This window comes from Hyposmocoma kahamanoa, unplaced genomic scaffold (genome assembly GCF_003589595.1).
Source record: "Hyposmocoma kahamanoa isolate Upper Pololo Valley unplaced genomic scaffold, ASM358959v1 78, whole genome shotgun sequence".
NCBI classification, from domain to species: domain Eukaryota; kingdom Metazoa; phylum Arthropoda; class Insecta; order Lepidoptera; family Cosmopterigidae; genus Hyposmocoma; species Hyposmocoma kahamanoa.
In genome coordinates, this window is record NW_020653945.1 from 14,975,455 (window position 1) to 15,047,543 (window position 72,089).

The following is a 72,089-nucleotide window of genomic DNA, read 5'->3' on the forward strand; positions in this document are numbered from 1 at the left end:
AAATTGCCTCAGAAATTAGGTAGTGAACACTAGTCCGATGACCGAGGTAAGATATTTTTTTATATTGCCGTTACAAGCCATTGCGGGCGGTAAATCAGATATTCTGTAAAATTTGTTTATAAATATTTTTATAGATACATTCAAAAGTTTTAACCTTGACAATTAAAACCTTAAGTAAGTACCTGTAATTAAATAAACAGTAATCTAAATAAATACGTTTTATTGTTACGTCTTATTGACGTCAATACGTATGAATAATGCGTAAATAGAGCACAATAACGTGATTGTACGTCGGTATTGCCTGTCAGTCGAATGACCCACAACAATCATAAAATTTTGAGGAAGGTATTTTGTACAAAATTTATTTCCTCATTGATGACCAATTAAATGAGAAACTAGATCTAGTTATAATTGTTTCTTAGCTAATTTTCTTTGTTATCTTTACGATCGCTAGTTGTTATTATGATCGGACATTTATGTTACACTTTGTTTTATTTTGATGTACGGAACTAGCATGCAGCAACATATAAAACAGGTAGGAATAATGTAATAATCATACGTCGGAAAAAGGTGTTCACGTATATAGGTACATGTAAAGACATAGCTACAAGGAGCGACATAGACTTGTTAAAACCATCAAATATTACTTAATATTTATTTCGAATTTCGGATTTCCAGAAGTGGTTTTACTGTATCGTAGGACTCACTATTGACCTAGGAAGTTAAAGTTGGATTTTAAAGTAATTCTAATGGTGCCATGATAACCGCCCGCCTTGTTGCCGTTCCGTCATTTTTTTGCATGGCCGCATTAGAATTACTCTAAAATCCAATTTCGACTTCCTAGGTCAGTAGTTTCGTCTTACGACGCAGTAAAACCATTTCCGGAAATTGAAAAGTAATTAATTAATATTTGGTGGTTTTAACTACTCTACGTCGCTTCTTGTAGCTATATCTACACATGCATCTATGTGGAACACCTTTTACCGACCATTGGTAATAATAAAAATTAATTTCATTTTAGTTCTCGCCCTCAAGCGTGACAATGACAGTGCCTTTGCCGACGGAATCTCCTTGGTTGTAGTTGGCCAATGCGGCCACCACGCCGTCACGAGGCGAGCGTACTACATACTCCATCTTCATTGCTATCACTACGAACAGGGGCTGGCCTTTTACTACCTGTTGTGACAAAATATGATAATTGTTAATTTTAATAACAATAGATTTTTTTTAACACGTAGTAGTCATCTGCCTGATGTTACATGGAATATGGAATCTGATAATCTGGAACCTAGGTGCAGTGGTAAAACAGCCGCTTCCGCCTTGCAAGCCTACAAGATGGCAGGCCACACACACAATATATTAATATTAATAATACAAAAATAAATAAATATATATATATATAATATATATAATATATATACATATATATATACATATATAATATATATATAATATATATACATATATAATATATATATGTATATGTATACTTTGCACGCATTTAAATCTATAAAACCTATAGAAAACATGTGCATTTGTGGATTGTGCAAAAGGACAAAAGGTGCCACCAAACCTTTTAGTTCGCGAGGGAATACAGCAAGTTGTAAAATGGTGACTATGGAGGTCAGCACGTGTGTTTTGAAACAGGAACGGGGAGGGCGGGTTAAATTTGAACAATTCTTCAGAGTACTCGCAAGATATACATCCGATAAAAGTCGATAAGACCGAGCTTAATGATAAGAAATATCCTTTAAAAAATAACTTATCGACTGTGAACTGGCAATCGGTACTTTCTCAATTTTGACAACTTTTACGTATAAATCGGAAACCGGTCTATGCAATAATCCCAAAAGCTATTTAATTGACTTATGACCTATAAATAACTGACTCACCACAAGCCTCTTGAATTTATAAGAAATAATTTATATTCCAGTTTGGTTACCATACGGAAGAGGTGGGACAGATTCGACAAGTTTGACATTTACAACAACAATATTGATTATACATAGAATTTAAATATTTAAAATAATTAGCATAAACAAACGAAGGTTTTACATAAGAATATTTGCTTGCAAAGGTTTGTTTTTATTTACTAGGGTTGAATGAATTAAGAGCTAGTATGAACCGTTAGACGTCTTAAATAATCAAAGCATAGTCATCGAATGTGGTATCCAAAAGACTTTTTAAACACCCTTTAAATTGTATATGATTACGGTAGTGGGCAGATCAGTTCGAAGGACGTGAGTCGGCCACGAGTTAACATATCAGACTTGACCAAGAGTTGATAACCAAACAATAGACATTAAATGTGGTCTCCAAAACTTTTTATAAGTCTTTGAAATACCCTAAAAATTGTATATAATTACGATAATGGGTAGATCAGTTGGGAAGACGCAAGATGGCCACGAGTTAACATACTTTACCAAGAGTTGATAACTAAACAATAGACATCCATTGCGGTCTCTTAAAGGACTTTTTAAGTCTTTTCAAATACCCTTCAAATTATATATGTGGAGGTAGCAAGCAAATCAGTTTGGAAGACGGGAGATGGTCACGGACTATCAGTTCTGACCAAGAGTAGGGAAATGGTCTGTGGGTAGAAAATTAGTCAGTTACATATCATCAACTGGACCTGGACCTGCTACGCTCCTGACAAACCTCTTTCGCTTCCTCCACCCCCATCAGGGTCGTAATTCCCATTTATTCTTGGTGCTTTTGAACTGCACATCCCCTTTCTGATTGAGATATGTACGCCAAGGTTTATCTTCCCTCACGATTCCATCCACAAAATTAGTCAGCTTTGCTGGAGTTAAAAGTGGCAAGAGATCGTTTTGAATGGCATGCAAAAAATTTAACTATACTCGGTAGTGGTTTATAGATAATAGTTGTTTTATTTACTTTATCTCCATTATTTACAAGGACCCTCTCCAGCACGCCAGGAGTAGGTGAGCTGGCATTATTAGCGTTAGCTGCCGCGTCCGCGCCACTCGCTGCCTGATATTTGGGACGAGGAAGTTCAACTACTGTTTGACCATTCTGAAATAAATACATATTAAACTTGTAATTATAAAACAAATAACTGCCAAAAATCAGTAAAGTTGTCTAATATTTATTTATTTATTTATCAAGCTTCGGAATTTATTAGTTTTATGAAAGACGATGATTGCATGCTAACCCTTTTCCTTCTAATGTATTTTCATATTACGTTTTTCACGCTTATCTGTTCGCTGCAGAAATTAACAGTTTACCGTAGTTTACTGTTTAGACATAAAGATAATATTTTATCGGATAAAGGAGATCCTTAATAACAATTATATAATTTATTTATTTTTAACCGACTTTAAAAAAGGAGGAGGTTCTCAATTCGACTGCAATTTTTGTGTGTATGTTACGACTCCGGCATTTGTGAACTGATATTGATGATTTTTTTGTTGGCAAGAGGGTATCTCGGTTGTGGTCCTATTTAAATTTGAAGAAAATATTCCACCTCTAAGAGTAGCAAACTAGGGGATGAATCCGGTTTTGCATACTTTCCAGTAACCGATTCCAATAAAATTTGGCGAATACATGTAAATCCACGAACTTTTGAGGCTTTAACTCGCAAAGATCTGAGGGGTACTGACACTGTGGCAGTAACCTTGAGACATAAGTTGACATGTCCCATGTGCGTGTTATTTCACCAGCACCATTACCCTGCAAACTGGCACGCAGTAATGCTACATTACTGCTTGGCGGCAGAAATAGGTAAGGTGGCAGTACTTCCCTGGACGACTTTTTTCACAAGGAGCTCTTATTGCTACTAAACATATTATAATCGAGCTCAAATAGAGGTATATGGGAAGTACTTGTTCGTCCCGTCACTTGACATTATTAAAAATAATAATAATAATAATAAGTACCTCGTCATAAACATGGACTTGCTGATCATAATAGAGAAGCCCGACGTTGCTGATTTGATCCCCAATGAGGCTGACAAGTCGTAATCCTTGTTGAGACTCCTGCAGTGATGCTTCAACATCGAGCCATGCTCCATTGTCCACTTGAACGCGGTAGGCGTTTGGAGTTCTGCCGTATTCTATGGTCACGTTGATATCTAAAAGGTGACGTTTAATGCAGTGTTATTGTAAGTGATATAATAAAAATGGAAGTAAATTAATTTGCTACTCGGCGAACTCAGTGTAAGTTATATCGTGCAAATAGCTGCGCTTGTGTCACATATAAAATACTTTGTTGCAAAATACCTAAGATTGGGTACAGAGGTGTATCTAGCTCCTAACCTAGAATCCCCTGTGCTATGGGTAGCTAGGTCTTAACATCCGTCAAGTGCGTTGCCTCAAAATAACAATAACTAAGTCTATTACACTATTTTAATTATACAATAAACTTATAAAATGTGATTGGATAAACACAAAAAGAAGTTGGTTTACATTTAATTTTCCTACATTAATAAATTTGTTAAAAACAATCGCACATTTCATCTAGAGATTTTCTCGTTAAGTTTTACGACAGTAATATGAAGTATTTTCGAATAAATAAAACCCTGTATAAATACGTATAAACACATTTATGCAGGTTTTTTAAAATTTTTTACTTATTTGGTCTTTACGATTTTTTTGTTGTATGTACGGATCTAAATTGCATATAGCAATTTTTTCAAAAACAAATATACGCAATTTAGATCCGAAAACACTGTTTTATTTCATTTGGTTTTACTTTTCAATAACTAAAACAAGGAACTGTCTAGATGATCCACGATTATTTTTAGTAATAATAAAGGTCAACTTCAGAATAGCTGACGTTGAGTTTGGCATTAAAATTTTTGAAGTTAGACCTAGTCAAAAGGATTTTCAGTTTTAGGAAAACAAAGGATCTCGAGAAAAGAATTTCTGAATATCGTGAGAAGTGAAGCAAAAAACCGAATTTGGTAAGTACCTAATGCAAAAATTGTGAGAAAAACCACGCCGAAGCAATTTACTGTCTTGCGTTTCGACATTCCACAGTTATATCAGGTGTTGTTAATTAAACTTTGAAAATATATTCAAAAATTTGTATCTATAGAACTAACTATTAATGTTCTAACTTTGAAACTTTGCAGGGATAGACCCCTCTATCCCCTCACTCTCCCTGTGAGGGGATAGAGTATGGTATATTTAGATGGGTAAGGCTTCAGGATAGCTGCCTGAAGCCTTAGCCATCATAAGGATGATAGCAGTTTTTAACCGACTCCAAGAAAGAAGGAGGTTTTCAATTCGACTGTTATTTTTTTGTATGTATGTTACGCTAAAACTCCTGGCATTTGCGAACCGATTTTGACCATTCTTTTTTTTGTTGGAAAGATTAAATTATTTTTTATGTGAAATTACTCCACTAGTTTGTTATAATGATTAATAAAAAGTTCGAACACTCAGAAAAATAGCATAGCTTAGTTGGTATAGTGTCTGGCACGGTATGCTAGAAGACGTCGGTTCGAATCCGGCCGGATCGAAGGAATTTTTTCTGAGTGTTCGATCTTTGTATTAATAATTATAACAAACTAGTGGAGTAATTTTACATAAAAAATAATTGAAAATCAATTCAATAAAAATTTAAAAAGTCAATGAACTCATTAATACCTGTTTCTTCAAATCGAAGTGGCACTGTCTTGTGCAACTGGTAGTTGGGCCGCCAGGATTGTGACTTAACGTTGATCCCTTTCCAGCTATCGTTGGGTAAACTCTGTTTTTGGGCCGTCAGGAGCTGTAAGAGTAATATAATATCTGTACTAAGTTATTACACGGCAGTTTTAATGTAAACATCATCGTAGGAAAGCGACGACGAGCTAAGCGAAATCATTCAAGGTTACATGGATAACATAAAGCAATATGTAAGAGCGCACTGCACTGACAAAAATATATTAATGCAAATTCAAATATTTGATTACGAATATTCATCCGTATTGGTTATCAAATCAACAAAAAGAAATAGAAAATTTTAAACATTAATAATTACAAGTATTTGTTAGAGTTGGGGTTACAGCTAACAGCACATCAACTTGTCACTTTTGTTCGAACATCGCCTCCAGAGCAACGGAATAAGATCGGACAATGTTTAGCTATATGCCGCCGTCTGTACATTAAATTAGTAGGGTACATTAAATTTAAATCAAAGAAATAACTGTACGTTGTAGCATATAGTATACCAGGTATAAAAACTTACAGGACAACAGAATTATATTCATTCATCAATAAGTACGTAGACGTAGCGTGCATAGCGGCTGCATGTTTTGCAGTGTGGGTGCTGGTTGGGGAAATTCGGGGTTCGATTCCCGGCAGGATCAATTTGGGAAATAAAATTTTCTAGATTGTTGTACGGGTATTATGTGCTACGGAGTGTATTCCACTGATCTGGTATTTACAGTGCATTCCATCATTTCGTAGTGTCTATGTTTCGTATCAGGTAGTTGATTTGGATGTTTGACATATTATTATTATATTGGATATCTATTTTAGACCTCTCCCATGGCCTAAAAGGTAATTTAGGTTTTTAAATGGGGGAGACGATATTCCTACATTACTACGTGTTCTAAATGTGGACATTCGTTAATGGTATCCCTACCCTTACTATAATAACTTTTTTTTATATAAAATTTAAGTGCGCATTTGACCTCCATCTTACCTGATGGAAAGCGACAATAATGCCTATTCACTCTCGCCTTGAAAAGGCCCAAGTTATAACGTTCAGGGAACAAGTCTGCAGGCAGGAAATTCCACTACATAGCCGTTCGCCATATAAATGTGGAAGCGTAACGCTTTGTGCGCATCTTTGGAATATACAACATAGGGGTGGAACTCAAGCCTACACCTAGTCCCTCGGTGATAGAAAGGGGAAAGCGGAATTAAATCGTGTAATTCCATCGCACACTCTCCGTGATATATCCTGTAAAATACCGATAAGCAGGCAACTTTACGGCGGTGTTCAAGGCTAAGCAGCTTCGCTTCCACTAATTCCGAGCCTTCCTATAAGCCTCTTGCCACGGTTGTCAATTGAATCCAAGGTGGCCAGTTGGTATGTAAAACTATGTAGGTAATTTTTCTAAAATGTAGAAAATAACATTAAAAATTACCCACATGTCCCAAAGCGGCTTGGACAGCGCGACACTCGCTTAACTCGGTGTCAGATTTCGGGAAGAGCTCATGTTCGTGTTGCGGGATGAAGGCAGTGTGCACATCGCCCTCCACGAACGCACTTGAGCCGCTAAGACGAAGTAGGAAGTTTACGTTCGTTTCTAGGCCTGCTACCTAGAGACATTAGATACCTATTTTATTAATTTGACTACTATTTAAGATATAATTACATGATTAAAATGTAGTATGTTCTAAATAATTAAAAACGTTTATATAATATTACTGTTTTCCCAGGATAACGGCGACAAAAATAAGTAGATGAATCTGTCAACGCAAAAGTTGTGTATCCCCATAAAATGTATATAGATGATAAATAATTTGGCAGGACAAATTTGTTCAATAAGGCGTCTTTTACTCGCACAATTTACACACTAAATTGAGTAGCTGACGTAGACATTTTTACTTGTTTTAAAAGCGAGATCATGAAGGCAATTATACATAATTCTGTTTTATTGTATGTTATTTATTATTGTCCTTTATTATAAATTGACTTTAATTAATTGTTATTAATTTTCAATAATAATAATAATAATAACTATTTTTAGTTATAATATTATGTTATGTGAATGATTACGTTGTGGAATGCTATAACTATTGTATTGGGACGGTCCTGGAAAAATAGATGTATGTATGAAATAAATAAGTTTATAATAAGCAAAATTCATTTAATATATAATAATGATATATGACCAATATATGATTGAATTTTTTTATACATAAAAATGGCACTCAAATATATTTTATATATAATTTTGTACTTTAGTATTATTCAATTCAAATTCAAATTCATTTATTCAATATCAGACAACAAAGTCCATAATTAAACTCCTACATAGAATTACATCACATCAAATGTGGTTTATACCACTTTTGCGCTTATAACCACCTCATTTACTTATTTTTACCCTGTTATAATGGGAAAAAATAATTTAAAAAAAATTAGATTAATAAAACAATACAAAAACAACTTTATTTAAAACGTGCATGCAAAATAAATTAGAAACAATTATAGAAAATTACATAAATACTTCATAAATACAAAAAAACAACAACAATAATAGAAAACAAAGAAAAATAAACAATAAATGCCCTTGTAATAAATGCAATTGAAATTTAACGACAAATATTTCTTCCGAAAACTGTGGTCATCCGCGTTAATTTGTAACAATGATTCCACGTTTTATGTTATACCGAAACTATGTAAATACTTGCATTTTACTTTTACATAAGCAATTTAAGTCATTTTGTGCAAAAATTCCAGATAATATCGCACTCGCACTTAAAGGGCGATGTTGTCAATTGAAATACCTCTGCTAGTCAAACGATACTTGAATTAACATTATTAGAATTAATTAGTCTTTTTTTATGATACCAAGTGACGGGACGAACAAATCGTGGGCCTGGTGACAAGCAACACGCCTGTCGATAACAGTTGCAGTGCCACTCAGAGCTTTAAAACGCAAAGATCGGAAGGGTACTGCCACTGCGCCCGTGTCCCCGTGTCCCATGTCTTTGCGATTTAAAAACACAAATTAAAGTTCTGAGTGGCACTGCAACTGTTATGGACAGGCGTGTAGCTTACCATCAAGCGCACGATTTGTTTGTCCTATCACTGGATATCATAACAAAAGTACATTGACTACCTCAGTGGCCCAACGGTTTCTACTGTAGGCGCTGGGTGAGGTCTCGGGTTCGGTTCCAGGGTAGGACCAATTTGGAAAATGACCTTTTCTAAATTGGTTCTAGTCTGGGATTTCTGGGAGTGAAGTCCGTTGTTCTGTTATGTACTCGTAGTACAGGGAATTCACTGGTTTGAGGCCAGCTCATTGGTGTGGTTGTCTGGCACATATTTACTAATATATTATTATTGTAATATTATGTTATCTTAAATTTCATTAACAAACACAGAAACGTGTATCAAAGCAACTCATCGTTCGAGAAATTTCTGACGTCAACATTGTGAACAAACCTGGTATTCCGAAAGTTTAGCTCTAGTCTTAGCCAAAGCCTCAGTGCGGTCGCGACCCCATACAACAAGCTTCGCGATCATAGGATCATAGTGAACTGAAACCTCCTGGCCTTCTCGCACCCCTGTTTCCACCTTAACAAAAGAAATAAGTTAAGCTTATTGATGTTAGTGTTCTCAATGCAGATCCCGTCTAAGTAGGTATAAAGATGTTCAGAAGCGATATGTGACAATATACAACATTGAGCTGTGTTAATGAGATTTGGCAACACTGCGCCACGAATTACAAGAACAACTTTTCAAAGAGACAAATTTAAATATTCTACGAACGAAATTTGGTCGCTAATTGTTTTGTATATTATTTGTTACCTTCTGTTCGTATTATTTTTATGACTTTCTTGTGTTAAAATTACTTTTGGCGTAGGATTATGTGTGGCTTCATAACTAGATTTTCTTTTAATTTTATTATGTCAGTATCAGTTAATTTTAATACAATTTGTTCATTTGTATATTTAAATCAAGTCTTTCAAATTTTTGATTCTGATTTTTAATTTCATTTTAGTTATGATTATGAATAAAAAGATCGAACAAACAGAAAAATTTCACCGACCCGGTGGGACTACGTCTATGCTGCACCGTAGCATTGCTTGTTACCCACTGAGCTATGGATCCAGTTACCGAGCCGTCGAAATTCTCGTATGTGTTGTTGTTACAGACCTTTGTACTGGCCTTCGGCATTCGTCGCAGCTAGTGACATCTAGTGAGAGATTTTTGAATAAGCTTCTTCCCACTTCCTTCCACTGAGTCGCCGAAATTTTTCTATGTTCGATCTTTCTATTCACAATCATAACAAAACTACCGGAATTATTTCACAAAAAATCTCAATAAATATATTTATTTTAGTTTTTATTAGATTTTATTCATTTCATTTAATTTAATTTTTAATTGATATTTATACGTATATTCAATTTAAAGTTTATTGTAGGCTATGGGACTCTGTTATCCGAAATAAATTATTCTTATTATTATTTTTTATTATATTAATGATTTACGTACGTACGTTTATTATTCACGATTTTTAATTGGGCGGTTATTACTATTATTTTTTTATTTTATATTGTTAAGAGGTTAACATACAGTTTTGATTCACTTACTCGAACGTTACTCTCTGGAATTGGCTGTGTTAATCTGTGCAATGTGCCAGCGCGTGGTAAAAAGCCGGCTCTCGGTTCTTCAGCGTAGATGCGGCATTCTACAGCATGTCCTCGACGTATGATTTCATCTTGTATCAGCGGTAACGGCTCTCCGGCTGCTATACGCAACTGCCATTCAACTAAATCTGTACCTGAAATTGGGATCGTCCCGAAATATGCGTCGGAAGGATGTCTACATGTAATGCGAACCTTATAAAAGGTGTGGCGATATGACTCGACTTTATAAGCCAATCGAGTGCAGCACAAGCACTAGAGGTTATACTCGTCTCGGGTAAAATGTTGCGTTTTGTGCACTTGTTGTGCAATCTACTATTATTTCATTTACAATTCTCATGAGTTACATACTCATTGATACCATGGCATATATATATAAAGCCCGATGTCTGAAGAACTGAATGTAGGACATAAAAATTTCATAACCTCTGTGTCGAGTGACTCGCACATCGGTTTTCATGGTGTCGCAATTTTTGAGGTCTTGGGTTCGATCCCCCGCCGGGTCAATGTAGAAACTAACATTTCTATATTGTCTTGGTGTTTAGGTATCGTCGTTGTTTCCGAAATTCATATCACAAGTGCTTAGTGGGATATTTCTTTTTTATAACATCAAGTGACGCTTGTCCATAACAGTTGCAGTGCCACTCAGAGCTTTAAATTACAACGATCTGAGGGACACTACCACTGCGCTCGTCACCCTGAGACATAAGTTGGCAAGTCCCATGTGCCTGTAATTTCACCAGCACCCTTACCCTTCAAAACCGGAACACAGAAATGCTGACATTACTGCTTGGCGGCAGAAATAGGTAAGGTGGCAGAATTACCCTGGACGAACTCATTCACAAGGAGCTACTATATACTACTATATACACTGCTACTGTATTGATAAGTGATGTTGTCTAATTTATCATAAATTGCACAACTTTTAGGGAAAAATGTTACAGTAACTTTAATCAATAGTAACGTCATTATTACATAAGTTTTAAGTCCAATTTTACTTTTTTTAAACTTCTTCGCGAGTATGATGATTGAAAGACATTGTATGCCACACGGGAGGAACAGCTATTACAAATTTTTGGACCATTGAATGTCCCTTTCTTTGTAATTCCACCTACCACCACCAACCAACCTATCGACCTTAGAGCCCAATGTACGTTAATGTACTGTGATTGCCATATTTTAGATAAGTAGTTGATCTGTATTCACATGAATTGTATTTAGTAAAACTATAGTAAAAGAAGAGAAGTATGGTAACTCCGTACAAAGCAACAGCGCGATTTAGAAGTAAGGGCACGTACATATACAAGCCGCGCTGCAACGTTTGTATGGAGTTACCATACTTGTCCTAAAATATTATGGTAATACTTACCAGTGATCATTTCAGTGATGGGATGCTCGACCTGCAGCCGTGTGTTCATCTCCATGAAGTGGAATTCATGCGTACGCCGATGCAAGATGAATTCGACAGTGCCAGCCCCCACGTAGCCAACGGCCCTGGCGGCGCGTACCGCCGCTTGGCCCAGCGCTTTGCGGGTCTCCTCTGATAGACCAGGCTGTAATAAGTTTTCTTTGTCAGCTATGTCTATAGCTCCATAGCATCGTTATCCCAGTAATTCTCCATTCTAACTATATTTAGTTTTTTTAACTATATTGATTTTTATAATTCTTTTGGAAATGAATTCTAATGGAAAGACCCTCTTTTCAACAAAAAAGGCTATTCCCATTTAAATTTGAAGAAAATATTCCACCTCTTAGAGTGGCCAACTGCGGGATGAATGACTTTTGACGTCGGATTTTTTAGTACTCTGTATTGAGATTATTTAGAATTAAAAAAACTGTAAACAAAGAAGCTTTGATCGTAAACCTTTTTCTTAAGATAAAAAATATAGTAAAGGACAACATCGTAAGAATTTATGACAAAAGACACGTAATTATAGCAATGATAGGTAACTATCTTATAAAAACTTTCCGTTTAATGTTGGAAACCTCTGTTTCTTTAAGTTTTTGATAGTGCAAGTGTTTGAAATAAATATAGTTTGTTAAAAAAATTATTTACTCTTAAGTAGATGCTGCAAGTAAAAAAAACGTAATAATTACAAGAAGATAGTAAACACGTTTGAGTATTTTTTAAGGTTTTTATCAAATTATTTTGCTTACATAATGAAGGTGTGAAATGGCGTCAGATAAAAGAACAAAAAAAATTAATCATAGCAGTTAAACAAAGTGTATAGGGTGGATGTCTCAGAGAAAACGCGACTGAAAGATCTATGATAGTATATTCCTAAACTAATTGAATCACAATATTATTAATTCTCGCCCTCTGTCTTGAGGTAGACAGAGGGCGAGAATTAATAATATGACTTCAAGTAATAAAACAAATATCGAGTTTCGTATTTTTTTCAATGTTAAAGTAATCTTGCTTTAAAATGGACAAGGTTGGTAACGGAAATATGGAAATTATCAGTGCATAGACAGGATGTATAATATAAAATTAGCTAGCTATAGCATGTGCCCGTGGGATACGCTCATATTTTACGCTACGGGCGTATGACGTTAAAGCTTTCCATTCGTCCCTTAGTGTGCCAAGCAAGACCAAAGAAGGATTTTGATTTGTCGAAAACTTTCGCAATGATCTCCATAATAATAATGCTAAGGAATCGAGTGTATAATTACATTTTTTTATGTTGTTGTTTTTTTCATAATAAAATTTAAAAATAAATCAAATGTCTATCTAAACTCAATCCAAAAAAAATTTATAGTACAGGTGCAAACCATTAACAAAACGTTACATAGTAGGCCCAGTAATCTTTTTCGCGTCTGTTGGTGTACACCTGCATTTACGTGTTTTGTGTAATCAAATAGCACTTACGGCAGGAGCTTCCTCAATTATTTTCTGATGACGTCTTTGCACTGAGCAGTCTCGTTCGAAGAGATGTACTACATTTTCATGCATATCAGCAAACACCTGCAATTAACCGCATTGTACTGTAGCAATCGACATACGTCCCATCGGTGATTTGTCTCACTGACCTAATGAACGTAAAGGATATCAAATTTACCTGCACTTCCACATGTCTAGGGTCAGTGATATATTGTTCTAATAGCATGTTGTCATCTCCAAAGGATTTTAGAGATTCACGTTTCGCTGATTCCAATTGTGGCAAGAAATCTTCTTCTGTCATTGCTATTCTCATACCCTGAAATTATTAAATAATAAATCCCAAGTAGTTAGACAAAAAAGAGTGTTTTTCTCACATTGAGTTAGATGAAAATGGGTAAATTATTTTGGTTTGATATGGCAGCACCTAGCAAATGTTTCAAAAACAAATAGCCTATCTAGCCGACTTACAAAAAACATACTTTACAATACATTGTACATTGCTACAATATGTTGTGCATATATTGCTTATTTTAGTAGCAGTAGAGCTCCTTGTGAAAGAGTTCGTCCAGAGAACTACTGCCAACTTACCATTTTCTGGGGTAAAGGTGCTAGTAAAATTACAAACACATGGGACTTGTCAACTTATGTGTCAGGATGACGGGCGCAGTGGCAGTACCCCACTCACACACACAAAAAAATTTATATGGGTTAACATGCACCTATCAATTGTTTCACTTACTTTTCCACCACCACCACGAACAGCTTTGATCATAAGAGGGAAGCCAATTCTACTTGCTTCTGCCTGTAGCCTCTCAATGCTCTGTTCTTCCCCATGATAACCTTTCACAATAGGTACTCCTGCTGCTGACATTATTGCTTTTGATGTGCTGGAAGTATAACAAAAAATCAGGTGTATGCAAAAGAGCAGCTCTTTGCTCATATTTTTTGAAGTTAGTCAAACTTTTTTGAAGCAATAATGTATGGAGCAGAATTGATTATGAATAGTACAATTTATCCAAATAAATAGAAGTACATAATGCTACCTTTTAATACCCATATCTCTAATAGCTGTAGGTGGTGGTCCTATGAATATAACACCCTCATTGGCACACTTTTCACAGAACTCCACATTCTCTGACAAGAAACCATATCCAGGATGTATGGCTTTGCTGTTAGACCTCTTCGCTACTTCCAGGATCTTTGCTGCATTTAGGTAGCTTTGTGTGGATGGTGCAGGCCCAATGTGATAAGCTTCGTCGGCCTGGAATAGCCATGAGCCATAATATTTGATAGACATATAGATCGCTTATTTGCTGAATCACAGACAGTACATTACAAACAAGCTTATGACACAGTACGAAACGTAGCACGAAAGGGCGCGACTTGAGCGAGAGCGACATAAAGCGCGAGATACGGCTATCTTTGTACAGAGATCTCGTGCTTTATATCGCTCTCGCGCAAGCCACGACCCGTCGTGCTAGCCCTACAGGTAATGATAAAGAAAAAGGGTCTTGCAGTTATATGGTCTGAAGTGTTATATTGTGTCAGGGTGTAGAGTTGAGCATACTATGTCAGCAAAATGGCCTGACCCAGCATTATTTGAGTTCTTAGATTTCAGAATTACTGTGTAGCAATGGAAAATGGAAATAGAACTACTTTTTCAGATATTTCATTTGTATGTTTAATCGGCTGAGTCACCTGACAGTGGGACTTTATTGGATTTTTTTGGTTGCAAAAATAATTTAATTTCCAATATGGACAGTATGGAGTGTTTGTTGCTTAAAATATGTAATAAAAAATGGACATATATGTATATGCCTTTTTTTATATGTGGTGAGTATTGAATTGACATGAAAACTCCAAAATAAACCTGTTTATTATAATTTGATAAGAATAAAGCACATGTGAAACATTCAAAGCCTATTTGTAGAAAAATATTTAATTTTTATGAATTTAAACTTGAACTTGAACTTTTAATGAATTATTTGGGGTACAATTTATTAGGAAACAGGCTTTCCAGTGCCCTGTACTGTTTTTATGATCTTTGTTAATTTCACATACTAGATTTGTTGGAGACCTGTTTGATAGTGTCTTAAAAAATTAATATCTTAATTTCATACCATTTCAACATGCATGGCATTTTTATCAGCATCAGAGTATACAGCCACAGTTCTGACTCCAAGTTTTTTTGCCGTGCGCATTACCCTGCAGGCTATCTCGCCACGATTTGCAATTAAGACTTTGTCAATAAGTCTGCGAGGCACTTCTTTGATTTGTTGTGCATGGCTATATCTTACTGATTTACGAAGGTGGTTTGTGTAGCTGAAATAAACAACTCTGGCAATATTATTTTATAAACTATACACTACTATAATAACAACTGTATCAATATAAAATAAGAAATTAAGTTGTGCGGTGGTGCACGAAAGGAGCCTCTGGGCAATGTACCATTTATTACCTGTACCCTGGGCTACAATCAACATTTATGCCAATTAGAAAATACTTTCAACACAGTGGCAAGCATTGCTGTATGCATGTCATCAATATCAATACATACATATATATACTTCACGCCTTTTTTCGTCGGGGTAGGCAGAGACAACGGTCTTCCACTTGCTACGGTCCTGATACACATCTTTCGTCTCATCAACACGCATCAATGCTTTCATACACGCTCGTCGGCTAAGGGTACTCTTGACCTGGCCCTTCTTTATGGCCTCAATTTGGTCATGATAACTTCTCCTTGGTCGGCCCATACCAACTTGCCCGCTCACACTCGCCTTATAAATCTGTTTCATCACTCTTCTTCCATTCATTCGCTTTACATGTCCGAACCATCTAAGTATCCCTTCCTCTAGCTTTGTCACTATATCTTCATCCACGCCGCAACGCTCTCTTACCACACTGTTCCGTAATTTATCCATCCAAGTCACTCCAGCCATACTCCTCAAAGCTCTCATTTCTACTGCATTAATTCTACTTTCATGCTTCTTCTGCCAAACCCAACATTCAGTACCATACATAAGTGTAGGAACCAGCACCCCCCATGCACAGCCAATCATGCCTTTTTAGACACTTTCTGGCTCCCCATGAAGGTATGCAAGGCGCCATTCACCTGATTTCCTGCGTTCACTCTTCTTTCAATGTCTCTTTCACATTTTCCATCACACGTAAACATAGAACCCAAATACACAAACTCTTTCACTTGTTCCACTTTCTCTCCTTCAATCAATATCGTGCAATTCGTCATATCTTCCCCTCTTTCAAAAACCATTACTTTTGTCTTTCCCACATTAATTTTCATTCCTTTCCTTTTAAGAGCACCATGCATAATATTTACCATCTCCTGCAACACCTCCACTGACGATGCTAATACCACCTGGTCATCGGCGTATAGGAGGCACTTAATGAGTAAACCATTCATTCTCAGCCCACACATACTCTTCAATACTGGACAACAAGTTGAACTGGAACAAACATCTGGACAACAAAATTAAAAAAGCTACTATCACCTTCTGGCAGTGCCATAGAATGGTGGGTAAACAATGGGGACTTTCACCCAAGATAACACTATGGCTCTACACCGCGGTGATAAGACCCATGATCAGTTACGGCGCGATAGTATGGTGGCCACGAACCAAGCTGACGACCGCAATCGACAAGCTGGACAAATTCCAAAGACTCGCTTGCATGGCGACGACCGGCTGCATGAGAACAACTCCAACTGCGGCATTCGAAGCGATGCTGGACCTTCGACCCCTCCCACTGTTCATCAGACAGGAAGCGGCGTCAACAGCAGTGCGTCTAAACAGAGCCGGCCTTTGGAAGCACATGAGGACCCCACACACAGAAATCCTTTACAAGACTGTCAATGAGGAACCGCTACTGGAGGCGGTTGTGGATAGGACCCCAAAACAATACATCTTTGACAAAAAAATACAAGATACAATTATTTGAAGATCCCAACGAAGGACTGAACCCCAGAGAGGTCCGAGTCTTCACTGATGGATCTAAAACAAACTCAGGAACAGGTACTGGGGTATTCTCAGAAGACCTCAATATTAGGATATCAGCACCGCTTGGTGACCACAACACAGTATTCCAGGCTGAATGCATGGGCATGAAGTTGGCGGCAGAAGCAATCATAGCGAGAAGAGTAAAGAACTACTCCATTTGAATACTCTCCGACAGTATGTCAGTACTTCAAGCACTGAATAGCTATGACATAAACTCAGGTCATTTACGAATGCCATCAAGCACTCATGGAGGTATGTATACAAAACCACGTAACTCTTCAGTGGATTAAAGGACATAGCGGCTCACGTGGCAATGATGCAGCAGATGAACTAGCCAGGAAAGGGTCGAAGACGGACGCTGTAGGACGAGAACCGATAGTGTCCCTCCCCTGCCAATGGTCCAGAACAACTATACACAAAGGTACAAACTCTTCACATAATAATACATGGACCACCCTTAAGGTTTGTAGACAGGCGAGGGAAGCACTCCCAACGCTCAATGCCAGTCTATCTCGAATACTAATTAAACTTAAAAGGCAAGAGCTTCGCACTCTAACTGCCGCCCTAACGGGTCATGGTCCATACAATAAACACCTTTTCAATTTAGGTATCAGAGACAGCCCTCTATGCAGAGCGTGCATGGAGGGGGAGGAAACGACTGCGCACATCCTACTCCAGTGCCCCGGCGTGGTCAACTACAGGGCAAAGTACCTTGGAGTGCCAAGGTCGCTCCCCGAAGTCTTCAGCAAATCAAGGAGGCTGCTGAGATTCCTGGAGAAGCTTGGGTGGCACGAGTAGGACCCTGCACCCACCACACGCAAAATAGGCGCTTTGTCGTCGAGTTGCGGATACCAGCCCGTTGCACCAAGTACCAAGTACTCTCTTTCAAGACTTTCAAACAATTGTCCATAATTAGGTTGAACAGCCATGGCGACGCTAATACACATCCCTGTCTAACACCTTTCCCAATATCGAACCAGTCAGTGTAAGCACCATTTATTCTGACACAAGCACTGGAATCCACATAGAGAGATTTCAGTGCCTAAACTAGACTGCCGTCTACCCCATACATAGGCAATGTCAACCACAATTTTTTCCTTGACACTCTGTCGTAAGCCTTCTCCAAGTCTATAAAAGCGCAATACACTTTTTGTCTTTTAGCCAAGAACTTTTGGGTTATGTTTCGCAAGGATCACTCAATCAATATCAATATCATCAATATTACTCCTTTGCTGTCTCTACAAATTACTACTTGTTCTTATTATTATTTTTGCATAATGTATAAATAAAATAATGACAAATGTAAACTTTATTACGCCATTGGAAGGTTTGCTGGTACTTATAGCACAGGTTTGCCTTTTTTAAGTACTAGTGGACATATGTATGATTCTTTGATACTTACTATACATTTAGCATGTTGTATTATTATTATGGCAAATAATAATCTCTGTTAATGCTTTCAAAAACAAGCTCGACAACTGGCTATGAAACAGTGAATTAGTGCTAAAAAAAGTAAACTAAAACAAATGGTATAAATTTCAACACTGTGTAATGTAGACATACCAGTGAAAGCTGCTCGTCCATAATCAAATAAATAAATAAATTTATTTATTTTTTATTTATTATTTACATGATAAGACGAAGAGTTTAAGTTTGACTTTAAGTCAATTATTGCATAAATTAAATATTGATTGCTGTTCTTCTTTTTACTTATTGGTGGTGAATTTACAGGATTTTACCAATATAATTTATAAATATAATTGTTAAAATAACATGGCGATCATCACCAATGTCCAGTTACCTTTCTTTTTAGTAAGAATCTTGCCTAAATTCTCTAATTATTTATTTTTTTAATATTATTTCTAATAAATTTTACTCTTTAAATGATTTAGTACACAATTTGTAAAGTAACAAACTTATTACACATGATTTATTATTACATAAATGAAATGATCAGAGACTATAGCCAAATAATTGGTTGGTTCAAGTACATGAGTTAAATAAAAATGTTTAAAGTAAATATATGCAAAATATCTTACCAAATTTTATTTATCTGCTTCAAATAAGACATGGTGGGTATGTGGTTGTTCTAATCAGAAAGGAATTACTTAAATCAGAATTGTTTTTCATTTATTATCTAGCTGTAGGTATAGAGATTACGTCTGCCACCCAAAAGCCGGCCCAACGCTTGATTCCACAGTGATGGCTTGATAACGTAGCATTCGTCACGAATTATCAATTCTACATTCATTATCATTTCGTTAATTAAAATGTAGCTTATCGCTTAACGTTTTGGCACCGTTTTATCGTAATTGTAAATTGGCAAGACTGATTTCGAATAAAGAAGCACTAACATTGTTTGTTAAATATTTGTTCTGAATAGTTTAAAAGATTAATAATTAAATATGTTCGATGAAAAATGCCAATTCAAATTATACAAAACATAAAACTTTTTGAACCAAAGCAAAATATAAGTATAAAATTTAAGTTAAAAAGAGTGACAAGGATAACGCTACACAGTTATTAGCATCTTTTGAACTGTATTGACAGAAATTATTAAGCATTTTGTAAAACAAAATTAACCAATTCGTTAACTGTCAGTGTCTGGTGGGCGTTTTGTTCTTGCTCGTTGATTTGCATCAAAGAAGAAACAAGCCGCCAAGCTATCCAAATTGATTGCAAAAAAATTGGATAGAAAAAATATTCCATTTTTAAATAATCATATTTTTCAAATAATTACATATTTTTTTCGGATATTATTCCAATATTTTTCTTTAAATTGTCCACATTTGACGTTTTTTCGCTTTTGTGAAATCATTTTTAATCTCGTTTTTCTTTTAAGTGGCTTTTAGCTATACAAGTTTATTTTATAATTCACAATAAAAATAAAATGTATGTACTCTGTGTGAATTTCTGTGGCCGACTGACGTCAATGCCAAAAGGCTTAGCCAAAGCCTCAATAAATAAATAAAAAATTAACAATGTCAACAAAGTCGTCCGTTGAGTTTGAAGATTTCGGCATAGTATTTCTTATTGTATTTGCTCACATTGTACTCCCACAATACTCGTTGAAATCGTTGAACAATAGACTGCAAAAGCCCTTTAAATTACGAAGCTTAAAACTTGATACTGGCGACATCTTAAAAAGGGCACAGCCACGAAGCAAAAAGAAGAAGTATTGACACTAAAAAATGATTATAATTATTTTTGTTACTGCATAAAGTGCCTCTTAAATACACTTAACATGGGCATTAAAGGGTTATGGGGAATATTGACTCCATTCAGTGAGAAGAAATCATTACACGAGGTAGATACAGTCTAGAGCACATTTACACTATGAACCATTCTTATCTCAAGCGGCTTAGAGTTGAAAGTGTAAAGCTTGATTTAATTTGAAGTTTATATCATGAGCTTTTCGGTGAAGGAAAACATCGTGATGAAACCTGTGAAACGTTGAAGAAGGTCCACAGCCCTCAGAAAACGTGTGAAGTCCCCAATCCGCATTGGGCCAGCGTGGCGGACTATGGCCTAAACCCTCGTCTGAAAGGAAACCCGTGCCCAGCAGTGGGACGTATAAATTGGTTGATCGTGATGAAGATTGATAGATCTTGGCCTTGTGTGTCAATTCTAACTAATATTGCCACAGCCAATCATATTACTATTGGCATTCATGATATGGTTTCATTAAATAGGAGTATTATTGTTACAGATAAGAGGGGAAACTATTGCAGTTGATCTTTCAGGATGGATTTGTGATAGCCAAAATGTTACGGAATATTATATTCAACCAAAACTTTACTTGAGGCAAGTGAAGTCTGGAGGGTGTTCAAATGAGATGCTTGTAGAAGAGCTGCAGTGGTGCAAAAAGTCTTTAGCGCTTTGTAATGTTTAGTTTACTAACTGTGACCGCAATTGTGGCTTACGTGTCATGACAGTTGTGCTGTAATTGTGCTTCTAAATATTGTATGAACAGCCCCATATCTTTCTACATTAGTTTTGATTATAGTGATCCTCCCTACCGACCCTGAGGATACACGAGAAGGGCACTATAACTGGTGCATGCACAGGAGCCTTATAAGGTCAAGTTCTGACCCCAGACAGCCAGTGTATTGGGTTGTCACAGACCTCTGTCACTTGAATTTATCCAGTTCTTTGAGAGGCTAGTGCCTCGTGTGAGCTGTTTCAGGTGCACATACAGTACCCTCCCCATTTTCCAGATAGGTGCTGGAGCTGTAGGCATGCCCATTTCATGACTAGGAGCAGATGTGTTGCATGATTATTGGTGTGTAGAGTCAAGTCCCCAGCAGAAGCCCCTCCAATTGCAGCTGGATTTTCAAACTAGTTGATCCAGTTCTAATATTCTGCGCCTTTTAAGACGTCTCATAGAGTCTGGGATAGTCAGTTACCTTGCCAGCAGGTTAGAGTGGTGGTGCAGTCGCTTTTTTATTTAATAGCGTAAGATCGAATTTCTTCCTGCACTGTGTTGATTTTTAGGTAGTGATGGAATTTCAAAATTTCAAATGAACCAGGGCGTATCAGAAATCTACTTGAGGATGGAATTTCAGTTTTTTGTGTTAGTGCGATATTTGAATTGCATGTGGCACCCCAAAGCTCAATGCCGTAAGTCCATACTGGTTTAAGGACAGTCTTATATATGAGAAGCTTATTGTCAAGAGACAGCACACTATTCCTTTTAAGCAGCCAATATAGTTCGCGATATCGGAGCTGGGTTCGTCTCTTTTCGCTCGGATATGATTCCTCCAGGTCAGCCTACGACTCAGATGCATTCCTAGGTACTTAACGGAGTTGTTATGGGGGAGATGTATGTCGCCTAATTTGACTGGTGGGCAATCTTTTCATTTTAAAGTGAAAGCTATCTGGACGGACTTTGACGCACTAGCTTTGATCCTCCATTTTTTTTAAGCTATTTTGCAGATGTTTAGAGGCTTCTTCTGGGCTTGGCTAGTAATGCTGTATCATCAGCAAAAATAGCTACTGTAACTCCAGAGGTATGAGGTAGATCTGATGTAAATATTGTGTACAATACTGGTCCCAATACGGAACCTTGGGGCACTCCAGGTTCCGTATTGGGACAGGCAGGTTAAAGCATGGTGATGTGCTTTCTCCTTCTCGAACTTGGAAGAATCTCCCTGAAAGGTACGATGCCAGGATTGTATAATAATTATGTGGTAGGTTTTTATTTTATAAAGTAGGCCTTTATGCCATACTTTGTCAAAAGCCTGTTGTATGTCCAGAAATGCAGCCGAGCAATGTTCTTTATTTTCAAGGGATCTTCTGAAGATGTTACATACTCTATGGATTTGCTCTACTGTAGCATGATTCTTTCTAAATCCAAATTGGTTATCCAGTATTGCTGATTGTGACAAAAGTCAGGAGAATTTTCTCGAATATCTTCGACATTACAGGCAGAAGGTTTATTGGTCTATATGAGGTTACATCATGTACTGAGTTCCCTGGCTTGGGCACCATGATTATCTGGGACATTTTCTACAGTTCAGGAAAGTGGCCTGTTCCCATTAGTCCATTATAGAGACATGTCAAGTAGACAATTGCTTTTCGAGGGAGGTTGGTGAGTACTTTTTGTCTATGAGGTCAAAACCTAGTCAAAAGGGTCGGTAAATATTGTATGAACATTCCCATATCATTCTACATAAGTTTTGTTTATAGTGCCCCTCCCTATCAACGTCTTGGTTATGCGGGAAGGGCACTATGACCTGTGCGCGCACAGGCGCCTTACAAGTTCAGGTTTTGACCCCAGATCAGCCAGTGTACAGGATTGCAACAGACCTGTCTCACATGACTTTATCCAGTTCTTCGAGAGGCTAGTGCCTCGGGTGATTCGACCCGGGTTACTATTACTCTTCTTCGGCGTTTCTGTGCAAGCGCGGGTGCGGCGGCGGGTGCGGCGGCAGGTGCGGCGGCGGGTGCGGCGGCGGGTGCGGCGGCGGGTGCGAGCGCGCGGTTCTTGGCGTTTTCCCTTTCACAGTGCTGTAGTGACTAAAACCGTTACATCCACACGTCGAAGTTGCAAACAGACGCTGGACGCTAGACCAAGCACACACAGGCGCCGACGCTTGGCCACTGTGAACGCAACGAGCGTCTACGTATATTTGATTTACACGCACCCGCCGCTACTCTGAATCAGGCCTATAAGCATCTAATTTGAAGGCGCCCTTTAACTGTAAAATAATTTTACACTCATGTTTCATTTCAACAAAGTACTTTGTGTGATTGGTATAAAGTCTACTTTTAGCTTTGTAAACATTTCTATTTTTTTTATTTTCCAGAAATTTATTCTTCAGAACAATCTACCTTCTCCTAGAAGACATAACCCCAATATTTGTCCTAGAGGGTGATGCTCCTGAACTGAAAAGGGATGTGATGGCGGCTCGGAATGCTATGCAGTTCAAGGGTGCAGCTCCTAAATCTGATAAGGCTTGTGGTAGGAAACCAGACGTAGCTAGAAAGAGATTCAAAGGAGTTTTGAAAGAGGTGAGTAAAAGTTACCTTTACTCACAAATTTTGTAAACTCTTTTGTTATGGTCGATTTATTATATGTGCATAAAGACAAAACTAATTATAAATTTAAGGGCAGTGGGCTGGGCAAAATTAGGGGAAGCCTAAATCCACCAGTAGATGTGTTTCGGCTGAAATGATGATGAGAGATAAAAATATGTGGACTCAGAAGGCAAAGGTTTAACTGGATTAACTTCCACTTATCCCATGACATTTTCACCTTTAATTTATCTTTGTTTAGAATAGTTGTATGTGTTTGTGTAGTGTATAATTGAGCAGTTTTTGCTAATATCCGGGATCTAACTTTTATGTTATAATTATATAAAAATAATGGATTCTGGTTATTTGCAAAAAGAAAAATCATTCTCATTCATTATTTTGACACTTTTTTATGCTTCTTCTATTACTTTGCTTTTATTTTTTTTAGGATTTTATTTGTCCTATGAGGACTTATTACTCTTATTGTATTATGATATGGCCTCTGGTCTACAAGTAAACGTGCTTTGTCATTATCATTCTGTATTCTAACTTAGCCTAAAATGTGTGCAAATTATAATTTATGTTCGAATGAAAAGAGTTTTTTTGTTTAAGTGTGAATCTCTTCTGAAATGCATGGGAGTGAGATGCATCAAAGGGAGAGGAGAAGCAGAGGCTACATGTGCTCAGCTGAATGCTCAAGGTGTTAGTATTCTTCACATTACTGTGTTGTTATTTATTAAGTATTCGTATTTAATTATGTCTCATTCAAAATAAGAGTGACTATGTGCATTAAGACTAAAATGTTTGATAACCAGTATTCCCAGAATACTTTTAGTTTGTGTCTTAGGTGTTGTATAGTTCTTGAATCTTTTTGAATTTAACAGTGTCATATTTTTAGTGTGGTGTTTCTGGTCCGTTCTTGACCATTACTGGCTATGGCAGAATATCAGTGAAGTCTGTGTGCTAGTAGCCATTTGTAGCTGGGATATAGGCTTAATGCACATTTTTGTTAATTAATAATTAATTTGTATTATCTTAAACAAAAAAAAAACGTTCCAGGCTATCGTCCTATTTTCCGAAAAATAGTTTCATTTCCTATGTGTAGCGATCGCGAAAACCTAACAACTCGTAACTTACTTTTTTATTCTGTTACACGTCAATTAAAATCATTGTGATATTAATTTTGTTTGGATTTCAAGGTGGTCAAGCCAACAAGTCTTAGGCTCAATTTATACTGCTACAGAACAGAATGGAACCAAATTCATATGGCGAAATTGTACACACGCCAGCACATCAAGCTACACATTGACGTATCTTGTTCCGTTGCACTGGAGGAGATTTTCGAAAAAAAATGAATAGTCTGATGTGCCGTTGTCCGTACATATATTGATGAAATTTATGTCATATGTGTAACATACAAATTATTACTGTCAAATGAGTAACACTCGACCAAATCAATAGACAATGATAATATGAAGCTTCATTCGTTTTTTTTTTATAACATCAAGTGACGGGACGAACAAGTCGTGCGCCTGATGGTAAGCTACACGACTGTACATGATAATTACAGTGCCACTCAGAGCTTTAAAATGCGAAGATCTTAGGGGCACTACAACTGCGCTCATCACCCTGAGACGTAAGTTGACAAGTCCCATGTGCCTGTGATTTCACCAGCACCCTTACCCTTCAAAACCGGAACACAGTAATGCTGGTATTACCTACTGCTTGGCAGCAGAAATAGATAAGTATCTTTTAATTTGGTCGATTACTTTATTGCTGATTTCACAGTAATTGCTTCGGACGGATGTCGGATAGAGAACGGGAGTAGATCCCTAGATACGATACGTTAGTTTCGGGAATTCCCGAGACTGCTCGAGAATTCTCCGAAAGACGCGCGATCTGTGTTTTGGCTCGTATCTAATTTGTATGTTACACAATTGACATATAAAGTTCTTAATGCCATGGTTACAAAAATTCGCTTCCATTTCGTCCGCGGTAATGTCAGTCAACAGCTCATCGAGCTTCGAATTCGCCTCGAGAGCAGCGTAGCCCGTCAATGTGTAGCTTACCTTCTATATACATTGCACCTTAGCAGCTGTAAACAGCAGTGACATTTTCTATGTTAAATGTAACCCAACCCAATGTATCCTTTATTTAAGAATACAAGAGGTTTGTTATGGACAGAGATGGGCAAGCTCCCGGCCGGCGCTTTGTTAACGCCGGGCTTAAATCGGGGTAAACATTAATGCCTGAAATCGAGAGCAAAACTGTTTACCACTTAATATTTGTTGTAAATCGAGTTTTGTCCAAATTTAATGATATTAATACAAAATGTTTATTGCTTTCTGATCTAGACGATTCGATTTGCCTTTCTGTTAACTCAACTCGCTTGAATGAAGTTAATTTGATACAGAAAATCGTTAAACCGTGCACACTTGAATCGATTCACTATAAAAATATATCCGAGTTCTTAGGTTTTCGCGATTGTTACACATAGGAAATGAAACTATTTTTCCGGATTTAAATCGCGTATATTTGTTTTTTCAAACAAACCGACGTTTCGGGCCCTTTTACAGGTGGTTTACATTTAATTTTCCTACATTTACCTAGAGATTTTCTCGTTAAGTTTTACAACAGTAATATGAAGTATTTTTGAATAAATAAATTCCTGTATAAATATACGTATAAACCTTCGTATTTATGCAGGTTTTGAAAAATTTTTTACTCATTTGGTCTTTACGATGTTTTTGTTTTTGAAAAAACAAATATATATAATAGTTTCATTTCCTATTTAAGACTTTAATCGTAATGTGCACCCTTAGTAGTCAGAATCCACAGAATTGCAAGGTAGGTATTGTGTGCCTCTTTTTCGTCTAAAAAAGATTTTATATGTCGATATAATAAGTATGTAATTACACCAAATTCCGTATTTTTTTTATTAGAAATGGGTAAAGACACTGTTAAAATTCGGGCGGGTTGATAGGGTTTTAGTCCACGCCCATCTCTAGTTATGGAGGTTCTTGCGTAGTCAAATAGTAGCTCTATTTTTGATGCAACTCAATAACATTTATGTGCAAGTATGAAGTTAAAATGCTCATTCACAGTTGGTTCATGCAGTAGTGTCTCAAGATTCAGATTGCTTCGCGTATGGTGCTAAACGTGTGTACCGCAACTTCAGTGTATCTAGCTCCAAGGGTGGTGGCGCTGTGGCCGGTTCAGTAGATTGCTACGATGCTGAGAAATTGTATAAAAGTAATGGTGAGTTACTTATCAGCTTCGTGTATTCCATTTTCAGCCTCTTATAGTGATTTACAAAGTTTTGCTTTTCACGCAATGCAATATACATACATTAGGAATAACATCACTCATTGTTCATTCACTTTCCCAGTTCCAATTTTTTTAACTCGCTCGATATACGATCGACCGTTAGTCACGATATACGTTTTAATTTTATATAAATTCATAAAAAAACTAAATTAAATAACTGAACAAGTTAAAATTTAAATACTATCTATTAATCGTACGCAATAAAATCGACAGCCCAAAACATTCTGGAGAAATTTAGTAATCGGATGCCCAGTCGCGTCACCGGTCGTGCGCACCGTTCGTGTTACGCACGTGACCTCGCTTACGCCTATCGGCGATATGCTCTCTGACCGCTATGCTCACAGACCGCTATGACATTAGCGGGCTTTACTCGGGTGTTACTTTAATCGTGTGCGATTGAGCGCGCGTGTAAAGATGTTGGAAGGAAAAGGGAAGTACTGCTTCATTGCGCTCATCAGTCACGACTGCAATCGCGCACTCCAACACGCGCCAGTTTCACGCGGTCTATCCTGCGCGATTAGCCTGTACACGGACACTCTTTCCGTTGTAATAAAAAGGTACACGAACTATCGCGCGCGAAAGAACATTAGTTCAAACAGGTAATCGCGCACGATTGCGCTTGCAGGTTTTCTCGCGCGTAATCCTTTACGCTTCTGATCACGCGCGATAGAGTGACTGTAAAGGGGGCTAATGACATATTTGCCGATTCCTTATGACCACTTTGTAAAAAAGCGGACATGTTTTTAAATGAGTACCCTTTACGTGTAGGAAATTTGTTATTAAGTAGGTTAAAGTTTTGACATTTGTAAAGTAAAATTGTAATAGTAATTTTAATTTATTTTGATTCTATTTTAATCTCGTATCTTTGACAGATAAGCTCTATGAGCCCATTTGCAATATTTAATAAAAAAAAGTCTATTTAACAGATCATATAAAGCCACCACTCCTACGCAGTCATATAAAGAAGAGAGAACACAATAGATTATCAATTTAAAAAGAAGTCTCCCTTAATGTTCAAAATACACCAGTACTGAAATTTACAAAACCTCACATAGTACTAACAAAACAGAAATCCGCACGTCAATAATAAGCTAAATAGAAAAAGGTTGATTACAATTTATTTCAGGATTCGGACGAAAAAAAATGGTAGCTTTAGCGATCCTTTGTGGTTGTGACTACGGAATTGGTGCTTGTGGGTCCTCAATAAATACAGTTTTGTCGTTCCTACATGGCGTTCATGAGGATGCTGTCATTCCAAGGTACCTATGCACTAAATTGTCGCATTCACAAATATCTTAAGGGCCAGTACAAACTGGAGCGTATGGGAGGGCGGAGCACAATAAAGTTATCAGTATATATTTTACACTATTGCAATTGAAATGAGGAATATATTGCAATGTTTTGAGACCGACAAATCTGAACATCGCGGCGCATTTCTCTCTGCGTCTTAGATCATTAAAATGTATATCTTAATTAAATTATAATAGCATAAAATATGCATTGACAAATTTAATGTCCTCTGCCTTGCAGTCCGCTGGTGATCACTAACTCTTTATTTAACCCCTAATTTGTTTATTACCTTCATGGTGCGGTGACACTAAGGCGACAGGTCGCCTTCGCTTGCCCGTCAAAGTAAACAACAGTGTAAAACACTGAGTCGTTTCACGATCATAATTCGCCGCCGTACGTCGACCGAGTCGCCTAGGTGTGAACACAGTCTGGCGACTCAGTAACATTCGGCAAGCTAAGGCTGATCAAACAAGTTTCAAAGTGTAAGCGGCCGCATTACCTACGTACCCGATTATTGTTAAAAGTTTCGAACAATGTGTTGTGTCTCTGTACGTAAACCGGTATTTATCATGATTTGGTGATTTTGGTCAAGGTGGCAATCGACTTGGTTTAAACAGCGCGTTGATTGCTCCACCTTTTTCTCAACTGAATTCGCTTGCCGAAGAGGCTGTAGTCGAGCCAGTGTAAACAGCGAGTTGACTGCGCTTCCTACGGCCAGGCGAAGTAGTCTGCCGACCGTTGTTACCTTTCATCGACTCTTTCACATTTCAAAATATCGTCGGGGATAGTGCAAATCCGCGACTGTAGTATTGGTTATATAGATTGGTTATATAGATTGACTAATTTGGTTGCCACGACATTTACGCGATTTGATTTGGTTTGTAAATTACCAAAATGAAAACTCATAATCAAATGCTAAAATACTCGTAATTGCACTATCCCCGACGATATTTTGAAATGTGAAAGTGTCGATGAAATTTAACAACGGTGAGAAACGTAATTTGTATATCAAATAAAATATTTTCGTCTTTAATAGCATATTAATTTGTCGCCCTTGCCAACAGTGGCGGGCGTGGGTGACGTCATAACCTTACAGTTCTTTTTTTGCTGAAGTTGGTTTAATATCATGAATATTGTTAGGTCCCAAAAGGTGACTACGCTTTTTAATACCTGTGCAATATGTAATTATAATTTAAAAATTAATTCGTCAAGACGCCATAGCATATAATACACTTTAATTTGTGTTGTAGACTGCTGACATGGGTGACAGACCCTGAGGAATTTGAGAGACAAACATGTTGGGTGTCAATACCGGGTCGGTGCGAACGCTGCGGCCACGCGGGTCGCACGCACACGAAAAACGGTTGCCCTGTTTGCGCTACAAACCATAGTTGCGTTGACAATGGACATAAGTAAGTTCAATAGTATATGCAATTCTTAGTATTTTATAAGTACAATCTAAAAGGATTTCACATTTAAAATAATGGTCAAATCGAAATTTCCATGAAATTAGGCATTTACAAACCACGAGTCGTTTCTAACTCGTATCGTATTATTTTTTTGTGATGTAAGGGGCTTAGATTATTCAATTCACGAATTTTATTCATTATTGTAAGTACTTACTGACGCGTGTTTAACCCTTGTTTTTAGTACAGCCTTTAGATTTAAGTAGCGTTCAACAAATTACAACCGTTTTGCTAAAAAGATACGAGGATTCTCCTTACTCTCCGTAATTATAATAGGTAATTCCGGTGTTAGGTGAGATATTCAGATATAATTAAACGATCTTTCGTGTAAAAAAGAAAACAATTGTTACAAGTTCTTCAAATTATTATTTTTATTCGTTTTTTTTATAATATTTAGTGACGGGACGAACGAATTTAAATATTAACAAAATTAATATAACGTTGATTTATATAATGATCAAACCGTTATACTCAGTTCATCATTTGTCTACTGTACTATCAATTTAAACCCCATGGTTGTTACGTATGCCGCGAGATGTTCCTTCCGTAACTTCAATATTATACAGTGCTTCTATTTCCTCAATGTCTCTCGGCAAACTTCGTCTTTCGGTTGTCGTAGACTATATACGTCGACTTCGAAGTATATAGAGTGGCTATTACATTTATTATACAACGACTTTCCTAGTTGCTTAATTCACAGGCACGACATATATTATATACTTCCCGACATACATACTACATATATTCCCGACATATATTTCCTTGCTTACAGCATGTACATGTAAGTAGGGAAATAGTTTTACAGCTCTATATAGTTCACATGGAAATCAAAAGAAAACAACAATAAAGTACGTTATTCTAAATTAAAATTATTATAGATATTAAATGTAATAATTATGGGCATGGAAATTAATATTCGTGTGCTTTCGAAAATCCGATGATTGCCGAAGGACATTGAGAAAATACAAGCATATCAATAACATTCAATTATACTTATTTGATTAGATAATTATTAAACGCTAAAAATATTATGTAATTAATAGTATTAACGGAACTTTAAAGTAATACTCAAATTTCATAGATGTTTTATGGTTGTGGTTGTCAATTACCCCGCTAGATGTCACTGCTGCTTAAAAATAGTTTTTGATTGTCGTTAAGATTTTGGCGGGGAAGAGGAAGCGTTGTGTAGAAAAGGGAGATTTATTGCTCCTCTTCTAGTTCATCAAAATACAATTCTATGTTTTCAAGCAGCTTTTCCTCTAATTTGTAACACAAGAAGCTACTTGTAGAATGGGAACACGTTGTTTTCCCTTTACTATACACAAAGTTTGTTATGTGATTTACATTCAGAAAAAAAAATATCGCTGACTTGCAGAACCTTAAACTATAATCAGGGCTCCTGGGGAATTAGTGATGTGTTGACGTGAATCGGTATATGTTACGAATTTCCGTGAATGAAAGTAGTATATACACTGATATTTTCAGGGCAAAAGTAACAGAAATAAAACGCGAGCTATCGCTACGAACGCGGGCTTTGTCCAGTTTTAGTAGTGGTATGCGATTCCCTGAACCGAAAGTAATGAGGGAGTTTCTCGAAAATCCGCCAGAAAAAATCGACTTGGAAGCTTTGAAGACTCCAACCCCGAGTTTAATTCAATTCGTGGTACGCTGTCAAAAAAAAAGTATTATGCATGGCATCATTTTTATTTAAGAAGTAAATTATTTGTTTTATTTATATGGCATTAAATAAAATAAATAATGTACTAAATATGTTTAATATTTGTAAACGTAAACTTTATTTAGTTTCTTTCTGTTGCATATTTTGTGATTTTCATTTTTGGTTAAGAGAATTAAGAATGTTAATGTTAGGAATGAAACTATTTTTCCGGATTTAAATCGCGTATATTTGTTTTTTCAAACAAACCGACGTTTCGGGCCCTTTACAGGTCCGGAAAAATAGTTTCATTCCTATGTATAACAATCGCGAAAACCTAAGAACTCGAAATGTTAATGTTGTCTACGGAAAGCGAATGAAGTACTTGGATTAAGTTGTATTTTTGAATCTAGATTTCCAAACGGCAGCTCATCAAGCTACACATTGACGGATCTTGTTCCGTTGCACTGTAGGCGATATGTAATGTACTGAACTGTACAAAAAAATGTTACAAATTGTTGTTAAATACTCTGTCCAACCATTTATTTAACTTTTGAGAGCCCGAATTCTAATCAATTAGAGATGTCCTAATACGTTTCCGATTCGATTTTTTATGACAATCGATTTTATTTATGAATAAGTTTTTATTTATGAAGAAGTTTTAATCGTGAATGTGAGCGGGTTCAAAAAAGAAGATATTATCTGATTGGGATTGTGATTTTGTGTTTGACAATTTGTGTCAAGAATTAATAATTAATGTTAATGAGGATTCAAGTGATGATTCCCGTGCATATGGAGAAGAATTCGACGATTCATTATAATAAACAATAAGAATTTATTATAATTATTTATAATTTATTTAATTTCATTATAATTTATTAGACAGGTGCCAAAATTTATCAATAAATATCGGAGCTAAAGAGCACGTTGCTTCACTAAAATGACAAATTAAAGGAGTCCAGGAAGTATTGTATTTTTTGTCTACGTTTGTATGTCAATAATTACGGAACTTCGGAGGCATGCATATGTCAAAAGTTACATAAATGATTGGACGGAGTATACATTACTTTTTTCTTTAAAATTTGCCATGAGCTTTTCGGTGAAGGAAAACGATTGAATGATGTAAGTCAAGTTCGCAATCCGCATTGGGCCCGCGTGGGAACTGCAGCCCAATCCCTCTCATTGTGAGAGGAGACCTGTATCCAGCGGTGGGACTGTATAGGCTAACTATTTTTATTTACATTACTTTATTATCTACTCTATCAATCCCATATTAACTATTTAATGTGTTTTATCTACACACATCATAAACCCTCTATGATGTGTTCGAAAACCGCAAATTACGACCAGCATAAAGATAAACTGTTTTGTTAGAACAAATTTCTTATCTGTGAAAATGTTATTAATGCTTCCTAATAACATCAAATTCGGTTTTATTATTGCATTCAAATTTCGACCATCTCTGAAAAACAAAACAATTTGATTCGACCTCAATCTAATATCAGTCGAGATGAAATGATGACTCGAAATGAAATGTCAATAGCAAACAATTTTGACAAATGTCACACGTTACTTGATATCGAATCGAACGATATCATAGTTGGGGCCGACTCTAGTTTATGCATGAATTTAAAAAAAACTACGGTTGCGTGACATAAGTTTGAAACGTGAGAAATAAGTTTTTTTTGCAATATTTTACTAATAATTACTGCTAATAATTCTGATCAATGCCGCAATGCCGGTCGTTACATGCGGTTCCTGAACACATCATAGAGAGCTTATAATATGTGCATAGATAAAGCAGTGTATGTACCTGTACATAATTAGGCATTAAACACTCGTGTGATGTTTTAATGAAACCACACTCGTATTTAAATACGAGTGTGGTTTCCTATGCCTGTGCCTTTCATTATGTAATAGTCACATAAATTACAATTTTTTTTTCAGAAATTAATGTCGTTCAAATTAGATTGGTCGCCCAGATATTGCGTAGAGAAATTTTTGCCACTTCTGACTAAATGGCATCTTCAAAAACATGTGCCGTGCAGGACCCTCAAACCGACTAGAATAATAAAAAAGCGAACCCCTAGAGGTGCGGAATATTACATACTTATACTATATTTGTATTGTATTCGAAAGGGTGAAATAACATTTGAGCTTTTTTGTAGGGATAAGTACTTTAAGCTTTTTCCACCGAGATTTATATCCCAAATCCTGTAATTCGCCCAATTTTTTTCGGGTTCCCCTACAAACTTTTAGTTTTTATGTACGTGTTGTAAAACAATGACGTGTGATAATATAGCCATCAAGTTAATATTTTCACAAACAGGTGTCCCAAGCTTTGAAGTAGTGTGGAGCGATATTGATGGTCAATACGAAGCGCTGATCCCCGACAACCAGTTTGAAGGTAGGTTCTCCTTATGCGTTCTATTTTTGGGCCCCCAAGTCTGCTAATTTTAAATAATTTCAGTTGTGTGTGGATAGTGTCATCAGGATTTTGTACGTTTGATTTTCTGATAAAATTTAAGGGTAAGAGCTTGTCAATCGCTAGCTATTCAACTGCCATTACAAGTTTTTGGTATTCTGCTTTGCAATGATACAGATTGTCATTATATGCATTCATTACAGTAGTCTTTCACAGTTCGTTAACTAATACCTTTAAAGTATAAGAACAAAAATAATCTATTAAATCTTCTTCGAAATCAGAGGGAGAAGATCCATCAGCACCATGGACGTCGATAGAACGCCAAGATCTCATGCGTCATTACTACCCTAAACTAGTAGAGGCCTATGAGGAATCCATTAAGAAACCTGTTAAAGAAAAGAAAACTAGAGGGAGAAAGAAAAAAGATAAGAAAGACGATGTTGATGTTAATAAACCGAAGAAAAAGTACAATGTGAGAGTCAAGAATAAAATGGATAACAATCGGTCTCAAAATTCCACATTGGCGAATGTCAGTGTTTCCGTTAACAAATTGAAAAGAAAACTAAAGGCTAGGAAGGGACAGAAAACAATTGACAGTTTTATAGCAAATAAGAGACGCAAATCTAATAGAAAATTGGAATCATTGTCCAAAATGAGTTTTAAAACTTTTTCTGTAAATTTCGATTCATTAATTTCCGATGAGGTTGTAAAGAAATGTAGTGAAGAAAGAAAAGCGAATATTCCTGATGTTGACAGCAACAAAGAAAACCATGAAAATAAACACAGACTAAGTATGTTAAGTACAATCGATAAGAATGATGATACAATTGATGCATCTAACATAGTTGAATCTATTTTACACAGAAATATTGAAACTAAGTTTGCGCAGTTCAATAATCGAATATATAAGCTGGTGTACAATAAAAACTCAACTCCTAAGAAAATTATGAGTAGGAAAAGTCTAACGAGTGTGCGAATTAATTGCTCTACACCAACTGAAAGTCCCATCAGAAAACCCAGTTTAAAAAATGTTACTGATGTTTTTAATCGGTCGTATGATAAAATTAATGAAAGTTATAAAAATATTCCGAATTGTTTTGTAAGCAATACAAGTTATTTTTTTGATAAATTGACTGATGAACGTGACGCATTTGAATTGTCTATGGATTACGCGAACAAACAAAAAAGTGCTGTTATAAGCATAAATAGTAATTGTACAATAGATTATAGTTTACCAGACATTCAGTTGTAAGACATACTGTAAGGAAATTACCATAGACATAGAAAATGCACGTGAATTTGTTGACAAATTAAAATGGAGTATTCCGATATGTTTATTTCTGTTATAAAAATTAAAGTCCGGATTTGGTGTTATAAATGTTCTAAATACAATGACGAGCTATAACATCTATGCCTCCATTTCTGAGCTCCTGAGCTATGTGCGCGGCGATAACTGCTTGTAGTCAGTGTCGGTTGCGGTATGTATGCTTCACCCATGCCGTCCGTCTAGTAGCGGTCTTAAACTAAATGCGTAGGCCACTGAGTGTGCTGTTATGAACATTTTACTACGTGCCAAATAAAATAGTGCCATTTTAAAGTGGTTTTATTTAATTCGTACCTACTTGCAAACTTAGCATTATTAGTTACTATTATAATTTGAAACCTGAGCAAGTTATTGGTTCGAAAATAGATTCCTGAGCGTTGAACAACTTTTTACCTCACTATAGCGAGGAAAATGGTAGATGAACAGACCGACGACGTTCAAATGTACACCTCATTAATGTTTATTCTTGCTTGTTAGGGAAAGGTGTACGAGATGATCCTTGGAGGTAAGATGATCCTTTTAGCCTTAGAATAATAACGCATAGAAACCTAGTCCGCACACGCTAAGTGAGGCAAATTGAAGCGCGCCCAAAGGGCCTACACGTGCGGGCGGGCGTCAGTCCTCAAGGTCAACTTGCAGCGCGAACAGATCAAGAATTTTAGCTAAAAATGACGAAATGTGCTGTAAATGAGTGTAAAAATACGTCAGACAAACATAAAATAGATACTAACATCACATCGCATAAGGAAGTAACGCGCTTCAACTTGTATTTTTATATGAACATTCACTAAAACCAAAAATTAACCTACTACTAAAACTAGCCTACATGAATTTGATTTTTGCCTCACTTGTGACAGTTCGTTTGATATGAAACTATCATTCTATGCGTTATTATTCTAAGCTTTTAGCGAAACTAGTAACGTCATCTAGGTATTGTCTTCAGTAAAATTTAGGCCTCAATCTGCCGTCTCGTCAGTCTATTCGTAATAGCGATGTGAGTGACGAGTTCATTTTTGTGGAAAAAACAAAAATTGTGTGAGTTTCATCTAAGGTAAAGTTGATTAAAGCTTAGGCAACTTCCATTCTTAGCAATCAATTGCTAAGATTTTTATGTTGGTGGCTTTGTATAATGCTCTATTTACTTTGTTAATGGCGTGTTAACAGTAGACAGCATACAGGTTATTTTGCCGAACAAAAAATAAAAATAAGTAAATTGGGGCAAGATGATTATGGTTTTGGTGTACGAAATGAGCCGTGGCGATCATCTTGTATTGTATATATTGTTAACGGACTATATTTAATTTGTATGTTTTCTGTGTTCTGAGTACTGAAACCTCTTAATTAAATAGCTTGCAATGCGAATAAAATAGTAGAAGACTGGATTTCATTTACATGATCGATCTCGATTAATAACAAATATAAATGCTTTTTCTTGTTTTAGACCAGGCCGCGTAATTGTAAAAGAAAAAACATTCGTGATGGGTGATCAGAAGACTATGATCTAGAGGCGTAAAAGTAGGACGCCACAAAGATCGGCAAGTAAATAGTTAGTAGTAGGTACGCGTTATGTCATTAAAAAGATGGGCTAAAGGAAAAAATAAAGGGTCTATCAGTTCAATGAAATATTTAGGTAAAAAAAAAAAGCTGTTTTCATCAGATATGTTAAACAGGAAATCGAGCTCGTAAAGTACATTAAAGATATGGAGACGAGGATGGATACCAACTTGCCATAAAACGATATTACCCACCCTTAGGTACCTGTAAGATATAAATTAATTAGGATTATTTGTTCTCGAAGTTCCGTAACTGTTGTTTCATATACCTAGATTACATAAGTGAGGACTTTGTTAAGCCTAAAAAGTTGTTGTTTTCATTTGTTTCTACCAAAACCTAGAAATTTTCCTAAATAGAGGCAAGGTGATCCCCTGGATCATCTTGCCCATACCCTTAGGATCATCTTGGAAACCCCGGTGTCCGAGACGATTCTTTAGTAGGGTTTTAAAAATATCCGAATATAATAATGAAAGATCAAAAATTAAAACGTTTTTAGTAAGACTACATGTAAATAGATAAATTTTCAATTATTCAACGCTTTTACATCTGCTTTAAGCTGAATATCTTTTAAACTACCACCATTCTCCCTTAAGGGGATCATCTGGTACACCTTTCCCCTATACATTTATTTAGTGTGATTAAGTGATTATTGAAATTATTTTATTGAGTTCTTAGGTTTTCGCGATTGTTATACATAGGAAATGAAACTATTTCTCCGGATTTAAACCGCGTATATTTGTTGTGAAATTGTTTTAATTCTTCGACGATAATAATTTAATAAACACAATTAGTTATCATTGTCAATTTAATGTCAACAATAACAAGAGCAAAATATACCAACGGATTTATATTACATAAATAAATAATATACGATAAATCGCGTAGTTGAACGTGTCATTATCTTTGGTTTTTCATCAAAATAAAAAGTTAGGTGCACCCAGGTCTTAGAGGATGGAAAAAAATAAAGAAAACCCAGGTGGACTACAGTCCATTGTAAAGTTCGAATTTCAAAAACCTTTTCCACGCTAGCGTGCAAAAACCGCTTTTGCGCGCAGATTTCTATTGAGAAAGAAAGCCTTTTCGACCTAGTGAGGTGAAAAATATATTGGTTTATACAGCACTTTCTAAATCTATTTACGGATTTTAGGAATATTCGGTATGTTTCTAGCTCGTTGGTAAATGATGAACCATACAAGTACCTACTAACAGTTTATTAACTAAGTTAATCGTAAGTTGAACGTGTAGTGATGTATGTATGAGAAAACTAAATACAGTTGTGACATACAAAACTCAATAGTAGGTAACTATGCAGCGTGAACACAAAATAGAAAGCATTCGCTGTCGGAACTAGGCATTGACGGGTGCCGTGTGATCGTCCGGCACTTGATATAAACGTCAAAGTCATTGACAACGTGAGACATTGACTAATAAATTGGTGGCAAGTTTAGCGTTTTTTTACTGTGTTCAGATTTGGAAGGGTAAGGGTGACGAAATTACAGGCACATGGGATGTCAAGTTATGTCTCAGGGGGACGGGGGCTGTACTGCCCTCCTTGTCATAATTAACGCATTTGCATTTCGGTAATAAATTTCGGAATGAGATGAGATTCGGAGATATTAGCACCTAAAGTTTCTTTTTGTGAGTAAAAAATGTCAATTACCCTAATTTTATAATTATTAATACAAAGATCAAACACTTAACAGAGATTTAAATCGCAAAGACCTGGGGGGCACTTCTACTCTGCCCTCCATCATAACTAACGTAATCGATAATTTTAGCGAAATTGAGCTATTAAAGTTTTTTTTATATCTTATTCAGTTTCAGTTATATATGTTAAGTAAAATTAGGGTATATCATAGATTTCTCATAGATGGCGGCTAAAAAGTCGTTGAAAACCAAATACAAAGATTCGACAAAAATAAGCACGTAGAAAAATTCGTGAGGTCCGCTGGTTCGTTCCGTGGCTTAGATGGCATAGCGTCTGGCACAGTTTGCTAGAAGACGTCGATTCGAATCCGGCCAGATCGAAGGAATTTTTTCTAAGAATTCGATCTTTGTTGTTAATATTTCATTATTTTAAGGGGTTGATGTTGCTCGCTTCCGCAGGTTTACCCTCGAGACCCTACAAGTGACCCCTGAGTGGTGCTAAAGAGCAATAACTACTGGTGGTAGGCTTCGGCCGTGGCTAGTCACCACCCTCCCGACGCAGTCGAGTCGCCAAATAGTTTTTACCGTGTTCCGACTCGTTTCGGGAGTTGCCATTAGGAGGTTGGTCTGAACAGTTGCATTTTGTCTGACGACGAGTTGTAGCTGCTTGTACTGCCACACTGAGCACTCGGTTCTGGAGGCTAGCGGGATCCGAAGCATGGAGCACCGCTGGCCGACTGTGGGAAGTTGGGGGCCCAAGTAGCGAGAAAGCCACCCGTGTCAAGCGTCTCAAGAACCTTGAGGCACCAAGTTTTTCTGTTTTGTGGCTTCTGGTAGACACAGGAGTTACACAAATAGTGTACTGCTGTGTTTACCGATCGCACAGTGGAGATCAGGAGACGATCAAGCTGTTTCAAAATCTGAGTGAGACGTCTGATGAGATTCAGCATAGGTACCCAGCGGCGCAACTAATAATTCTGAGGGACTTTAATGCACACCATCAAGAATGGTTGTTCTCATACTAGCACGCTGGGAGAGACACGCGTAAACTTGCGTTAACGCTAAGCCTATCTCAGCTTGTCAGTGGTGCCACTAGGATACCAGATGTTGAATCTCATACGGCTAATTGCTTGGACCTTCTGCTGACAACTGATCCGGACCGATACTCTGTGGTTCTAGATGGGTACTTCCGACCATTGTCTGGTGAAAACTGTATACGTATACTCCCCACCCGATCAGGGCCCTAGTGGTATGAGACGGGTGTGGCGATACAAGCTAGCAGATTTTGATGAAATGCGCCATTTCTTTGCGTCATATCCCTGGCAGGCAAGCATGCCTGTCAGGGATATACTTCAAGAGACTCGTTGAGCTGTGAGGATGCTGTAGTCGAGATCTTGCGTTTGGGTATGGACATACCATACTCTGGTGTACCCAATGGACCCCAAGCTCGTCCATGGTTTAACGTTGATTGTAGGTTGGGCAGATGCTCAACTACGCAAAGCTCGAAGTACTCAAAGAAAGCTTTTAATTTGGCCGCCAAGAAGGGCAAAAGCGTCTTACGTAGGGCCAAGTTCGACCATGTGCGCCGCATAGGGGCCAAGCTTGCCTATTATATAGCAGGCAGCAAATCCTTTTGGTCCCTGGTCAAACCTTTGCCACCTCTGCTGAGGCCGGATGGCTCGTTGGCTCATACTGCGGAAGAGAAGGAGAATCTCTTTGCCTCACTTTTTGAGTTCGCGTCTGGGTGCCGCAGGAAACCTACCACCTACTTTACCTCAGGCTGGCTGCACTATGGCGCCAGTTCGCATACGCCAAAAAGAGGTACTTAGAACTTTGCGAAATATAGACGTGAATAAAGCTAGCGGGCCCGATGGAATTCCAGCAATAGTCCTGCGTAACTGTACGCCTGAGTTGTCTTCTGTTCTCACACGCCTGTACCGCCTCTCACTTGAGACTGGTGTAGTTCTCAGGTCGTGGAAACTTGCAAACGTGCAACCTGTGCCAAAAAAGGGAAGTAGAGCTGACCCTGTCAACAATAGACCTATCTCAGTCACTTCCATACTCTGCAAGACTATGGAACGTGTACTACAACAACCGTCTCCTATTGTACCTTGAAGACAACGACCTCCTCAGTGATCGCCAGTACGGATTCCAACGAGGGCGATCTACTGGGGATCTTCTTGTGTGTGCCAATTACATATGGAGCAAGGCTTGCTACATATGTGATAAGCAAGCAATACGTGAAAAGCAAGGCGAAGCACTTGCAGTGTCTTTGGACGTTTCTAAAGCCTTTGACAAGGTCTGGCATGCAAGCCTTTTAAGTAAGCTTCCCTCTTATGGGCTTCCCACTGACCTTTGCAATTGGATCTCGGATTTCTTGAGTGAACGTTCGATTCGAGTAGTCTTAGAAGGCTACTCTTCCGAACATATGGCGATAGATAGATAGGAGTTCCTCAGGGTTCCGTATTGTCTGCAACTCTCTTTCAGCTGCATATCAATGATATGTTAATTCCAAGTACCTTTGCGTATGCTGATGACAGCACAGTTGTAGATAGGTACTTGACCAATGCAAGGGTCAGTGGAGAGGAAATCCAGTCTTATCGAGAGTCCATGGTTAGCCGTTTAGATTTGACACTCCAGCAGTCTCCAATTGGGGCTATGCCAATCTTGTCAAATTTAAATTTAGTCCCTTTGAGCTGACTCCGACTATTCGTGATATATTCATACCGATAGCCGATTGTCTCCAGCTACTTGGAATGGACCTGTCGTCCAATTGAAACTTCGGCAGATACATTGAATTCATGGCCAAAAATGCAGCAAGGAATCTTGGGATCTTTTCCAGGGTGAGGCGTTACTTTACACCGGGACAGTTGCTTCAGCTGTACTAAGCACAAGTCCGATCGTGCATGGAGTACTGCTGCCACCTTTGGGATGAGTCTGCTACATATCAACTGGCCACTTTGGATTCAATTGACAACCGTGACAAGAGGCTTATCGGAATTAGTGGAGGCGAAGCTGCAGAGCCTAGAACACCGCCCTAAAGTTGCCTGCTTATCGGTATTTTACAGGATATATCACGAAAAGTGTGCGATGGAGTTACAAGATTTAATTCCGCCTTCCCCTTTCTATCACCGGGGGACTATGAGTAAGCTTGGGTTCCACCCCTATGTTGTGGATTCCAAAGATTCGCACGAAGCGTTACGCTTCCACATTTATATGGCGAAAGGCTATGGAGTGGAATTCCCTGCCTGCAGACTTGTTCCCTGAACGTTATAACTTGGGCCTTTTCAAGGCGAGAGTGAATAGGCATTATTTAGGTGTGCATTCTCCATCGTCGACTTCATTGTCGCTTTCCATCAGGTAAGATGGAGGTCAAATGCGCACTTATAATTTATGAAAAAAAAAATTACAAAGTAGTGGAGTAATTACACAGAAAAATAATTCAATATCATAGTAGTAAAACAGCGTGATATTCAATAAATGTCTTTTTTTATAATATCAAGTGACGGGACGTGCAATTCGTGTGCTTGGTGGTAACTTACATGCCTGTCCATAACAGTTGCAGTGCCAGAGCTTTAAATCGCAAAGGCCTTATGAGTCCTGCCACTGCTCTTGTCACCCATGAGACATAAGTTGACAAGTCCCACGTGCCTGTCATTTAACCAGCACCCTTACCCTCTAAACCGGAATGCAGTAATGGTCACATTATTACTGCTTGGCGGCAAGAATAGGTAAGGTGGCAGTACTTCTACTGGACGTACTATTTCACAAGCAGCTCTACTGCTACTATATTTTAATATATATCTCTAATATTTGTTGTTTTTATTTTTATTTTTATTTGTTTTTTTTTGTATGTTTGTTTTTGTGCATTCACTTTCGAGTAATAGACAAATCACGTCAGTACCTAAAGTGCAGCGTATCTTTGAATACTCGAAAGTCACTGACGCTCGGCGTTGTGTCAACGTACACGGACGCTTCGTACTTTATTTTGTGAAGTGCTACCACTAGCTTTACCTCATAATTATTGCGTTGTAGATGGTTGTTTTAATAGGATGGTGAGGAATGATGTGGCAAGATTGTGAAGGAGAATTTATTTAAACTTTCATGCGATTTTGTATTTCAATGTTCGGAAACGTAGAGAAGGGAAAATTGAACAAAAAACTACATCAAATTCAAATACTTGTATTTTTTTTATCATGTAGCTATTGCAAAATTGTTAAGGTAGGCAATTTTTCTGTAATAATTTTGCTATTCCGATATCTAAGTAGGTACACGATACCGAATTTATTTTCTCATAATATGCAACTCTAAACGATATGGCACGGTTTTTAAAGCCACACGTTACGCAAAGTAAAAGACACTCACTATTGGGCTATTGGGCGCATTTTAGCGAGTTCTGATCGCGGCGACTCATCACGTGACTTAGTAGGTGAACTTTTTTGCACGCCGTGAAGACGTAATTTTCACATTAAGTCCACGGTCCCCGGATTGGCCGATACAAGTTGATATACGCCTAAGTTTGAGTACAGTTATCCTTTTACTAATTTTATCCTTAGCGAGCGCAGTATATTACGAAGTAACTACATAGGGCGCACTATAAGTTTCCCGAATTGGCCACTTACATAAACAATATTTAAAAAGTAATTACAACATTTGAAAATGGAACTCTTTGGCTGTAGAATACAGTTTGTTTCGTCTGACTGTCACTTGTTTTTACATTGTGGCGTCGTTTTAGAAATTGGTTGTCTACATCACCATGGATTTAACTCGTGAAAATTCAAATTCAAATTATTTATTGCATTCATGTTGTTACATAGGTCTTAAGTTAGATAGTTGTAAATAAATCTAAATTTGTATTACAATTTTTACATTATTTCTTAATTCGATATTCGATAAAATAAACAATTAAACAAAATAAAAACTAATCGTCAACAGTAGCAAGCTCATTTTAGTTCTATTTTTAAAGTTGTTTATGGTCAAGTTATTTCGAATTTTATAATGTCATTTAATTTCTTATCAATTTCAAAATTTATTATTATATTTGTTATTATACATATGTACACATTCATAATTGTACATTTACGTGTTACAACAATTTTAATTAAATGATAAAAATTATTTAGATGATAATAACAATTTCTTATCCATTTCACTTTATTAATTTATTCATTTACTAACTGCACTGGTGCAGATGCTACATCAAGCGTAGGTACAGAGAAATATAAGTGAACCCTGCAGGGCACAGCAATATAGGAATGAGGCAGATCGATGAGTTTTATTAGTAAGAATGTTTTTTAAGTTATTAATGAATATATTTGTTTTATTTTCTTATTTTATGTGGTCAGGAAGTTTGTTGTATATTTTTATTGACATTGTGTATGGGCTCGACTTATGCAATTCCAATTTTGATACCGGTACTACGAGATTATTTCCGTATCTTGTTGTATGGCGTCGGGGTTCATCTTTCAATTTAGTGTGAAATTGTGGGTACTTTTTTATATATTTCCAAATTTACTAAATGTAAATTGATGTTTAGAGTTAAGATTATATTTTTTATATTATTATTTTTTATATGATTATATTATTTTATTAGTATTTTCTAAATCATGGCTCACAGCTCTCTGTTCTTGGAATATTTGCTAGTATTCTAACGCAGTTATATATAGCTATTCTAATTTTCTTAGTATGATTTTTAACAGCTCAGAGGAGCTTCCCTCGTCTTCAAACTGCTTTTGGCGATGAAGCACCATGCAAGACGACTATTTATAGCTGGTTTGCAGAATTCAAACGCGGTCGTGTGAATCTCAGTGACGAATTTCGTGATGGTTGCCCGTCCACTGCTGTGAACAACAAAAACATCGATGTTGTGCGCCGTATGATCAAAACATGATTCGGGCATCTTTAGGCAAAGGCTAATACTACACAAATATTTGGGTGTGAAAACGCTGTGCTCTCGGTGAATCCCACACAATTTCAATTTGACTGAGGCTCAAAAAACGGATCACGTCACTTGGTGCAATGCCATGCTTACCAGATTCAACGAAGGGGCGTTAGATTTGGTGTGGGACATAGCAACAGGTGACGAAACATGGATTTATAGTTACGATCCTAAAATAAAGCAGCAATCGAGCGTATGGGTCTTTCGAGATGAGCCGAAACTAACCAAAGTGGCGCGCGTGCAAAGTGACTCTATGCGAATGATTGCTTCTTTTTTAATAAAACTGGACACGTGGCTACTGTTGCTTTGGAGAATCGTTGTACCGTGAATAGTGATTGGTACACGACCACTTGTTTGCCGGAACTCCGTAAAAATAACCGTAAACGCCGTATCATCTTACACCACGATAAGCCAGTTTTTACACGGCCAGACAGACAAATGAATTTTTGAAGGTGAACAACGTTGACCTTATGAGCCATCCCGCGTACAGTCCCGACTTGGCACCTTGTGACTTTTATTTATTTCCAATAATTAAGAAGCAGTTACGCGGTCAACGATTTTCGTGACCGGAAGAGGCCGTCGAAGAGTATAAAAAATATGTTTCAGAGATTGTCACGAAGGAGTGGCATAAATGTTTTCAAAATTGGTTCATTCGTATGAAAAAGTGCATTAACGCTAATGGAGAATATTTTGAGAAACAATAAATTCATTTCTGACCCTTTATAGTATTTTTTTCATATTCATTCCGGAAACTTATAGTGCGCCCCACGTTTTAAATAAACTGTGCTATATGTGTAGGCTCTTTCGGAATAAACAACAAAGATTGTTTTACTTAGTTTTCCTATATTATTACGCTCAGCGGTGCAGGCAGAAAACAAAGGAATTGGGTGCTACGTATTAACTCGCACAGTGCTACGGGGCAGTAACGCGCGTAGCACTGCTACGACGACGAAATGTAACAGAATTGTTTTTACAAATTAAATGATTGTGAATACGAGCCTATGCACACAGCGTATTTTATACGCGGCGTAAAAGCGCGTTATCTGTGCGTATACGCGCCGCAGACGCGCTGCAGTGAATGGATTTAAACGCGCGCAAACATCGCGTTGGAAGCAAGAAGCTTATATACTCCACTGGAGTTTTTACTTAGAATTTCATGTAGATGCTTCATTTAAAAAAAAACTAACCGTAATTAATAAACAAAACTAAGATTAAAACTATCTTTTATCAAAATGCGCGATACATGTAATACATACTCGCGTCAATGGCACGTCTACGCGCGTCTTCGGCGCGTATAAAAAACGCCGTGTGGATAGATAGGCTCTAATGAACTGTTTTTCGAAAATGAAATTGTAAGGGGTGTACACCTAATTGGAAACATCGTTTTTACAATTTCAAAAGGTTTCATCAGAGTTTCTCTGTGAAATCGAAAATGAAGATTAGCATAAAAGGTAAATTAATTGCAAGCGGGTACTCCGGTAATTTATTAATTAATCGATTGGGGTCCGCCGCCGCTGACGAAAGTTGGTTGATACGGTGGGAGGTGTTTATGCTGCTGCCGCCGCCATGCCGCCGCCCGCCCTTCACCTGTCCGCTCCCAGCGTATCAATTTGCGAGTCTTAATCGTTTTCGATCACCGCTTTCGTGCTATGACGAATTTATTGTTGTTAAATGGTAATTTATTATCTTTATTTACTCATATATCAATAACAACCCTAAATTGATATGTCAATAATATTTTGAGCTGAATTTGTAGAAGTTTTGAAATTTAGTATGAATTTGAAATTAGATATTTTATATTTTATTTGTTTGTTTGCTCGAATATATCTTTCTGTTATCTCCAGCAGGTATATTGTAACTTAGATCAACATTAAATAATTTTTGAAGTATGAAAAATGAGAGTGAAAGAAAGAAATGTGAAGAGAAAACTAGGCTATTATTGTCACAAGGAAATGGTTTGTGGCGCGCCACTCGCGCGTCGCGCTCACATATCGATACCAGAAGTATCAATTAACGTAAAGGACATTTTGTCGAAAATGAGTTACATGTGTCATTTAATTCGGAAGTTCCCTCTGTATCGATTGGTATTATTAAAATTTAGGAATTTCCAGTGGTTTAAAATATAGCATGTCCTTTACATCAAAAAACATTAAAAAAGATCTGGAACAGAGGACGACATGAAGAAGAGAAGAACATTAAAGAAAGATGTAAAATATCCTTTAAAATAGAATTACGTATAATTTTCTGTTTCTCTTCCTGCTTACACTATGCTCGACGGTTTACACACGAAATATTAGTAACGTACGGCACAACTAAAGATCTTTTTTTAATGTCGGGACATGCTATATTTTAAACCACTGGACATTCCTGAATCTTTCGTTTATAGCATGAAAGAGGAGGAAATTTTAAGAAACTTTGCTCTAGACACAATCAAAATTGGAGCAGACAGTAAAAAGTTATAGACAGATTTGAAACATTAAAATCGTTTTTTGGCTCTCCTGAAAAACCGTGGTTCGTCCCTTACATTAATTGATACTTCTGGTGTCGATATATGCTCTGTTTAATGTTTACCGTATTTCGGTAGTGTTGTAATTGTCTAGCAGTAGAAAGCGGAGGATGACTTTTTGGAGGGCGATCGAACTGTAAAACGACATGCGAAACTCTAAATCCTTTTTAACCTCATCACTGTGTTAGAAGGAGAAGCGTGGCGGGTTTGTTCACCCTGCTTCGGGAGAGTTCGCAGGCGGTCGGGAAGATTCGGGAGGCTGCGACGCAGAGCGCGCGCGCGTACCCGGCCGCTTCGTCATTGCGACGGAGGCTGTGTCGTGTGTCGGCGCTGGCCCGTGCGAGCGCTCGTCCCGCGCCGCCCGCACCGCGTAGCGCCCGTGCGCCCCAGCGCCTCGTGCGCCCAGTCGCGACTTGCGCGAACACGCCCTCGTGCTGCCCGTGCCGTGCGCCCGCTCTGCACGAGTAGTGCCGTGCCTGCATCTTTGTGCAGCCGCGTCGCCAGCTGCCGGTACCGGTGTCCCGCGCAGTGGATGTGTCGTTCGCCGTACTAGCTCAGTGACCACGTTCCCGGGGACCGGCGACCGTGGCGCGATGTAAAGAAGCCGCGACTGTGAATCCATGTGTAAGTGGATGCGTTGCTTTGCGTGTGTGGTTCTCGCATGGCGTTAGACGTTCGCCGGTAACGATTTTCCGCAAGCTAACAGCGAGTGGCATTCGGAATAAAAATGAATGAATTACGAAGCTGCCGCCCCGCGGGAGAAGCCATTGTATTTTAACCTCTACCCGGTGGGGATAGAGTCGCGCACGTGCGCGTTCGTGTCTTGATCAAAATGAATACCCTCCTTGATTTTCTCATTTTATTTTCCATTACTCCAAAGAAACAATAAATATTAAGGGCAAAATATTTTCCTAAGTAATCTGAGATAAATCTCTCTGGCGACGTAACAGGTGTTGTGCATACGAAGCCGTGAAGTTTGACATTGAATCGCTAATTATTTTCAAAATCAATATGATTTTGTCTTCCAGCAGCATTGTGGTGCTACTTAGGCCCTCAGTTTCCTTTTAATTATGAAGGGGTATGACTTAGGTCGTTTTAACGTTTGTTTTAACGGGCTTGTTGTGTGGCATGTCAGCACAAAGAGAATAATATCAAGCCTTTAAACACGTCTCTCATGTGAAATGGTTTAAGTGATAAATAAACGGTTACACTTTGTCAATAAATTAATTTTACCTTAGTGCGCAAATTCATATCTAAAACTGAGATGATTTACGTATTTTTTTGAAATAAACGATATTTAATAAATTCTTTAATTAAAATTGGTTTAATTTCTTTTGATACCTATGTTAACGAACAATAGAATTCCCTAATAATCTTTTTACGTCTTTTTATCTTCATAATACCACCTTTTCCAATCTTTGTATTCAGATTTAAAATTTAGCTGTTCTTGTTTTGGCGCCTTGTTTATAAGTATACATATATTCATACTTTTGTACATTGTGTAAGTTGTGTAATAAACTCCGTAAGGACATTTTGTTTGGTCTTGCTCACTTGTATTAGTACCCAATTCACATTGTTACAGTGAGCTACATTACCCAACGAGCATACTTTGGGGAATTCTTTGACATAGAATGTATATTCAACATGACTTACTTTTCTTTTATTTTATTACTTCAAAACAATTTCTAGAAGGTTGTAGATTAAAAAGCGGTTACTTGCTTGTATTGAATGTCTTCGTTCTGTTGTCTCTCTGTACTTCATCGTTCAGTTCAGTCAATGCGGTCTGAACAGACAAAAGATAGATTTGTCTTTTAGGTCTTAAGAATTAAAATTGAAATTACTCGTTTTAGATTTTTTATTTACTGATACGAGAAACACGTAAAGTGATGAGGACAAGCTTGGCACTTTGGATTATGTAGATATTTACGTTTCCATATCGACGGCTTTCTATAATAGTGGCTTATCTCAAAATCTAGATGATTCATCAGGGAGGGCTTAAATAAAGCTAATAGCGTCTGTCGCTCAAAGTTGACCAATCGTAGACCATTACAATGTTGCCATGTAATTATTCTAAACAATGAGAAACTTGGAATCCCAATCACGATCAAATTTAGCATTTTTTCTGAATATAAATCTCATTAATCTGTGAAAAAGTGTTAATTTTGGATTGAGCCACTGAAAATAGAGGTAGAGAAAGATACGTAAAAAATGTAAATTGCAGGAGTCGCAAGTGAAGGGAGAAATTCAATGAATTTTCGAATCAAATGAATTTCCTGTGAAGGAAAAACATCTTTTGAAAGCGCCGCTGTCAATGACCTACGAGGCAGGTTTTTAGGGGAAATGTTATTTTTCTTAAAGAAATCTATTCAAGGTTAAGACTCTGAAAGGTTCTTTTTCTGCTCTATAAATTTATTTTTATGTGTTTTTAAATTATCAATAATGTCTACGGAATAGAGAAATTAGTATATCTGCTATTCTGTACACAATTTGTAGAAAAGTTGACTTGTACGTCATCGTCTTGCCATATCTTACTTTGCTGCATGTACCTACCCCTTTGTACAATGTCAATGGTTTGTTAATAATAATTATGAGCTTAATCTATCAATTGAGTGTTATTTACGTTCAATATGTTATTGAATTCATTACGAATTTGGTTATAAAAAACGTTCACATTTGAGGTACCCGCACCGCTTCGGACAGCTACGGTTTCTATTTAGTATTATTGTTCATTGATATGCTTTACAGATATTGATTTCTGTTGTTAGTTGGGGTAGGTAGACCTCTGCGTTCATATATCGGTTAGATTGGGATGTTCTTAAAAAGGTCGGGTTTAAAATACCAAGAGTAAACGGGCATGTTTGAAGAGACTGATGGGAGTGGAGGAGGCGAAGGTTTGTTAGGAGCACAGCAGGATCTCCAGTCCATGATCTCTACCTATCACGGTGAGAGACAGGTATGATGATATATATGTATACGTATGTAACTGCCTCCGTGGCCGAATGGTTACCATACCGGACTGCCACGCAGAGGTCCCCGGGTTCGATTCCCGGGCCGGGAGAAATATTTGTATGGCCTACATTTATTTCTCTCGTGAGTTTGGGTGTAATTTGTGGTTGTCTATGTGTGTGTCCATGGGTTTCCCTAGTGCGGGGCTATGTTGAGTGTGTGCGTTATTATTATTATTATTATGTATGTCGTTATTTGATTAATTACTCTGAGGTTCAGATAAATTTTCCCAAATTGCCATAAAATATATACATACTATTAGTTATATCCGTGTATGGTAGATTTACCTCAGATAAATTGTTACTACGTATTAGATTATGTATTAAAATAATGTTCAAACTTGGCGATCGATATATATCTTCATAAGTGTATAGATATCGAATGTAGCATGCTCTTGTACGTATTTTATAAACGTCTTCCCATCCAGGAATTATTAATTCAGTAATTTGGTAAAAAAGATAATTAGTAAGTATGACATTGCTCTGCTATTTGTTTTCACCCATTTATTTGGGTAGGCAAAGGTTCCACCATACAGCCTTTTTATATATGAGTATTTCTATGGTATTTTTCCTTGTTTTGATGGAAAAGGCGATAAGCTCTTAGTTTATTTCATGCCATGAAACCATAGATGTTTGAGATCAACCTTGCTCTGTTGTTTCTTGGCACCTTCTAGGATGGAAAAAATATAGTCTAAGCTTGGCACCTTAGACTTTTTTCCATTGTCTAAGCTTGGCACACATTCACCTGTCAAATGGGTTTTCTTGGGGTTTTAAACGGAATGATTAAAAATAAAAGGTAAAAGATGAAAAATAAAATAATATTTATATTTTTACGTCCGATTACGAAACTTTCTTCGAAATGCATTACCGTGTAAAGTAATTGCTACACATCAAAAACAGAGAACGCTTCCACCATTAATTTATGGCGAACGCCTATACAGTGGAATTCCCTGCGTGCCAACTTATTCCCTAAACGCTATAACTTGGGCCTTTTCCAGGGGAAAGTGAATAGGTATTTATTAGATGTGCACGCTCCATGGTCGACCTCATCGTCACTTCCATGAGGTAAAATGGAGGTTGACCTCCATTTGAATGCGCACTTACTTATGTTTTTGTAAAAAAAAAGATCAAAGTACAATTTCTGGGATATTAGAGGGAGATTTATCCCTTCTGTATGTGTTCATTGCTCCAAGTTTAGGTGAATATGAGTATATTCAGATATCTGATAATAAAATACATGTACATCGATTTATTAAATGTTGAAACTATGATTTTATTGTTACGGTTTTACATTACCGACGTAGGCTTTTGAAGCCCGGCTGTTGCTGCGCTAATCTCATTACCCAATCACTAGATAAGTTAATGAGGGGTGGTTCAGAACGTTTAATTTTAGCGACAATAAAACAAGTTGTGCAAGAACAAATATTTACAATTAAAATTCTTGCAGCTACACGATTATTATAGATAAAGATTATATTATAGATTATTACAAAGCAATATTGGATAATTTAAATAGAAATCAGTAAAAATCTGAGAAATATTGTAAGGTTTTAGCATAGCATATATTTAGGATATAATAAAGACAAGTATGGTAATTCCATACAAACGTAACTGCCCGACTTCTAAGTGTGCACGTCTACCACGCGCCGTGTACGGACACGCACACATTCGCATAATCTCGCGGTGCACTCGCGTTGCATAGCGCGGGTCATCACACGCGCCATTAATTATCTATAGAAATGAAGCTATCGCTCGGTGTTCAAAAATGATATCAAACAGTAGATGTGTTTATTGTCGTGTTTGTGAGAGCCTCAAATTCAGAATAGTTCAGTATTTCTTTTATATTTCACAATCACACTCCATAACCAAAATACCAATCCGCGATACTGATATACAAATATATTAATTCCTTATGTACTACGTATAACAATAGTTATTTTTGATATAAGTGCGGAAAGTTAGTCATTATTCACGAGTCTCGAGGTCAAGACGCGAGACAAGTGAAAATGACAAATCCGCACGTGTATGAAACGACGATTTTTAATACATTTGCGAAAAAACTACATTGAAAGTAAAATAAAACAGTATTTAAACAAAACTCATTTTCTGCTAGTAAATTAAAATAATGAAATACAACCACTGCAACCATTAGTTAAAAGTCTATGGAAATATAGTTCTAACGTGCTGTTTTTGTTTATTTTCTGTAATATCGGTCTGTAACCACTTTTCTTATTATGAAGTCCTGGTACTTTTGTTTAAACTTCTTTAGGAACCCGTGCACGGTAGTGAGATACAATTTATCTGTAATACATAGAACAAATAAATAATAGGGGTTAAAGTATGAAATTGCGGATTTGTACTGAAAATCTAAATTGTTTATTTTTTAAATTTTTAACAAATTTATTTATTCAAAATAGTTGCCATTATTATCTATACATTGCTGCCATCTAATGGGAAGGTTATTAATGCCTTTGCGATAGAACTCCGACGATCTAGACTGCACAAACTGTGTGAAAGCATTTTGTACTGCCTCCTGGGAAGAAAACTTCTTGTCACGTAGATAATTGTCCAAATCACGAAAAAAATGGTAGTCCGTTGGAGCAAGGTCTGGTGAATACGGAGGATGACGAATGGTTTCTAACTGCAGTTCCTGAAGGGTCAAAATGGTTTCTCGTGCTGTGTGAGGTCTCGCGTTGTCGTGGAGCAATAGTGGTGAAGATCGATTCATGAGTCGGGGCTGTTTTACTGCTAGTTTTGTCAACATGATTCGGAGTTCGGCACAATAGACATCTGCCGTTATTGCTTGACCAGATCGGAGAAAACTATAGTGAATAACACCATGCTGAGACCACCAAACAGTTACCACTACCTTTTTATTGGTAAGTTTTGCTTTAGGACACTGCTGTGGCATTTGACCTGGGGTCAGCCATTGCATTTTTCTTTTCCGGTTATCATAAAGAATCCACTTTTCGTCACATGTTACAATTCGATCCAATATTCCTTCATTTCTGTACCGGTTCAACAAGGCAACACAAGTTTCAACACGCGTTTCTTTCTGCAGATCAGTCAAATCATGAGGCACCCATTTTTCGTATTTTTTTATTTTATTGATTTGACGCAAGTGAGTCAATATTGTGGGTAAGGTAACGTTAAACCATGCCGCTAATTCCTGGGTAGTTTGACTAGGATCGGCTTCCACTATCTCTCTTAATTCATTGTTATTCACCTGTGTGGGCGGTCTTCCTCGTGCCTCGTTCTTTAAGTCGAAATTTCCATCACGAAAGCGTTTAAACCAAAATCGCACGGTGCGTTCATTAGTAGACCCCTCTCCAAACGCAGCATTGATATTGCGGGCTGTTTCTGCCGCGTTAGTTCCGCGTCGGAACTCGTATTCAAAAATCACTCGAATTTTCGCAGTATCCATCTTTCTTGTCTAAATTGAATAACAAAAACAATTGAAAGTCGATATTCAAATGTTTCAAATTAAAAAAAAAATCACAGAAACCATTTGAAAAAAGTTTCATTCGAAAACCTCAAACCATGAAGATTCTATGAAAATTTAAAGAACCTATTGCAATAAAACGGCAATTTCATACTTTAACCCCTAATATATACATAAAAATCTCGCCTGTCACCCATTCAGGGGTAGGCAGAGACTGTGGACCTCCACTCGATACGTTCATTATATAGTATTTGTAAATAAATATAAGTTTTAATGACGAATGACTTATGTACGTCACAAAGCACATAAATATTAAATAAATATACAACTTCTTTAGTTCTATGTTTAAGACTTAAAACAACAGTAAATTAAAAAAAAACTGGAAAAGTAAAAAGCACCAGTGCGAGAAATCCAACTTTCCGCACGATTTGTAGTGCGAAAAATACCACGTTTTGAGCAACTGTATTAAAAAGGTATTTTTCAATATCACACGAGAATATTGTAATAAACACCTTAATTTTTGTTTAACTTATGTTTACAACCTGCAGGTACCTACAACTAAAATAATAACCCTAATCTCCGAGCATAGTGTAGGCATTTCCTCGCCAAACAAATGGGAGTTGGTCTTACTTGCTATTATTATATGTACTATGGTTTTAGATTGACACCGTGAGACACCTGAGAACTTAGATTACTTCAAAGCTTGAGAGTCACAATTATTCAATTGAAGTATGAGACTCTAAGATCTGAGGGGCACTACCATTGCGCCTGTCACCCAGAGACATAAGTTGATAAGTCCCAAGTGCCTGTAATTTCATTAGCACCCTTACCCTACAAAACCGGAACGCAGTAATGCTTACGTCACTGCTTGGCGACAGAAATAGGTAAGGTGGCAGAAGTCCCCACACGAACTCTTTCTCGAAGAGCTCTACTGCTATCAAATACCAAAATTGCTATCTTTGTCAGAAAGCAAGAATGTCATATTATTGTAGGTATGCTAGAGATACAGTCTTTGTCTTAAGTTTGTACATTACATTTATAAGATTAATGGAGGTGAGGTTAAAACGAACGACCATTGTTATTTCCGTTTTCAAGAAGAGTAAATAATGAAGATAAATGAAATCAGAAAGGGTGTAGAGGTGTGCAATGTTGCCAACAAACGACTGTACAATATGGAAATCTAAATCTAAATATAAACAGCGATTTTTAGTACATGTAAACCACTCAAAAAGCGGACCGTTATTGCATTGAGTTGAGTGGTATGTTATGTGGCAAAAGGAATGCGAGCAATTGTATGAAGCTCGGCACTGTAAAAACATTTGGGGAATGAGCGTGTGTCAGGTACAGACACAACAGGAACAAATAGCGTCCTACAGCACGTGGCACTTGAATAGACGACATGGCGAAAATTTGGAAACATGTTTTGTTTTGCAAAACGGCCTCTATGGCTCAATGTAACATCGTCCAGGAAATGGTTTGGTTGAATAAATAGAAATTGAATACTCAGCGGTGGAAGCTTTCTAAACTGTAAAATATGAAAATAAACATATAAATGAAATTTTATGGAAGTTTGCGTCCAAAGGTTCGTAAAAAATATCTTCTCTTGGTTATAAACGGCTCGACATAAACAGTGCGCTCCAGGAAACGGCAATAAAATTTTGGAGAAGTGTCTGCTATATATTACTTCTTTGGTAATAGCTAATTTTAAAATTTGATTATTACAGCTTTGTACTGTGGAGATTTAACTTACCGACGTATACTACTGAAATAACCTTTCGGCTTCTCCAATATGTTTCTATGTAATTATTATTGATATAAAGTTCAAACAACACAAATAACAATTTATTCTATCTGGCTGACTTCGAATAAGCGTCTGTTGCCATGCCAGACAGACGGTTTGAGTCAAGTCAGATTGACGGAGTTTTTCTTTGTAGGTATTGTTCAATTTGTGTATCCATAATAACAAATCAGAGGAGTATTTTAGCAAAAAATATAATATAATAATATACAAATAAATAATTTTTTTTTATCATACCAAGTGATGGGACGAACAAGTCGTGTGTCTGGTGGTAAAGCGACACGCGTGCCATAACAGTCGCACTACCGCTCAGGGCTTTAAATTGCAAAGATTTGAGAAGCACTGCCTCTGCGCCCGTCACCTTGAGACATAAGTTGACAAGTCCCATGTGCCCGTAATTTCATCAGCACCCTTATTTATTGAAACCGAAAAGCAGTAATGCTCACATTACTGCTTGGCGGCAGAAATAGGTAAGGTGGCATTACGTCTCTGGACGAAGTCTTTCACTAGGAGCTCTACTGCTACAAAGTTTGTATATAGTCCCAACTAATATCTTAGACTATAAAGCGAATTTGTTTATTTACGCAATCACATTATATAACCACAATTCAGTTTTTTAGGCGTAGTCTCACACGACTTTCACAAAGCTATAAGCGTGAAAAGCACTTTTGGGTTCATTCATGTCAACCTAATGTGGTTGTTCGGTCTTGAATCTATTTTGGAAGCCGTCCCCTGTCGGACAGATGGGTAAAAAGGACAAGGTCGACATAACATTGTCACTCATACACAAGTCAGGTAGCAATGTGGCCGTGGAGACAGCTTTTTTATGACCTAGTACATCTGTGAGAAAGCTATATATAAACTAAAGAGCGTTCCACGGTTATGGGATATGGAGATATGATTTTATTTTTAAAAGTAAGTGATACTGCATGTAAAGGCTTCTAATAAGTTGCTCGCCTGACCTGCGAATCCAACCGACCAAACGTGAAAAAAATCATGTATTTTTATGATTCTTATGAATAACACTATATATTAATTTTAAGGAACAGAGTTCAATTATACAATTTATTAAAAAAAGAAACATACTTGAAACAGTCAACGTATCTTTTACGAATTTAAAATTTGGTTCCTATGTAGCTCACAGAGATGATGCATTAAGATACTACTATAATTTTTATCTTGCACTTATAATAAACTAAGCAAGGGAGTAGTTATATAAGTGGATACTTACTAGTAAATTATAATCAAAGCTGCAATAGTTTTCGAAGTAGGGATACCGTAAGTAAAACACATAAATCATTTTGCTAAATGTAAATGTAAATTTTCGTAGTGTTCTTTTTAATTAAGATATTATGATGTTTAAAACGAATTAATCCCTATAATTGATCCTTTCGCATAATAAAAATATAGAATTATTTGTTGTCACAATTGGTCGGTTCGATTCCGAAATGGGCAAGCAGCTTTTTATGTTTTATGTTAATAGTCTTTGAATGCAATATTACTAACTTTTTAAAATAAAATAATGTCTCCTGGAAGCACACCTTCCCTCCGTGTCCCATATCCCTTGTATAATGATTTCCTAAGGCATTTCGAATTTATATTTTCTAAAATCTATTGTTAAGTATGTAACACAACTTTAAATTTTCGCTAGGTAACTACAGAGAGTATCTGTAGAACTTCTTGTGAATGAGCTCGTTCAGGGAAGTACTGCCACCTTACCTACTTCTGCCACCATGCCGTAAGTAATGTGAGCATTACTGCGTTCCGGATTTGAAGAGTAAAAGTTGTCACGCCGGTCTTGCGCAATAATAATAATAACGCTCAGTCCACATGAATTTTATTGTAGTAGGTATAAATGACAAATAGGGAAAAGGTGAAGGAAAAGAAAGAAGAAAGAAACAGGCGGTAACAAAAAACAATGGTATAAAAACAGATACAATAATATTTAAAAAACGCACACACTCAACATCGCCCCGCACTAGGGAAACCCTGTGTCCCAGGTGTCATGGACTTACACGTAGATAACCACAAATTACACTCAAACTCACGAGAGAAATAAATGTAGGCCATTCAAATCTTTCTCCCAGACCGGGAGAAGACCTGGGACCTCTGCGTTTCAGTCCGGTATGGTAACCGTTCGGCCATGGAGGCAGTTAAAAGCTCTCCCTACAGATTAGACAAACTTAAGTGAACTTACCCCAAAAGGGCCAGTATTCGTATGTAATATATTGCTGTTCATAAGCAGTTTAGGTTTACACGATTGAAGGTCTTTTCTCCTCGAAAATTTTGATGGGAGTGACGACGGGACGAAGCAAAGTAAGATTAACGACGAAAAAGAATAAGAGAACGATTTAAAATTTCAAAAGTAAGAAGCCAGGAACCAGACAAATGGGCGATAAAAAGGTGGGATGACGATGATAGAGGTCGCATCGTCACAAGGTGCTGGTGAAATTACAGGCATATGGCACTTGTCAACATAGGTTTTATTATTAGTATTATAAAAAAAGCGTTGATGAAATTAGATAAGTATTATTATAGAGTGGAGTTACCTCTGAATGAGCATCTAATAGCAGAATGAAAGAAGCGAACTAGGTGCTTCAACAGAAGAACTGCTGAGTTAAAGTATTCTCTTATCTAAATATCTATGATCATTTGATATACCTTTTCGTCAACAATGTGTGAAGAGACAAAAATATACCATTAAATAAAGTAGTTTTTTTTCTTCAATATGAAACATCATAATCATATTTAAGAGCCAGTCAGCCAGACTCTGGTCGGTGTAGCCTCCTCCACTCCTCACGGTTCATTGCCAGTACCTTAACCTTTTTATAGCTACTCACTTCTTATCTTATTTTTTATTTGTTCACTATACGCCATTCTTGGTCTTCCTCTCTTTCTTTTCCCTTCTATCCTCCCCATAATTATCACTCTCACACACAATTCGTCATTATGTAACAAATATCCAAATATTTTCCCCTTCTCTTTATTGCACTCAAAAGACTTTTCTCCTCCCCAACCCTTTCCAAAACTTCCTCATTTGATCTCTTTTCAAACCATATCATTTTTTCCATTTGCCTCCAGCATCACATGACTCCAATCTCTCTCTATCTTTGTTTTGTTATTGTTCATGTCTCGCATCCATACAGTGCGGTACTCGAGACGTAGGTTTTCATGAATCTTTTTTTCAATTGTATTTTAGAGGCGAAAGTGTGTTCAATATGAAATATCACAGCTAAAATACAACTTTATTGACTGTGCCTTTTTAACAAAGGGTTCCTATTTATAAATACAAACAAGAGAATAAAGGCGACAAAGCTGTGAGGGGTTAAATTTTCATTAATGACAAACAACGCAATGGTACTTTCACGATACAAAGGAATTGCATGAATGAGATATAATGTTGCAGTCAAAGTTCGCGTCTGTCCTTTGTCAGTGGCTCCCGGTATTTTCTTGGCTAACTTTGTATATTATTTCACTCTCGTTCGTACATCTGAATAAGCAGTTATGTATGTAAAAACTTTGTTGATGTTGTGGTGACGGGTCTGTGTTGTGTGAATATTTAAAGGTTTTGTATATGTACGCACATTGTTGTTATTTTGTTACTGTATTCGTCTTACGTACACATATATCTCCAGATGTTATGTTATACTTATTTGCTTTGTTACTTTTGATTTTCACATTGAAAGTAGCTCCAAATTCCATTTTTCTGGCTTCTATAGGATATTTATTACATTTTACCTAAGTAGTGTTTTAAAACTACAACTATAATACTTTTCCATTGTTCAAAGATTGTTCAAATTAATTGGTTTTCGAAACGATTCAATTTACTTAAATGTAGGCATTGTTAAGGTAATTTCAGTGTTTTGCCACTCTAGCAAAGTACCTTGTGGAAGAATTGTAACCCGAGGCTGTACTAATAATAAATAAGTATCGACCGCGTCCCCACTGCGTCCTGATTTAGCACAGGCTACTGTAGTAGGGGGGTATACTTGAGTCGCTTTGTAACTACCAATTATTGATTATGCAAATAGAAACAAAATAAGCTGCATATATTTCCTGGAACAAACGAAAAAACACATCGCAAAAGTATCTAAAAGTATATCAATTACCTCGTTGGCATTACGGAGTTACTAGAATGACCAATAGAGTTTTGGGAATAATAAAAAAATATATAGTTACTTATGTATTAGCAAGTATCAAATTTCTTACTATGTGTACACATTGTCTCAATCTAGAGTTGTCAAGCAAGTAAACGTGTACGTCATTTAATCGTGTGATATAAAGTTTGCGTCTAGCCCTCTCTTTCACTCGAGTATGTTTTATTGTTACAAAGAAATTGGAAGGGTGAGAGAGAGACATGCTTTTCCAATTAATGTTTGTTATAGAAATGTAAAGCTTTGTGTCGTGATGTAGTGTATATTGTGTTGTAAATTTAGACTTCATGCAAATGGCGACCTGTAGGTTCGATAGTGATATGATATACGATATTTATTTATGATATAACTACGTATATAACATACTACATTATAAAAATATTTATGTAATTTATTTAAGTTTACTCGTATATTCGCGACACACACGTCCGGTACTCACTCGGTTTTAGGGCCCACTGAAAATCAGCGTCACAACCTTTTCTCGGTGGTGACAATAGCTGAGTGGGATCCTGTTACATACGCCACAGCCCCACATATGACATTCAATCTAATTGTGTTGAATATTTAATGTTTGCTTTGTTGTTGTGTACGATTTAATTTTTGTTCCTTTTTTTCCTGTTATTTTATTTTAATTATTTGTTTTAATTTAGCTTCATCTTTTTTTTAATCTTTATTTTATCACCGTATATATTTTTGTGGCGTGGTAATAAACGATTTCTATTCTATTCTATAATATACTAGGTTGAAACCGTATTTTCTTCCGATCGTTTTATACGGTTCTGGTAGTATTTATTTGAATGAATTTGAATGTTTTTTCCGGTATGAACCAACCAAAGCTTAGATTCGTCATATTGTAATGTACTTCAAATTTTGTTAATGATACCAAATAACGAGACGAAAAAGGCGCACGACCTGGTGGTAAGCGACACGCCTATCCATAACAGTTGCAGTGGCACTTAGAGCTTTAAGTCGCCCTGGGACATGAATTGACAAATCTCATGTGCCTATAATTTCACCAGTACCCTTTCCCTTCCAAACCGGAACGCAGTAATGTTCTCATTACTGCTTGGCGGCAGAAATCGGTAAGGTGGCAGTACTACCCTGGATGAACTCTTTCACAAGGAGCTATACTGCTACTAACATTGTGGCTAATTGTGAACTAAAAATAAATTACATGTAATTTATTTTTAGTTCATGAATACGTAAAATGCACGGTACTGTACCGTACAATGCCAAAGTAGAAGTTAAGGAACAATATCGAGATCGTTAACCAAAAAACAGTAAGTAAACAATAATAAAATTTATGTATACATGTTTGGTTAGTTCGTATTTAGATTTATCTGTCTGGATTTTATTAAGTGTTTTCTTGAGGTACTGTTTTTCTAATGGGGCTGATCAATAACGGTCAAAGCCCTAAATAAACAAAGAGTGAAAAAAAGACTATGAATTGCCACTTGGGTAGTATGTAGTTTTTAAATCTGGCTCTGGTAGTTTTACTTAATAATGTGTTAAGTCAAAACTAGTGCAGTTTCATTTCTAACTCTCTCAAATCCAACAAATAACCAAAGCTGTTTTCCGGCTTTTCAGTGAACTTTCCCGCATGGTTAATTCCAGTTGTTCTTATTTTAGTACCTTTCTAGTGTAGGTTTTTGAAGCTATTACAACTTAATGGTGGTGAAAATTGAACCTATATTACAAATTTCTCAAAATTAGCTGAGTTATTGGCTATATAAATTAGAAATGAAACTACACTGAGTAATAGGCATGTGTAGTGTGTAACACAGGTTGGTGATGTAGAGAGCGCATACCAGTCTCTATATTGTTTAGTGCTTTCGGCAGCTGGCTCAATCGTCGAGAATATTCTAATTGAATTGAAATTACCTTTGTTTTACCAGCCGTTTAGGACACTGTCTTCAAATAAACGTGATATCAGGTACGTTTAATTTTGTATTAGTAGTTGATGTCGTAGCTGTGACGTCATCTCTTATGATTACAACTGAAGTGCTAGTAATAAAACAATAAATATGAAAATGAATATTTACTTGCAATATCATTTTATATACATGATTTCCAATAATAAAATACAAGTAAAACAAGTGTAAATAATAATAATAATAATAACGCACACACTCAACATAGCCCCGCACTAGGGAAACCCTGTGTCGCGGGTGCCATGGACACACATAGACAACCACAAATTACACCCAAACTCACGAGAGAAATAAATGTAGGCCATACAAATATTTCTCCCGGCCCGGGAATCGAACCTGGGACCTCTGCGTGGCAGTCCGGCATGGTAACCGTTCGGCCACAGAGGCAGTTAAATAAAGCTATTGTAGTATTAAAATAACCATTAAGAAGGGAACCTAAATTGTACAATTTTTATAGTAAAGCTAATAATGTCTAATTGTGATGCCTGAACTATGCAAATGTGTACCTGTATTTTAGGCATATTTTTGGGCAAATCTCTTTATATTACATAGAAATCTCTATATATTTATATTACAGCTTAAAAGGAGATTTTGTATAATGTATCAATAAAATAATGAGTAGTTGTAAATTAATGGATACCTATATAAAAATAATTATGAAACAAGTTCCAGCAAGCCCTCTGTTTCATTGTAAGTTTTAGTATTAAACCAGACTTTCATGGAGACATTATTTTATTTTTAAAAGTATAACTGCGTACAAAGACTTTTAAAAGTTACTTGCCTCATCTCATGTAACTGACCAAATGCGAAAGAAAAACACCCTGTATTTTTGTGGTGGCGATCGAAAGTGTCAATTATAAGGATTAATTCTTTTTAAGTAACCCAGTATCTTGAATATATATATATATATATATATATATATATATATATATATATATATATATATATATATATTTATGAATATTTGTTTATCCCGTAGCATTCCATTATTATTAATCCAATTACGTTAAAATTTTCGTGAATTATTGTGGCGACGCCTTCAAAATTTTCTAAAATATTAGATTCCATTGCTGGGCACGAGTTACCTCTAAAGAGATGGTTAAGGCCATAATATGTTTATTTATTTATTAAACTTTATTGACCACAACATATAATGGTACAAAAGGCGGACTTAATGCTAAATGTATTCTCTACCTCTACCTCAGTCAACCTTTGAGGAAAACATAATTCACGAATGCGGCAAATTAAACAAAATATTGAATTAATAATGTATTAATAACATAAATATAAAAAAATGAATGAATGAATGAAGTTTTATTTATTTCTCAACCACAAAACAGGCTTAAGAGTAAGGAACTTAAGGTTAAATACAAGACTAAAAATATATATAACAAACAATCCGAATAATATATAAATGATGACGATTATCGCTGTGACAAACTATCCATCTGGGTGTGACAAAACTTTCGTTTGTAGCACTGTAGAACTCCTTGTGAAAGATTTCATCCAGGGACTGCCACCTTACCTATTTCTGCCATCAACCAGTGACGTGAGCATTACTGCTTTCCGGTTTTGAAGGGTAAGGGTGCTGGTGAAATTGCAGGCTCATGCGACTTATCAACTTATGTCTCAGGGTGACGGGCGCAGTGGCAGTGCCCATTCGATCTTTCTGTTTTAAAGCTCTGAGTAGCACTGCAAGTGTTATGGACAGGCGTGTCGCTTAACATCGGCGCACGACATGTTCGTCTCGTTACTTGGTGTCATAAAAAAAGTCATTGTGCAAAACTTTCTCATGAATTAGACTCCACTGCGGGACATGGGTCCTCTCTAAGAAGGAATCTAGAGGTGGGTGATAAATAACGTTACGATGAAAAAATCACGATGATCCGCCGTCAAATAGTATCACCGTGACTCGTTCCGAAGGAACGACGTTCCAAAGTCACATAGGTGTTCCTCCGTTCCAATAGCTATCCCTGTCACTCACATCACGACATACGTATTTAATACAATGCGCGATCTCCGTTCCGTGATGACTGAGCGCGCCACTCGTTGTAGTCCTCTTCAAATCGGGCCATTTCGGCGATGGGAGTGAATGAAATAGGATGACTTTCTTTGCTCACTCACAAGGGTCGTAGGTGCTTATTACTAGTAGAAAGGGCGGATGAAAAAAATCTGCAGCAGTTATTATAAACCTATTTATGAAAAAAGTAAAATATTTTTGTATATTTGTTTTATTATAGGAAGAGTTGGTATTTTATATTTATGTATAATATATTTTGTGTATTCTACTAGAAATATAATTACATTATACTTTATTGCTATTTTTAATACTCCTAAGATTCGCACTAAATAAGTAACAAACAAAATTACATTAAATACAAAATCAACTTTTTGAATGGAATTTAAACTTATTGCAAAGGGAGTAAAAACTTAAATCATTATATAAAAAATGGCTATAAGTATAGATAGAAGCCGCTGGCTAAAACCGTATATCGTGATGTAAGTTATAGGCGTGTCAAGGTCACGGAAGTAACAGTCGTGACAAAATCACGATGATTTATCACTGTGATTTTTTTGGAACCGGAACGACGGTCACGGCAATAGAAATGTAACGCTATTCCCCATGTCTAGAGGAATCACTCTGGCCCAATGCTGGTTTGATACTTCATAATTATATTTTCATTGGCATTGCAGGTACACCTAGTTACAAAACAATTTTCGGCGCTCAATTTTATTAAATACTAAGTACCATGTGACAATAGCGGTCATTCACCCTTTCCTACCATTGTATACGTTAATTGTGAACACGATATTCTCCGATGTTTTCAGTAACGTGTGAGAGTGTTATCGTTAGCGTATCATGGTATGTGGTCACCTTGACGTGCAATGACCTAAGGGGTTGTAAACTTTTAAATAATTCGATGGTAATGAAATGTTGAGTGTGTGCGTTATTATTATTATTTTTATTTGTTTGTTCATTTTTTTTTTCAAAATGTAATAAAAACGTAATAATACGTGGGCCGCACTATAAGTTTCCGGAATGAATAAGAAAAAAATACTATAAATGGTCAAAAATGAATTTATTGTTTCTCAAAATATTCTCCATTAGCGTTAATGCACTTTTTCATACAGATGAACCAATTTTTGAAACATTTATTCCACTCTTCTGTGACAATAATAATATACTTCGATAGCATCTCCAGGTGATGAAAATCGTTGACTGCGTAACTGGTTCTTAAATTTTGGAAATAAATAAAAGTCACAAGGTGAAAGGTCGGGACTGTACGCGGGATGGCTCATAAGGTCAACGTTGTTCACCTTCAAGAATTCATTTGTCTGTCTGACCAAGTGAGAACTGGCATTATCGTGATGCAAGATGATACGGCGTTTACGGTTATTTGTACGGAGTTTGTCAATAACTTCCGACAAACAAAAGGTCGTGTACCAATCACTATTCACTATACAACGATTCTCCAAAGCAACACGTATCCAGTTTTATTTTAAAAAAAAGCAATCATCCGTTTAGAGGCACTTTGCACGCGCGCCACTTTGGTTGGTTTCGGCTCATCGCGAAAGACCCATACGCTTGATTGCTGCTTTGTTTTGGGATCGTATCTATAAATACATGTTTCGTCCCCTGTTACTATGTCCCACATCAAATTTGACGCCCCTTCGTTGAATCTGGTAAGCATGGCATTGCACGTGACGCGATCTGTTTTTTGAGCCTCAGTCAAATTGTATGGGATCCACCGAGAGCACAGCTTTTTCACACCCAAATGTTTGTGTGGTATTGATTATATTTGACTTGTGCCTATGCCTAAAGATGCCCGGATCTCATGGTACGTCACATGCCTGTCTGTTTTGACCATATGGCGCACAATGTCGATGTTTTTGTTGTTCACAGCAGTGGACGGGCGCCTAGCACGAAATGCGTCACTGAAATTCACACAACCGCGTTTGAATTCTGCTAACTAGCTATAAGTAGTCGTCTTGCATGGTGCTTCATCGCCAAAAGCAGTTTGAAGCTCCGCTGAGCTGTTAAATTACACTTAAAGTCGTAGAAAATCATAATACGAAAATTTTCACGAGTTAAATCCATGGCGATGGAGACAACCAATGTCTAAAATGACGCCACAGTGTAAAAACAAGTGACAGTCAGATGAAACAAACTGTGTTCTATAGCCAAAGAGTTCCATTTTCAAATGTTCTAATTACTTTTTAAATATTGTTTATGTAAGTGGCCAGTTCCGGAAACTTATAGGGCGCCCTATGTATAAGCTGTTTAGCAAAACAGTCACTTTCAGAATTCGATCCGAGACGCTCAACCTGAAAATTGTATTCTTTCTGGCAAAAAATAACGAAGTAAATTAATAAAATAAATCAGCATCAAAATTAATTAAACAAATTAACGAAACAACTCCAAGATTGAAACGTGAATATTACCGAAACTCGACCCCACGCTTGCTACTCTGACGTAAAATGTTTGATAGATGTAAAAGAAAATAACTCATAGGCGACGTGTTTCTATAGTGTAAAGTAGGCAAAAAGAATCGAGGATAAGTTGAAATCTGCCTGTTTAAAGAACCGAACTTTTTTATGGATGTTGAATGAAAATTGATACATTTGTAGTTTTAATATTATGAAATTGGAAAAACTGAATTATTGTTATATTATGCGTTGACTTTTGAAGTGATAATGTTTTTCCACGTAATTCATATTCTTTACTTCATTAAACATGTATATAATTAAGTTAATAATCAATATAATAAATTATAATTATAATAATAAAAATGTCATCTTAACAACATAATTTCATAGAACTAAGTTTTAGGTAAGTTATGTCATTGGCTTTTATTATGCTACTCAAGCGATGTTAACATTGCGACAGATTTATAGGGATCGACGATCAGTCGCTGTCAAATTTGTGACTTAGGGATAAGAGTAGGGTCAATAACCGCTATTGACATGCTAAATAGCACAAATTATAGTTACTATCGCCGCCATGACAGTACAGTTTACTTGTAACAAATGTATACATGTAGTGAAATTTTACTTATATCATATTTAAACCATTTATTTTCACACATATTGATTTGACTGATTTTCAGCCCGACCCGGCCATGGCAGCTCTATATGGTCGATCACACACACAAATCGAAACCAAACATCAAATAAAGATAAAATGATTGATCAAAATGCTATTAATAATAATGATAACAATGAGATGAAAACATATAATAATACTAACAAAAATAAAGTTTTTCTATACAATTATTCTATTGACATCGCACAGACTGCAATTATTTACTTTTAGTTTGCATTTCATGTACTCATCAAATCATATTTGTACATCGATAGCATACACAATAATGCTTGCCATTGTGGTAAAGGATTTGCCAATATAATCTAATCTAATATAATACAAGTAAAATAAAATAAATAAACCTATACTATTAAAATAAGCATTAAGAATACCTAAATTATATCTAATTAAAATGTAAAGCTTACATTTTAATATTGGAACCTAATGTGTAATTGCGATGCCTAAACTAAGTAAATGTACCTGTATTTTGGGCATCTTTATGGACAAATTTCTTTATATTGTAGCTTAAAAATTGATTTTCTATATTTAATGACAAAATGATTAGTAGTTATAACTTAATCGTTACATAAAAATAATTATGAAACAATTTTTAGCAAGCCTTCTGTTTCATTGTAAATTTTACTCTTAAGCCAGAATTTAATTGTCTTTTTACATTCTATTTTTTCAAGGCGAAATAATGCAAAGTAGAATTTAATTTAAAGTAAAGAAATGCATCAAGGAAGCAAAAGAATCTATGCGAGTGCGCTGTGCGGAGTTGTGTGCGAGATGAAGGGGTATCGAGTCATCTGCGGTTGATTAAAGTACTTAACGGAATCAAATCTGCCGTCCGCTCACTAAAACGCTTTTAAAAGAGAATTTTGTGATCTATCTTTTGCTATTTAAAACGGATATTTGACCATTTGTCACTTAGCCGCGTTTAGTTAGAGGACGGCAGAAATGGAATAATTGAGTGCTTTTTCAAAATAATTTGTTGGATGTATGTAATGTACTCGCCGATTGTTGCCCAGGGAGTTCCAGAGACGTACAGGAAAGGAATGGTATCTATCCTGTATCTTTTAATGGTAAAAGTTCCTGAAACTATGTAAAGTGCACAAGTCGACAATCCATTCCAGCACATGTATTCCCTCCCTCTTACGATATGAAGTCCTTCAAACGAGGCGTGAATAGGTATCTTGTATGCAGGGCCGAAGTGGCTAGAGCGGTGATTGTATGAACACTGTGGTAGGTTCCTTCATGTTTGGAATCCACTCTCCATTTAACATCAGATGAAGTGGAATCATCTGCCTGTCACGTGTAAAAAAACATTTTATTCAAATTACCGTCCCTTTTTTGTTCAATGATTTTTAATAATGTTGAAAACAAACTATGACTCTTTACATAATAAGTCTTCATCAGCAACCCATTTATACGTTCCACTACTGGCCACGGGTCTCCTCTCAGGCGAGGGTTTAGGCTATAGTCCGCCACGCTAGCCCAATGCGGGTTGGGGACTTTAAATGTTTTCTGAAAGTTGTGAACCTTGAGGTTTCACAGCTAACATCACGATGTCGCAGTTTCACCACGTTGTTTTACTTCACCAAAAAGCTCAAGCATCATAAATTTTTATTAAATTTCACATATAAATTCGGAAAACTTAGAGGTGCGAGCCGGGATTCGAACCCACGGCCTCTGCTTGAGAGGCGGTAGGACAAATTATTAGGGCAATACATTCAACGCGTCTGCTACAAAATAGATGAGAATGGTCTTGTACACAACAAGAACTTTGTCGGATCTAGCCACGAAAACATGTCGTGTCTGTTGCAGACGAGTATGTACGATACGAATGCTTTCGGACAGACGCGTGTAGGGTAAAATATGTCAGTGCATTACGAGTCTTCCAGGTAGCTGTCGTTTTATTGTTTTACTACCGACTATGGGAAGAAATGTTGTTGTATATGTTGACTAGTAAGCAACATCCGTCCACGCGCATAAACGTTCGTCTACTGAGAATGCACCTCACCCCGCCCCAAACAATAGAGGCAGAGCGCGTCGTGTCGGGGGTAGACAAGATGTTTTTCTTGTCTTGTTGTAGTGCACTGTCACAGTTCGTGTGTAGAAACGACACAAATTTTTGTATAGACACGGCGACTATTCTTAGCGTGGACACGCGCCCTTAGGCTATCACGACTTTTACATAATAAGTATTAACATATTTTATTAATCGGTAACACAAAATTAAAAGGTGACAGCCCTATTTTGATAAACGAAACGTATCCTATGATTAGACGGTCGGTTACCAAAGTCCGGGTAAAACCGACACGTGAAGCACCCAGATTATACAGAAGCGGCCAGTCCCGAGTTAAGAGGCCGTTATTTGGCAATAGGATATCCTTAAAAAAGCCAATTTTGTTGAAATAATATAAGTACGTCGTACGGTATTATACAAAGGAACAATCCTTAAATTTTAATGAAACCTAAGATAAGATTATTGCATTCAAAGAACAAAACAAAGATAAAAGAGAATGATAATAAAAAAGGGATACGAAACGTAACATTGCAAAATGAAAAAAAGAGTGCGGCTACTTAGTAAATGTTTAATGTCATTATCATCCTATTTAATAGTCGGGTTCTTGTCGGCGTAGCCTCCTCCACTCTTCACGGTTCATAACCAGCTCCTTGACCACTTTGTTGCTCACTTTGACATTTCCTAATTTGTTCACTATACGTCATTCTTGGTATTCTATCTCGTTTTTTTCTATCTTCCCTTTAATTATAACTCTCTCTCTCTCTAAATATCATAGTAGAAATAGAGTTCTTCGTGAAAGAGTTCGTTTCGGGAAGTACTGCGTTCGTTTCGTTTCGACTTGTCAACTTATGTCTCAGAATGACGGAACAGTGGCAGTGTCCCTCAGGTCTTTACGATTTAAAGTTCTGAGTGGCACTGGACCTGCTATGGACAGGCATGTTGCTTATCACCAGGCGACTTGAGACTGACTCGAATGATGTCTAGTTCGTCCCATCAGTTGGTATTGTAAAAAAGCCAGCTTCAAGAAGAATGAAAGAACAATGACGAAAAAGTCTTGACCATTTCTCTGCTTCCTTTGACATTTTATCGTTAGTTCACTGTAAGTTATTCCTCTCTTTCTTTTTCCTGCTCCCTTCCCTTCAATCACGCCTCCCTCTGTAAGTACGAGTAGTGTAATATTTAAATATTTTCTATCGTCGTGTAGTACACTCGCACACGTAACAGATGAGCTGTATGGGATGCTGTTTGCTTGTCTTTTAGCTCTATTTATTAGACATAATTGTTTGAATGAACTAGCTAACATGATATTTTAAAATAGCAACTCACGATATTTTTAACTCCATCATTACTAGGTCAATGCAATCGTATTAATAATATTAGAACGCATACGGGTAAAACTTACAAACAAACATTCATTTTTTAGCCGCCTTCAAAAAATGTTGTGTATTACGCGATAACTCCGACATTTGTAAACCGATTTTGATGATTGTTTTGTTGTTGGAAAGAGGGTACCTCAGTATTGGTTTCATTTAAATATGAAGAAAATATTCCACCTCTAAGGGTGGCAAACTAAGGGATGAATCGGGTTTCGCGCACTTTCTCGTAACCGATTTGAATAAAACTTGGCAAATAGATTTAATTCCTCGAACTTTTGAGGCCGGTTTTTTAGTACTCTGTACTGAGATTATATAATATTACCTATACAAGATTAATTTACATTTGTTATCAATAATTATACGTAACAAGGTTACTGCATAATTTATTGAAGAAAAAAGTTGCGTTTAGGTTGTAATTTCTTTTTCAATCAGTTTATTTCCCTGTTATATATCTATGTATTAAAAATGCAATTTCTGATTTTGTTAAAGTTTTTGAAAAACATGTAAGTTAGAGATATATAATCTAGCTAACTCGTGTTATATCATCGTAAACCTCGAAAAAAAGGCAGTGTCACTTACATTATTTTGTTACGTTATGCGTTTTTGTGATATATGATAAATATGCGAAGTTACATTAATAAGGCTTTATATACTATTAGAAGTACATACATTTTAAAAGGTCCTTTGACGTAAGCTTAATAAGTGTCAGCAATATGAAATCATGCTGACTTATTTGTTAGCTATATTTAGCTTACTCCACAGGTATAGAGACGATATTTTAGCCGCCAAGGCAAAAAGAGGGAAATTATACGTTTGAAAGAAAGATCACTTTGTCTGTGTCTTTAGCATCATAACTTCCAAACGGATGGACAGATCTCGAAGTGATTTTATTTATTTGAAGGCAAGTTTTAATCATTACGGTTTTTCATAAAATGAATATTTATTTTATTTCCTCTTACCCGATGGACACACGCAATTACAATCGGGCCCCGGAGTGTCTTTGAGAGATAAGTTTGAAGAGATTAATATTCTTACACTACCGTCACAGTACATTTACAAAAACGTTATTTATGTTAAGAAGAACAGTATTTCCTTCATTAAAAATAGTGACAGACATAACATTAACACGAGGAATAAAAATAAGCTAGCTATTCTTGACACTCGTCTTCACAAAGTCACAAGTTCATTTAAGGTCCAAGGCTTAGGTTTCTATAATAAGATTCCGATTGATATTCTATATCTGCCATTTACGAAGTTTAAAATTTTATTGCGTACAGCTTCTGTGTACTTGGATGACTAGAATCCGTGGTTAGATTGCTAAGAAGATGTTTGAAATAAATATTGTAAGTGTTAAATGTATTCAAATGTATATTGAAAAGAGCAACCCCTAGAGTTTCTTGCTCATTCTTCTGCCTGACGAATGAGCAGTAGAGTTTATTGTATATGACGATTTTAAGCGTAATTTGCCTATGAAATAAAGATGATTTGAATTTGGACTTGAAATTTGGTACATATTTTTTTTTGTACGCACCCATTGCCCCGCATTAGGGAAACCCTATATCGCGGATGCCATGGACACACACATAGGTAGATAACCACAAATTACACTCACGAGATAAATAAATAGGCCTACAAATATTTCTCCCGGCCTGGGAATTGAACCCAGGATCTCTGCGTGGCAGCCCAGCATGGTAATCATTCGGCCACGGAGGCAGTGTATACTATGGGAATCAGGTGACGTTACAGTAATATCCCTTGATCTGTATATACAATAGTAAGCTTGATCTGACGCTGCAACACAGACAGTGTGACCAACTCCTCAAGTAGTTACAATAGAATTATCGTATTACGGCTAATTAAATTGGTCTCTATGAGTTGTTGGCTTGCACACAGTAACTTTATTGAAATTTTGGATTACGCTGTTTTGTATCGGGGTTATTTAAATTTTAATTCAAGTTTTAGTGGCAGCGATTCAACATAGTAAATTTGTGTCAGGTGCAGTGCGGTGAGGAAGAGCACACGAGGGCGAGATGGCTGCGCCGGCGGCGGCCAGCTGATAGCATGCGGGCGGCGGCGCGCCTGCCCGCCCCGACCTAGCCGGTCACACAACGAGCGCCACACTCACGGGTAAATGCCGTTTTTAAAATATCACTGAAAATGTACTTAATATGTAACAAACATGACAATAACCAAAGATAAACAATATTGTGTCGTGTCGTATGTAAAAATAAGAGTATTTCCTTGCCGTTAGTTCAAAAAGTGCGTAACCTCGTGAATCCCTTTACTTACTACCTGAAAAAGGATTGTAGGTAGACGCTGTATTATGCAACAACGACAGAAACAAGTTCTACTTTTATGCCAAGTGACGGGATGAGCAAGTCGTGCGCCTGGTG

At 36.8% G+C, this 72,089-nt stretch overlaps 2 protein-coding genes across 3 annotated transcripts; one reads left to right on the forward strand and one right to left on the reverse strand.

Annotated features, from left to right (window-relative positions):
• Positions 1–754: 754 nt before the first annotated feature.
• On the reverse strand, positions 755–19,551 carry LOC113232967 (methylcrotonoyl-CoA carboxylase subunit alpha, mitochondrial). 2 transcript variants are annotated; one of them, XM_026467889.1, is made up of 14 exons: positions 19,274–19,551; positions 15,339–15,540; positions 14,262–14,479; positions 13,958–14,105; positions 13,397–13,534; positions 13,207–13,302; positions 11,707–11,890; positions 10,284–10,474; positions 9,133–9,264; positions 7,107–7,277; positions 5,613–5,736; positions 3,900–4,093; positions 2,899–3,036; positions 755–1,176 (listed from the first exon to the last, which is right to left on the reverse strand). In XM_026467889.1, exons 1-14 carry the CDS (start codon positions 19,303–19,305, stop codon positions 1,018–1,020), a joined length of 2,127 nt encoding a protein of 708 aa, XP_026323674.1. In that variant the 5' UTR covers positions 19,306–19,551; the 3' UTR covers positions 755–1,017. The 2 variants fall into 2 exon arrangements, with proteins under 2 accessions (XP_026323674.1, XP_026323675.1); XM_026467890.1 differs by lacking the exon at positions 755–1,176 and adding an exon at positions 2,729–2,803 and having other exon boundaries at positions 19,274–19,550.
• A 742-nt stretch (positions 19,552–20,293) lies between these two features.
• On the forward strand, positions 20,294–35,496 carry LOC113233150 (flap endonuclease GEN). The gene is made up of 11 exons (XM_026468158.1): positions 20,294–20,541; positions 20,944–21,038; positions 23,543–23,747; positions 24,363–24,452; positions 26,855–27,008; positions 28,204–28,336; positions 29,618–29,779; positions 31,319–31,496; positions 33,435–33,579; positions 33,817–33,894; positions 34,194–35,496. Exons 1-11 carry the CDS (start codon positions 20,479–20,481, stop codon positions 35,162–35,164), a joined length of 2,274 nt encoding a protein of 757 aa, XP_026323943.1. The 5' UTR covers positions 20,294–20,478; the 3' UTR covers positions 35,165–35,496.
• Positions 35,497–72,089: the final 36,593 nt, after the last annotated feature.

Excerpts from the sequence above, each read along its gene's own strand:
- LOC113233150 (XM_026468158.1), top strand. The coding sequence starts at position 20,479 with ATGGGCATTAAAGGGTTATGGGGAATATTGACTCCATTCAGTGAGAAG. Across the intron at positions 23,748-24,362 it reads TCAAAGGAGTTTTGAAAGAG|TGTGAATCTCTTCTGAAATG; the intron begins GTGAGTAAAAGT and ends TTTTTGTTTAAG. Across the intron at positions 29,780-31,318 it reads TGCGTTGACAATGGACATAA|GGCAAAAGTAACAGAAATAA; the intron begins GTAAGTTCAATA and ends TGATATTTTCAG.
- LOC113232967 (XM_026467889.1), bottom strand. The coding sequence starts at position 19,305 with ATGTCTTATTTGAAGCAGATAAATAAAATTTG. Across the intron at positions 3,037-3,899 it reads AAGTCCATGTTTATGACGAG|AATGGTCAAACAGTAGTTGA; the intron begins GTACTTATTATT and ends TATTTATTTCAG. Across the intron at positions 1,177-2,898 it reads TTGTAAATAATGGAGATAAA|GTAGTAAAAGGCCAGCCCCT; the intron begins GTAAATAAAACA and ends TTGTCACAACAG.